Raw genomic sequence first — 62,539 nt, 5'->3', positions numbered from 1 at the left:
ACAGAAGTTTTTAGATTAAAGAGAAACTAAATCCAGAAATAAAAATATATTGCAGCTCAGTCTTTAGATGTGGTGACTGCATTGAGTTTTTGTTTTTTTTTAAGCTAAGAATGAACGTGTTCAATTACAGAAAACACCTGTTGATCCTGCTAGAAATGCTCTGTCCATTTGAAGCATCATATCTTCTTTTCTAGTGTAGGGTCCTCTTGGTTTAGCTAAATAGGATTTTTTTTATGAGTTAGTGGTCCAGATTTGCATGTTTGAGGGAACTTGACCTTCGCCACCATGCCCAGCCTCCTGCCTGGGGATTAGTCAACCCTTATATATGGCAGAGCCTGTGCAGCAGGGGAGTGGGGTGGAAGATGGATTTAGAGAAGGTGCTGGAGAGTGGAGCCTGGGAGGAGAGCCAGCCTACCTACAGCCAGGCGAGTCTACCTACAGGTTGCCTGCTGGACAGAAGGATCTCCACTGTGCCAAAGTCTTCTAAGGAGGAAGCCAGCCCAGTGTGAGGCCTGAAAACAGATTTAACCCACCAAGCTGACAGGATGGGATAGTGTGAGTACTTCTACACTCCCTGGGCCAGATAAAAGGAGGTCAGGTGCAAGACCCAACTAGTTCTTATCCAGGATTACGTAAGTGCAGATCTTTGAATCCCTTGCGTAGGGATACCTTCAGGACAGCCAGGTGAAAGAGGAAGGATTCGTCTGGGGGCTAAGGAGGTACACCAGAGGGGACATCAGTGCTCCTTAAAGAGACAGTTGCTAATTTTGTTCCACATTTTTGTACAGTGGTGCTGCTAAGAAGTTGTCCTTAAGTTTTATAGTTCCTTGGGCATCCCATAGACCCCATCCAAAGTTTTTAACCCCTAATAAAAACAACAAAACCAACCTCAATGACTGTTTTACTGCCTCAGAGAGAAAATGTGGAAAATGCACGTTGCCTGGCTGTGCATAACTTAGGGGGGACCTAATCAAATTCAGCGGCCCTTAAGGGGGTTAGTTTACCAAGGATAACTAGTGTAGAACTATCAGTCTCCCTAACTTCCATGTAATGGAGATTGAGTGATATGGACATGTTTGTAGTTAATATCAGAACAGCAGCCTGGGGTGACAACCATGTCTCCCTCCATAGATACAGTGGAGGGGTGATGTAGCCACCCAGGGATAGGAAGAGTCTTACATGTAGGAAAACTAAGTGAAAAATAAAAAGGAAGACAAATGCAACCACCACACCAAGGACTAGTAAGACTATTATTTTCACAATATACAAAGCATTCTGTAAATGGACAAGGGGATGGGAAGTGCAGTTGTCACCATCCACTTCATCCAAATCACAGAATGCCTTGTATTTATACATATGATATACACAGAGATCAGCCTTAACTTTAAGACCACCCAACTAAAATTGAGTAGGTCCCCTATTCCTGACAAAAATGCCCTTTTGCTGATAAAACAGCCCTAACCAGTCAAAGCATGGATGCTACCAGACCTCTGAAGGTATGCTGTGGTATCTGGCACCAAGCCATCAGTAGCAGATCCTTTAAGTCTTGTAAGTTGCAAGGTGGGGTCTCCAAGGATCAGACTTGTTTTGTAAGCACATCCCACATATGCTCGATTGGCTTGAGATATGCAGAGTTTGGAGGCCAAGTCGACACTTCAAACTCTTTGTGTTCCTCGAACCATTCTTGAACCATTTTTGCAGTGTGGCAAGGTGCATTATCTTGCTGAAAGAGGCCACTGCCAACAGTGAATACACTTTCTATGAAGGTGTGTACTTGGTCAGCAACAATATTTAAGTTGCTGGTATGTGTTAGGTAACACCCACATAATTGGCAGGACCCAAGGTTTCAAGCAAAACATTGCCCAAAGCATCACACCGCCAGCTTGCTTTCTTTCCATACTGCATCCTGGTGCCATTTCTTCCCCGTGTAAGCAACGCACACAAACCCGGATATCCACATGATGTAAAAGAAAATGTGATTCATCAGACCAGACCACCCTCTTCTATTGCACTACACAGTAGTCCAGTTCTGATGCTCACATGCCCATTGTTGGTGCTTTTGGCTGTGGACATGGGTCAGCATGTATGCCCTAACCAGTCTGCAGCTATGCAGCCCCATACACAATAAACTGTGATGCCCATTTTGTCTGATTTTAACACATCAACTTTAAAAAGGACAGAATGTTTACTTGCTGCCCAATATATCCCACCAACTTTCAGAATCCGTTGTTTTAAGATAATCAATGTTATCCACTTAACCTGTTATATACTGATCAGCCATAACCTTATCAGCACTATTGGTTTTGTGTTTAAACTTGAAAGAGGGACCTCTATATTTGACACAGCATCATTTTACCTCCTTCCTTAGGATGTCGACCACAGAGGGAGTGCATGCTTTTCAATTAGTCATCTGATTCACACGTGCATTGTGAGAAGCAGCAGTAAAGCACAATCATTCTGAAAGACTGCAAAAGCAGTAAACAACTAGGGTATGTTATAAGCAAACATTGCTACTCCATGTGTACTGTATACAGTATATACAATCACTGGCCACTTTATTAGGTACGCCTTGCTAGTACTGGGTTGGACACCCTTTTGCCTTCAAAACTGCCTTAATTCTCCATGACATAGATTCAACAATGTGTTGAAAACATTCCTCAGAGATTTTGGTCCATATTGACATGGTAGCATCACGCAGTTACTGCAGATTTGTCTGCTACACATCAATGAACCATTGATACAAGGCAGGATGGATCCATGCTTTCATGTTATTTAGGGCAAATTCTGACCCTCCCATATGAATGTCACAGCTGAAATTCAGACTCCTCAGACCAGGCAACATTTTTCCAATCTTCTATTGTCCAGTTTTGGTGATTCTATGTGACTTGTAGCCTCCGTTTCCTGTTTTTAGCGGACAGGCGTGGCACCCGGTGTGGTCTTCTGCTGCTTTAGAACATCTGCTTCAAGGTTTGACATGTTGTGCATTCAGAGACGGTATTCTTGGTCGTAACGAGTGGTTATTTGAGTTACTAATGCCTTTCTATCATCTTGAAGCAGTCTTCCCATTCTCCTCTGACCTCCGACATTAACAAGGCATTTTCATTCACACGACTGCCACTCACTGGATAGTTTCTCTTTTTCAGACCATACTCTGTAAACTCTGGAGAAGGTAGTGCATGAAAGACCCAGTAGCTCAGCAGTTTTTTTAAATACTCAAACCAGCCCACCTGGCACCAACAACCATGCCACATTCAAAGTCACCTAAATCCTCTTTCTTCCCCATTCTGATGCTCAGTTTGAACTTCAGCAAGTCGTCTTCACCACATCTAGATGCCTAAATGCATTGAATTGCTGCCATGTGATTGGTTGATTAGCAATTTGTGTTATCCAGCAATTGAGCAGGTGTACCTAGTAAAGTGGCCGGTGAGTGTGTATACAAGTTTTATTTTCTGAAAAGATAAAAATGTACATTAAGCTTATGTTAAGCTGATCTTCAATCCAATAAAGTGAAATCTGCTTAGAAACCAACATTTTCATGAATGTCAATCTCCCAGTGCCGTGCTGCACTAAAGGGTTATACCTGCCGACCTTCACCTCACTACAGGACACGGTAGTGACATAAGGGTCAGCGAAGGAAACCATTGAGCACAGAGAGGGATCAGGAGATCATCACTCCTAGAATTGTTGGATTTTCAGATTACTTCAGAAGATTTCTTTTTTAATGGAGTAGCAGTAACCTGTGCAAGCAGTAGGAGAGGCAAGTTTTTTTGTTTTTTTTTGCAGAAAGATCTTTGTTATTTTCCTGAAAGTGTCACTTTAATTGATCACACATGCTTAGGGTTACCAATAAACAGGGACTTTTTGCCATTATCATTAACAAATTTCATACAAATTAACTGGCATGTACTTGACTCTGTATTGTTTTAAAAGGGGCGATACTGGGAGGTGGGTAGGGGTGCAACACACTGACAGTGCTTAGAGGTAGGTAGGGGGCGGAGACAAGGGGTGATTCAGAAAGGGGGAGTTCCTGCACCTATTCTGAAGAAAAAATTGTAAAACAGATGCCCTGCAGCCAGCAACAATACATCCCCTCACAATAGACCCCCTCCAGCAACAATAGATTCCCTCTACAACAGACCCCCCCTAGCAACAATGGACCCCTACAACAAATTACCACACTAGCAAAAGATCTCCCAGCAATCATCATTAACAGACCTCTCCCTCAACAGTAGCTACCTCCCAGAAACAACTGAACCCGGGTTCAATATTGAGTTGGCCATCCATTGAGCTATAACAGCTTCAACTCTTCTGGAAAGACTGTCCACAAGGTTTAGGAGTGTGTCTATGGGAATGTCTGACCTCACAAATACCCTTCTGGAAGAATGGTGAGACACTGATGTCAGACGAGAAGGCCTGGTTCACAGTCTCCATTCTAATTGGGGTTGAGGTCAGGACTCCACGCACGCCAGTCAAGTTCCTCCACCCCAAACTTGCTCATTGATGTCATTATGGACCTTGCTTTGTGCACTGGTGCGCAGTCATGTTGAAAGAGGAACGGGCCATCCCCAAACTGTTCCCACAAAGTTGGGAGCATGAAATTGTCCAAAATTTCTTGGTATGCCGACGCCTTAAGAGTTCCCTTCACTGGAACTAAGGGGCCAAACCCAACCCCTGAAAAACAACCCCACACCATAATCCCCCCTCCACCAAACTGTACACTTGCACAATGCAGTCAGGCAAGTACCGCTCTCCTGGCAACCGCCAAACCCAGACATGTCCATCGGATTGCCAGACAGAGAAGCATGATTCATCACTCCAGAGAACACGGCTCCACTGTTCTAGAGTCCAGTGGCGGTGTGCTTTACACCACTGCATCCTACGCTTTGCATTGCACTTGGTGATGTAAGGCTTGGATGCAGCTGCTCGGACATGCAAACCCATTCCATGAAGCTCTCTACGCACTGTTGTTGTGCTAATCTGAAGGCCACAAGACGTTTGGAGCTCTTTAACTATTGACTCTGCAAACAGTTGGCGACTTCTGTGCACTGTGCGCTTCAGCATGCACTGACCCCGCTCTGTAATTTTACACGACCTACCACTTCATGGCTGAGTTGCTGTTGTTCCCAGTTGCTTCCACTTTGTTATAATACCACTAACAGTTGACGTGGAATATTTAGCAGCAAGGAAATTTCACAGATGGACTTATTGCAGAGGTGGCAACCTATCACCGAACCATGCTTGAATTCACTGAGCTCCATTCTTTCACAAAGGTTTGTAGAAGCAGTCTGCATGCCTAGGTGCTTGATTTTATACACCTGTGGCCGTGAAGGTGATTGGAACATCTGAATCCTATGATTTGGAGGGGCGTCCCAACACTTTTGTCAATATAGTGTATGATGTCAGAATAAAAAGTGCAGCGCTGCAGTTTTTATTCTGAGATTTTATTGAAGGCTTATGGTGTACCTTTAGTGTTTTCAGCTGCTTATTTATATATATCTTCATAGCGCTTGCTACATTTTTTACAATAGTGCATGATGTGCCAATTCTTTTCTTTTTTTTTTTTTAATTCTTTTATTTAAATGTGATTAGAGGTATTAATGTTTAGGGCAGTAAGAGGCCAAGGACAAATGCTGGGAACGCAGACAGTCTGCATTCTGGGTATTCATCCCTAGGCACATACTGCCCTAAACGCAAGTACTGCTAGGTGCGCTATTAAGGTTGCCTACTCATCCCTTTAAAACCAAACATATTAATGGTACAGGTTCTGTCTCTGATTAAGGTGGTAATTAAACTAACTCAGTGCCTTATCTGCATTCAAATAGCCCCAGAACCTGTGTCATTAATATGTGTTCAGTTTTAAAAGGATGATGTGGCAACCCTATGCGCTATCCATGCCTGGCCAGCCATAGCAGCTGTCAGTCTCTCATAGAGTTTGGCAAGATGACGGCAGTTGGGCTGGATGGGTATACCGGTGCCCCTGGTCTGTACTAAACATTGTAGCCTCATACATAAGGGCTAAATGCTCAGTATGCATGGGGCCTTAATGTAGAACTGACCTGTAGTGGGGTTCAGCCCACCTTCCTATTTTTACAATCATTCTAAAAATACCATTTCTAGGTTGTGCAGATCCTTTTATTGTCCTCTACTGCTACCCAGTGGTCACCATTTGACATTACAACTGAAAGCATACTAAATGCATAGTATTCATTATTACAAGTGAGAAAAGTAAGACAGAACACAAGGTCAGTAACTCATTCATCCATTTTATATATACAAATATAACACACGCACACACTTGATCACCTCCCAATGAGCCCTCACATTTTCTATGGTCTCCTCTCTTTTGTACATAAACTGATGGATAATTCTTGGTTTATGGTGCCTACAGTAACCAATCTGATCTTCCTTTTAGTGGCAGAACTAACAGGGTCACAAAGGCCGCAGTTGCAACTGGGCTCTGGCGTTCTACTACTGTGGGGGGAGTCTTGGCAGGAAGGGACCCCAATAAAGGGCCCTGTGACAGGAATAAAGGGCCCTGGTCTTGGTTATTGATTGGTGTAAGGAGTTTGTCACTCTGGTCTTTGTCTGGCCAATCACTGATCCGATTCTCATTTTAACTATTGAGAGGGAAGTGGATGATGTGTTGATGATTGGGGGCTGCAGATCGGCAGCTGATGTCCAGAAGAGAGTGTGTGTGTGGGGGGGGGGGGGGTGGACAGTCAGACTAGTGAGGAGAGTACTGTGTGAGCGGAGCTGATCTCTGGGACTGGGGTCCATACTCCTCTATGAGAGGGTGTGTATATAATAGTATGAGGGGCAGGAGTCATTGTACATCTGTGTGGTCACCTGGTCTGTCTTCATGTTGTCAGTGACCTTGTAAAGCTGGCCATACACTGTACAATGTGATTGCATGTTAGAAGGCTGGACATTCAGATTGTATAGTGTAAGGTTGGACAATCAGAGAAGGGAATGGACCAATGGAAAGGGCCCAAGGGGGGCGCTTCATGGTTTCTTGCACTTGGGCTCTGAAGGATCTAGTTAAACCTCTGTTTTCACTCCTGTTTCAGCCCTGAGAGAGAAGGAATAATCTGATGGCTTGCTACACAATAGAACTAATACAGGCAGGAATGGTTTTCTCCATATGTATGATGTGGCAGATTGGTGTTCCATGCCCACAGTGTATCCTGGCTAACAAGGAGGGCCATTAAAGGATAAGTTCACTAATAAAAAAAAGGGCCATTTTTTTGCAATTAAAAAAAGTTCCTTTAAAACGTCTTTTCTGAGCTTGTACAGCATTGCACCAGCGATCAACGGAATGCTTGTACCATGCAGGACTCCTGAAAACCTGTCAGTGTATACTGGTGCCTGTACATCCCATACGGGCAAGCAGATACAGGCTGACAGAAAGACTCAATGACCTACCACAGTGCTCCACAGCTCCGTGGTAGTTCATTCGAGCTCATTCATTCACAGAACTCTCTGAATGTTCTGCGCTATTTTCAAAAAGTGTAAGTACGAGTAACTTTTCCCCATACTGCTGTCACAGGGAGAGAGGACAGCGGGCAACGGCTGCAGCAGTGGGAGCATGTAACATGTTCCCAAAGGTGAACTTATCCTTCAAAGAGTAAGTAAGCCCACATTTGTATCTTTTATCTACAGGTAACCTTATTAATTTTACCTGCAGGTAAGCTTTATTATATCTCCAAAACATGCATCATTTAGGAGATATTCGCTCTTTTTTGACAGACGGCGCATGCGCTTTGAAGGAATGGCATACCCTTTGCTAAAGGACCACTGTATCCTCATAGAAAGCAAGGATCCTTCTCTGCAGCATGCTGTCAGAGGACAGGCTTTTCTACTCAGACTGGGGCTGCTTCCTGAAAACAAACACCTTATGTTATGATGCATTTGGAATGTATTTAGCAGATTGAAACTGAAAGATATTCTATGCATTAAGGTGTGCTGCGGTAATGCAGACCATTCATTTGGATAGCAAAAAATGTACCTGCACAATTGTCATTAATGTAGCACACTACGCTTTGTGCTGCGCTACTCTACAGCCACTGTACAAGTGTATTAGAATTCCTTTTATATAAATGGCACAGCAAGTATCCAGTGTTTTGCAGTAATAGTGGTAAAATTCAAATTTTAACATACTGCATAAGGCCTCATGCACACAGGGTGTCTTTGCAGCCACTTTTAGGGGCATCAGGCATTTTTTTTTACTGCTTCCAAAGGGCCCTCCATGTTATCCTATGTGTCCATGCACACATAGACTTCTAGAAGCTTTTAGTAGCAGTAGTGTTTACTGGCAGGAAAAGAAATCCCAGGGCCAGTGAGTAGTACAAGAACCTTTTCTACATAGTTACATAATTAGTCTGGCTGAAAAAAAAAAGACAAAAAGTCCATCCAGTTCAACCATAGAAAAAAAAAAAAGTTATAATCCTATACCCACAGTTGATCCAGAGGAAAGCAAAAAAACCCAGCAAAGCATGATCCAGTCGGAGCAACTTCAGTAGTGATAATTAAGGCTAGGTTCACATCTATGCAGTTTGCGTTTGAGCTGTTTCTGCGTTGCGTTTTGCGCCTGCGTTTTTGCCTCATTTTTTATACATTTTGGCTTTGAAAAAAAAAAAAATTGGTTATTTTTCTTGTTGCCAGGCAGATTTAAAATGCAAAAATGCACTACATACTTTTCGTCAGCATTTCCATTGAAGTCTATAGAACCAAAAACGCAACTTTTTACGTTCAGAAAAGTCCCTGACCCTTTCCAAAAAACACACCAGGTGAAAATGCGGAGATGAGAACGTGTCCCATAGGAAATCATGTTAAATGGACTACTGCATTTTTGCAAAACACTTAGGTGTGAACCAAGGGTAAGACAATTCTCATTGACAAACATGGGATTTCACATGTCATGTGACTTGGGGCCTCACAAGTCAGACTCCAAGTCACGGCAGTGTGAACAGTCTTAGATTTACCACAACTATGTAATACGAGGACAAACCTAAGCAATCTATTCAAAAAGTATCAGACCAGGTAGGTCTTCACTGCATAGTTGATGGTAGATCTAAAGGAGAATCAGATTGTATAGCGTTTGGCTGACCTAAGAGGAAATAACTAACCGTAAGTGTTAGGATCACAGTACACAATACAACTTTAGATGTACCAAAAATATGTAAAATGAGAACCCATACATTCTACCCAATCAATTTGTACACGACCAGGCAGGCACTTGTACTACATAGTTGTTGGTAGATCTAAAGGAGATTGTAAAATCAGATTGTAATGAGTATGGTGACTCTTCCATGTTAGTTAGCATACAAGCATGGATCATAGCGTTCAAACTCTGATGCCAAGTCTCCTTCAAATGCATTTCTCACTACAATCACACAGTCAGTGTTAATTAACGGGTAGCTTAGTGTTTAGAACTATTTCATTTGTTCCAATAAGCAATTTCAGGCGATTTTCAGGAAATGTTTCAATTAGTGCTTAACAACACAGTCAATTAGGCTTACATCAGGTCATTTGAGTATGTTTGATTGTGGAGGTTAAAACTTACCATTTCCCATGTCATTTGGGATAGTTCTAGCAGCACAAATTAAAGACATATTAACGCGGTCATTTACTTTCTACTGTACAATATATAAAGAATCAAACATATTTTATTCAACCCTCTAAGACAACCTCTCTCATTAATTTCACCCCAGAGGACCCTCGGGTCTCAGGGAACATCTGCTAAAAAAAAATCTACATTTCATGGTACATTAGCATGATCAGTAAGCTGTGGAAAGTTTTAAATTAAAGAATAAATGTGGCATATCTTGAGTGTTTGGCACTCAGAGCAGACCATTGTTTAAACCCCTAGCCTGCCCCAGTCTGTATAAGGCAAATTAATTTTTAGTAATGATCATGAAAATAAATCATATTACAAATATTTGCCTAAAAGCACATATTATTATTATACAGTATTTATATAGCACTAAAAGGTTTGCTCAGCTCTGTACATTATAGTGGGGGACAGTACATGAAACAATACAGTAACAAAACAAAACACGAGGAGGTCAAGGGCCCTGGTCTTTTGAGCTTACAATCTAGGAGGGAGGGTATAGTGGTACAGGAGGAAGTACATAAAGCACATATGGACAGATGAATATATTGTGCTCCTTACATTGGTGGTTATTGAAGAGTTACCCTTAATGGTCAGTGGGACGGTGTTCCTTTACATGGGATGTCCCTGGAAAGGTGTTCCCTTACTTAAGGATATCAGTGGAGGGGTGCCCCCTTAATGGAATGTCAGTAGAGAGGTGCCCCCTTACATGACAAATCAGTGAAAAATTGTATTCTTACATCAACTGTCAGTATAGATGTTCAATCCGCCACTGCTTACATGGGATGCCTCTTTAATGGGATGTCAAAGAAGAGATGCCCCTTTAACAGGTTGTCAGTGAAGAGTTGCCCCTTACATGGTATATCAGAGAACAATTGCTCTCTTACATCAACTGTTAGTATAGGTGTTCAATCCACCACTGCTTACATGGGATGCCCCTTTAATGGGATGTCAGTGAACAGGTGCCCCTTACATGGTATATCAGAGGACAATTGCTCTCTTACATCAACTGTTAGCATAGGTGTTCAATCCACCACTGCTTTAATGGGATAGCCCCTTTCATGGAATGTCAGAGGAGCGTTGCCCTCTTATGGGATGTGAGTGGAGAGGTGCCTCCTTAAATTGGATGTCTGTGGAGGGGTGCCCCCTTACATGGAATGTCCGTGGAGGGGTGCCCCCTTACATGGAATGTCCGTGGAGGGGTGCCCCCTTACATGGAATGTCCGTGGAGGGGTGCCCCCTTACATGGAATGTCCGTGGAGGGGTGCCCCCTTACATGGAATGTCCGTGGAGGGGTGCCCCCTTACATGGAATGTCCGTGGAGGGGTGCCCCCTTACATGGAATGTCCGTGGAGGGGTGCCCCCTTACATGGAATGTCCGTGGAGGGGTGCCCCCTTACATGGAATGTCCGTGGAGGGGTGCCCCCTTACATGGAATGTCCGTGGAGGGGTGCCCCCTTACATGGAATGTCCGTGGAGGGGTGCCCCCTTACATGGAATGTCCGTGGAGGGGTGCCCCTTACATGGAATGTCCATGGGAGGGGTGCCCCCTTACATGGAATGTCCATGGGAGGGGTGCCCCCTTACATGGAATGTCAGAGGAGCGTTGCCCTCTTATGGGATGTGAGTGGAGAGGTGTCCCCTTACATAGGATGTCAGTGGAGAGGTGCCTCCTTAAACTGGATGTCAGTGGAGAGGTGTTCTTTTACATGGGATGCCATATGGGAGGCCAGTGAAGAGGTGCCCCCTTACGTGGAATGTCCGTGGGAGGGGTGCCCCCTTACGTGGAATGTCCGTGGGAGGGGTGCCCCCTTACGTGGAATGTCCGTGGGAGGGGTGCCCCCTTACGTGGAATGTCCGTGGGAGGGGTGCCCCCTTACGTGGAATGTCCGTGGGAGGGGTGCCCCCTTACGTGGAATGTCCGTGGGAGGGGTACCCCCTTACATGGAATGTCCGTGGAGGGGTGCCCTCTTACATCAACTGTTGGTATAGGTGAGAGTTCAGTCTGCCACTATAATATACAGTAGTTAACCCTATTTTCAATTGATCATATGCAATCAAATACAACCATATGCAATCATGTGCAATAAAGTGCTAGACATGCACAATACTGTCATAATGTACTAACTATTACAGTGTATTATTACGGTATTGCATGTGTTCAGCACATTTATTCTATATTTAAAGTTGCACATAATTGCATGTGTTTTGCATATGATTGATTGAAGCACTTTATTAGTGTACTATGGCAGTGCCTTTTTTGCATATGATTTCATATGTTTTGTATTTGATTGCACATGATCAATTGAAATTAGGATTAGCACTTTCATAGTGCAGAACTAGGTTTAGCTATATTATATTGGTGCTATTGTCCATGTGGACAACAGGAGGTGATTAACAGCTATAGTATAGTAATTAGGATACCACCCATATTGTAAGTGCAGAGTCTGTTGATCTAATCAATCTGCCACTGCTTACTGCTCAAGAAATTCTAGTAAGCTCTAGCAGAACTCTAGAGTTGCAGAGAACACTGGTGGGGAAATTGCATATTTCAGATTTCCTTATTAAATGTTGGCCTCACAAATATCTATTAAAGCCTCTGATATCCTGGTTAGTTTGGTTACCTTAGCTGACTCATACTGAAGGAATGTGATTGTAAACTGACTATATGGACAAGCCAGCCCACTAATCTCCTGTCAGGAATGTGCCACTTTCATTAGATGGACATACTGCTCTGAGGGGGATGGGTTAACCATTTCTTTTCATGCAAGTCCTCTACATCAGCCTCTCTCAACCAGGGTGCCCAAGCACCCTGGGGTGCCTTGAGGCTTCATCAGGGGTGCCTTGGCAAAATGTCTAAAAGGCAGGCTTGTTCCACCTGCTGGCTTGTATACACGTTTTGGGAAATTTTTAGTTACAGAAAAACCACAGGTTTTCATTGTGCACCGTTATAACCTTCTAGCTGCCAGCATCCTGAAACCAATGACATCATTAGTTGATAAGGAGGATGTCAGCTGCCTACACAGCATCCTAGATTGACCCTCCCCCCACCCCTCTCTGTCATTGCTGGGGTCACATTAGCTCAGTGATGGAGAAAAACAGAGAGAAGAGAAATCCTGGAATACTAGTCAGTACCAGTGTGCAAAAGAGTATTTGCTTGGCAAGAATAAATCACTTCTAACGTTGGGTGTCCTACATGTGTGGATGTTGCTGCGTTATATGAAACTGATAGAATAGTTTTTCACATTTTAGAATGGGCTGCCTCAAGACTATCCATCATTTTTAAGGGTGCCTTGACTGAAAAAAGGTTGAGAAACATTGCTCTATATAACACAAACACAGTTTGTGATTAGAGATGAGCGAATCGAACTTGGCGAAGTGGAATTCATTTTGAATATTGGGAAATATTCGATTCGCGCCGAATCCGAAAATTAGCAGACTTCGGATGCGCGAATCGAAATTTTCCAAAAATGGCGGCGACATGTGTGGCGACGAAGCGGGGATCTCTGGGAAGGCGCGCAGACAAGGCGCGCTGACCCATAATGCATTCATTCATGACATGTGGTCGCATTAGCCAATCAGCAGCCAGCCAGCCAGCACTGTGTAATGGTCGAGCTATAAATTGCGGCCATCTTAGAATTCTCCATTAGCCTCCGGTCATTCAAGAGAGACAGACCTCTCTGTATTAGGGACAGAGTTAGGGCCAAAGAGACTTTAGGGCCACAGAATCGTTACTCAGGGACACAGAACTGTTACTCAGGGACACAGAACTGTTACTCAGGGACACAGAACTGTTACTGAGGGACACAGAACTGTTACTGAGGGACACAGAACTGTTACTGAGGGACACAGAATTGTTACTGAGGGACACAGAACTGTTACTCAGGGACACAGAACTGTTACTCAGGGGCAGACACAGAATTGTTACTCAGGGACAAACACAGAATTGTTACTGAGGGACACAGAATTGTTACTGAGGGACACAGAATTGTTACTCAGGGACAGACACAGAATTGTTACTGAGGGACACAGAATTGTTACTCAGGGACACAGAATTGTTACTCAGGAACACAGAACTGTTACTCAGGGACACAGAACTGTTACTCAGGGACACAGAACTGTTACTCAGGGACACAGAACTGTTACTCAGGGACACAGAACTGTTACTCAGGGACACAGAACTGTTACTCAGGGACACAGAATTGTTACTCAGGGACAGACACAGAATTGTTACTGAGGGACACAGAATTGTTACTCAGGGACACAGAATTGTTACTGAGGGACACAGAATTGTTACTGAGGGACAGACACAGAATTGTTACTGAGGGACACAGAATTGTTACTGAGGGACACAGAATTGTTACTGAGGGACACAGAATTGTTACTCAGGGACACAGAATTGTTACTCAGGGACACAGAACTGTTACTCAGGGACACAGAATTGTTATTTAGGGACACAGAATTGTTACTCAGGGACAGACACAGAATTGTTACTGAGGGACACAGAATTGTTACTGAGGGACACAGAATTGTTACTGAGGGACACAGAATTGTTACTCAGGGACAGACACAGAATTGTAACTCAGGGACAGACACAGAATCGTTACTCAGGGACACAGAATCGTTGAATTAAAGAGTATGTCAGACAACACGCAGAGGAGTGGCAGAGGAGGCAATGTTTCAGGAGCGAGCAGACGTGGCAGCAGAGGAAGGGGTCGAGGCAGCACTAGTCGCAGCCAGAGGCCAGTGCTCCCGGTGTCATCCAGCGGTCGTGTCTCCACCGACAACCCTGCCGTCATCGATTGGTTGGCTCGGTCGTCTTCCTCTTCCCAGGTCACCTCTGACACCTACAGCCAACGGTCGGTGGGTACCTCAGACACAACCGTTAGTTGGCATGGCCCGGGAGCAAGCCCACTGAAATCACGTGTCCTCTACCTGCCCCTGTCCTTTGGTGTTCCCTCACCAAGCGAAGTATCGCATGCTGTGGGCTCAGCCCCACTGTACAGTGAGGAAGAGCTAACAGAGGGCGGTCAGGAACGGGGGGAGACATCCGCCTCTTCAGCAGCCAGGCGAAGAAGTACTGGCGAGGAGAGTGGCTCGGTAGCCGGTCTAGAGACAGGTCTGTCTCCTGACCCACACGCAGCCGAGGGGGCTAGCAGTGAGGCGGAGACCCTAATTGATGATGATGAGGCTGATCGCACTTGGCAGCCTCGTCGTCATCAGGCTATTGCTTCCGCATCATCAGGAGAAGAGGGTGCCAGCTTGGCAGCGAGCAAAACAGTCGGTGGGTTGCCCAGGAGGCAGCAGGGTCGCAGCAGTGTCAGTGGAGGCAAACGGCCACGGAGTAGAGCACCAGCTCCACTGCAGCCTACCACCACGGCCAGTAGTGGTGCCGGTGTGCACGGAGGAAGTAGCAGTCAGCCAGTGAGGAGTAGCGGGGGAAAAGTTTTCTACTCGGCGGTGTGGCAATTTTTCGTTAAGCCGCCCGAGGAAGTAAACGTAGCCGTACGTCGACTATGTGGCCAGAAAGTCAAGCGTGGCCAGGGGGCCCATGTTGGGACTACAGCGTTGCGTCAGCATATGCAGCGTCGCCATTCGGTGGCCTGGGAAAACCGTGATAAAGATACGGCGGTTCTGCCTGCCCCAGCCCCCGCTCCATCACCCGCTCCGTTACTTGCTCCGTCACCCGACGTCAATCGCCCTCTATCAGCCAGTCAAGGCTCCAACACCTCTGCTGAGGGGAGTTGTCGCTCGTTGGCATCTTCCGCTCGTTCAGATGCTCCTTCTCCTGCTACTCCTCTTCACGGATTCCGTCAGCAGTCTTTCTTGGAATCCGTTTCCAAGAGACAACAGTTTGCGAGCACGCACCCGACGGTGCAGAAGCTGAACGTCCTCCTGTCCAAGTTGCTGGTGCTGCAGTCCCTCCCTTTCCAAGTGGTGGACTCAGCACCTTTCCGAGAAATGATGGCTTGTGCCGAGCCGCGGTGGAGAGTGCCAAGCCGGCATTTCTTCGCCAAAAAGGCAGTGCCAGCCCTGCATTCACATGTAGAAGAGATGGTGGGCCAGTCTTTGAGCATGTCGGTCTCTGCCAAAGTGCACGGCAGCGCCGACGTGTGGAGCTGTAACTACGGTCAGGGACAGTACATGTCATTTACGGCCCACTGGGTGAACGTGGTGCCGGCACAGCCGCACCAGCAACTTGGACAGGTCATGCCGCTTTTGCCTCCATGTTTGCACGTCCTTGGTCCAGCAAAGATGTCCGCCTCTACCACCTCTTCTTCCGCTGTGTCCTCAGCCGCCACCCCCGTGCCAAGTCCCATTACCCGACCGGCATATCACATGTGCAGGGTGCAACGGTGTCACGCTGTGCTGCACCTGGTATGCCTTGGCGAACGTAGTCACACAGGGGAGGAACTTCTGAGTGTAATGAACAGAGAAATCGACAGATGGCTGTCTCCGCGCAAACTGAAAATCGGAACCATGTTGACCGACAACGGAAAGAACATGGTGTCTGCTCTGCGTCAAGGAAGGTTGTGCCATGCGCCATGCATGGCTCACGTGTTCAATCTGGTTGTCAAGCGGTTCCTAAAATCCACCATCCCACTGCAAGACATCCTTAAAATGTCACGTAAACTTTGCATGCATTTCAGCCATTCCTACACCGCAAAGCACACCCTCCTTGAGCTGCAGCGGCAGAACGGAATTCCACAGCATCGCCTGATCTGCGACGTTGCAACAAGGTGGAATTCAACCCTACATATGTTAGACCGCCTTTACGAACAGCGAAAGGCCATCACCGATTTCCTGATGTTACAAGCGGATAAAGGTACTCCCCTGTGTAACTTAGATGTCAGCCATTGGCAGCTCATGCGTGACACCTGCCGCTTGCTCAGGCCCTTTGAGGAGGCCACGCTATTCGTGAGTCGGCAGGACTATGGGATGAACGACGTCATTCCTCTGATGCACGTCCTGGAACAAATGCTGTTAACAATGGCTGGTCAGGGTGCGGTAGACGTGGCGCACAGATCTCAACGCCACATGACCCCTGTGGGGGCAGGACAGGAAGAAGAGGAGGAGGTAGAGGAGGACATTGGTGCTCAGGAATTATTGAGTGAAATGGGTGGTTTTTCCACTCAGCGGACAGGAGTGGAGGAGCAGGAGCATCTGGTAGAGGAGGAGGAGGAAGAGACAGAGGACCCAGACGCACCGTGGCAGTATGCTGTGGAGATGGAGGCAGGGAGTCCCTCGCATTCCTTGGCACAAATGGCCCATAGCATGCTCGGTTGCTTGCGTAGCGACAGCCGAATAATAACCATCAGACAGAGGGATGACTTTTGGCTGTCCACCTTGTTGGACCCTCGCTACCGTTCAAAAATGGTGGCCTTTTTCACACCTGCTGAGAGGGAGGCCAAAATAACGTACTATAAAAACCACCTATGTAGTCAGTTGGTCTCTGCCTTTCTGCGCCAACGTCCATCCTCAGACACTGTGGGCCCTGTGCGCTCGCGTTCCGCTGCCATGGCAGCAGGGGAGGGGTGGGGTGGTAGGAGCAGTGGCAGCTCCACCAGCAGCGGCTGCCTCAGTCTGCAGTCGATGATGAGTAGCTTTCTTCACCAGCGCAGTGAGGAAACTACTAACCAGCCGCAGCAGCAGCAGCATCAGGTGGACCTGGAGCAGGACCTCAAACAACAGGCTTGGGCCTACTTGGACAGCACCCTGCCAACCGAGGTAGACAATCCCCTTGACTACTGGGCAACGAAACTTGACCTTTGGCCCCAACTAGCTGAATTTGCCCTTGAAAGGCCGTCATGCCCGGCCAGTAGCGTGGCATCGGAGCGCGTGTTTAGTGCGGCAGGAGGTATTGTAACTCCGCGGAGGACACGACTGTCCACCCAAAGTGTGGAGAGACTCACGTTTGTGAAAATGAATCAGGCGTGGATTAGTCTGGATTTCAAACCACCAGTTCCTGACACAACTGACTAAATCCGCCATGAATCATGCCCCAAACATGTTATTATTTTTAACATAGGCCTCTGTATGGCCTTCAATTTAAGCTGCTTACGCTTCGCCACTCTGCCATGGGCCTCTGTACCGCCTCCTCTTGCTGCTGCCAGGTCCAGAGTGTGTCATGGGTCCCTGTACGGCCTCCCATTGCTGCTGTCTCCATCGCCACACTCTGCCATGTGCCACTTTCAGGTCTCCTCACACTGCTGGTGGGTTCCATTTTGTCATAGGGTGCTGGCAGATTACGGGCCTCCCATTGCTGCTGCCAGGCCCGTAATCTGCCATGGGCCTCTGTACCGCCTCCTCATGCTGCTGCCAGGTCCAGAGTGTGTCATGGGTCCCTGTACGGCCTCCCATTGCTGCTGTCTCCATCGCCACACTCTGCCATGTGCCACTTTCAGGTCTCCTCACACTGCTGGTGGGTTCCATTTTGTCATAGGGTGCTGGCAGATTACGGGCCTCCCATTGCTGCTGCCAGGCCCGTAATCTGCCATGGGCCCCCGTACCGCCTCCTCATGCTGCTGCCAGGTCCAGAGTGTCTCATGGGTCCCTGTACGGCCTCCCATTGCTGCTGTCTCCATCGCCACACTCTGCCATGTGCCACTTTCAGGTCTCCTCACACTGCTGGTGGGTTCCATTTTGTCATAGGGTGCTGGCAGATTACGGGCCTCCCATTGCTGCTGCCAGGCCCGTAATCTGCCATGGGCCCCCGTACCGCCTCCTCATGCTGCTGCCAGGTCCAGAGTGTCTCATGGGTCCCTGTACGGCCTCCCATTGCTGCTGTCTCCATCGCCACACTCTGCCATGTGCCACTTTCAGGTCTCCTCACACTGCTGGTGGGTTCCATTTTGTCATAGGGTGCTGGCAGATTACGGGCCTCCCATTGCTGCTGCCAGGCCCGTAATCTGCCATGGGCCCCCGTACCGCCTCCTCATGCTGCTGCCAGGTCCAGAGTGTCTCATGGGTCCCTGTACGGCCTCCCATTGCTGCTGTCTCCATCGCCACACTCTGCCATGTGCCACTTTCAGGTCTCCTCACACTGCTGGTGGGTTCCATTTTGTCATAGGGTGCTGGCAGATTACGGGCCTCCCATTGCTGCTGCCAGGCCCGTAATCTGCCATGGGCCCCCGTACCGCCTCCTCATGCTGCTGCCAGGTCCAGAGTGTCTCATGGGTCCCTGTACGGCCTCCCATTGCTGCTGTCTCCATCGCCACACTCTGCCATGTGCCACTTTCAGGTCTCCTCACACTGCTGGTGGGTTCCATTTTGTCATAGGGTGCTGGCAGATTACGGGCCTCCCATTGCTGCTGCCAGGCCCGTAATCTGCCATGGGCCCCCGTACCGCCTCCTCATGCTGCTGCCAGGTCCAGAGTGTCTCATGGGTCCCTGTACGGCCTCCCATTGCTGCTGTCTCCATCGCCACACTCTGCCATGTGCCACTTTCAGGTCTCCTCACACTGCTGGTGGGTTCCATTTTGTCATAGGGTGCTGGCAGATTACGGGCCTCCCATTGCTGCTGCCAGGCACGTAATCTGCCATGGGCCCCCGTACCGACTCCTCATGCTGCTGCCAGGCCCGTAATCTGTCATGGGCCCCTATACCGCCTCCTCATGCTGCTGCCAGGTGCAGAGTGTCTCATGGGTCCCTGTACGGCCTCCCATTGCTGCTGTCTCCATCGCCACACTCTGCCATGTGCCACTTTCAGGTCTCCTCACACTGCTGGTGGGTTACATTTTGTCATAGGGTGCTGTATGGCCTCCCATTGCTGCTGCCTCCACCGCCACACTGTGGCTCCACACTCTGGTTTTGGCCCCGTGACTGCCCAAATGAGTGAAGTGTGCGGTGATTCTAAGATCGACGGCACTCATCTGCATGTCATACTGACTGACAGTATTATTTCTCTTCCCCAGCAGACTCCAAGGGCATTTAAATTAAAGGTACAGTGTTCTGCACTAATATAAAGGCTCTCTGAAGCCTAGAAACACCCTTTTTATAAGTTAATTTCGCAGCGAATATATTCGCCTCGAATCGAATTTATTCCTCGAATTCGCCGAATCGAATTTTTGAATACTTCGCTCATCTCTATTTGTAATAATTGTCTTAAAAACCAACCATGCATGTGTTTGTGATTACCTGTGCCACGCTGAGCACACAAGCGGGACTCCATGGTGGAAACAGCATCTTTAATTAAGTATTGTTATATTTTCTAATATTTTCTGTGTCTGCATCTGTCATTACTTGTAATAAAATGTTATACTTATAAGTACTTGTGTGATCTGTCTTTGCACATATCGAATTCACCCCCAAAAATGTTTTGTCACGGTTGTGTGATATTTTCCAAACACCCATGACATTCAATAAAGTTAAACAAGTAAACTGCATTATGGGCCTGGATCAGCACTGTGTCTCCCGACACCCCCCAGTGACCATGCATTCTGCGCACCTCTCTGGTGTGAATGGACCTAAATAGGAGAAAGGTTCTCACTCCAAATAAAGGCTCATTCACCTGATCATATGCATATTTTCTGCATGAAAGAAAGGCAGAGCTAGAAGATCCGACATAAAGTAACCACCTAAAGTACTCGCATTTACATGCATTTATGCATAAAAAATCTGCAGCTGTGTCCTATTTTTTAATGCATGGCTAATCACAGCGCACATGTTTATATGTACACACAGCTGTGAGTATGGACTCATTAGGCTCATATATTGCTGCATTTACATGTGTACAGAATTATCTTCTGCATGCATCTAAATGCAGCATTTTTTTATGCCCTTGTGAATGAGCTTTAAGAAGTGGTCTGTGGTAGGGATTATTTTGTCACTGTGCTAGTTTTGAACAGTTAGGGAGGTATGAAGTGTAGGTAACCCTTAAAATATTATAGCATATGTGTGAACCATTAGCCAATCACAACCTGCCTTATGCAGCTGCAGCCAGTAGGGACATGGACAGCAAAAGATGAATGGTAAAGTAATTCCCCACGACGTATGACGTCACTCACAGCCTGAAGAGCAGAAGGGGTATGCTCATGCTCTCAATGCACAACGTACATAGCAAAAAAAATACACCTCACTGTGTTTGATGTCACCAACAGCCTGCCCCCTTCCAACATGGGCATGCCCCCATAATCTGAGGATGCAACATGGAGAAGGCTTTGCGGTCACATGACCAAAGGATTAAAAAAAAAAAAACTCTGCTAAATTTTTTTTTTTGGGAATCAATTACACATATATAGGACAAACATATCTGCTTTACATTACCCTAGGTTCACACCTAAGCGTCTTCCGCAGCGTTTTGAAGAAATGCACTACAGTTCATTTAACATGATTTCCTATGGGACATGTTCACACCGCGTTTTCACGCGGTGCGTTTTTTGGAAAGGTTCAGGGACTTTTTTGAACGCAAAAAGTTGTGTTTTTGGCTCTATAGACTTCAATGGAAACGCTGCAGAAAAGCATGTAGCTTGTTTTTTCTGTGTTTTAAATCTGACTAGCAACAAAAAAAAAGTTAATTAAAAACTGCAGTAAAAACACAGGTGCAAAATGCAATGCAGAAATGGGTCAAATGCAAACTGCATAAGTGTGAACCTAGCCTTAAGGTGCTTTGGGTAGAGTATGTTCACAAGTACTTCGAGAAATGCCGCTGGACTTTTCTATTCAATCTGTTTTATAATCGCCTTATTGCTTCTTTTTTAGCATTGCCCTGCTCAGGAACAAAGCTGAAAGATTCCCCCTGCTGTACTTCTAATAAAACATTTAAACTAATATACTGTCAATGGCCAAAAACAAAAATCATGCCTGTTTAAAACCATAATATCAGTCACGTTATTTTAGGAAGACAGCCTACGTTATAGAATTCATTAATGTATCTGCTTTTTACCTTCAAGAACTGGAAGCTTCCCTTCAATACACCTCCATACAAAATCATCCATCAGGAAAAATGAAGCTGTGGACATAGCCCCATGTCTGACTGATGGTAATCACCCAACACCTGCTGAAAATGATTCTTAAAGAGAACTTCCCCTTAGTTGGATTTGGAAGGAAATAAAACAAAAATGACAAAGGCAAATCTCAGACAATTATCTTTAGGGAAGAAACTGATCTCCTACCTCTTGCTGGAGGTGGGTCACATTATTATTATTATACAGTATTTATATAGCGCCAAAAGGTTTGCTCAGCACTGTACATTATAGTGGGGGACAGTACATGAGACAATACAGTAACAAAACAATACACAAGGGGTTCGAGGGCCCTGCTCTTTTGAGCTTACAATCTAGGAGGGAGGGGATAGTGGCACAGGAGGAGGTGGCTGTGGGGGATGGAGTGGTAGGAGGAGTGGAGGAGATCGGTTGTTAGGTGAAAGTGGGGTAGGCTTCCCTGAAGAGATGGGTTTTCAGGGTGCGCCTAAAGGTGAGGAGGGTAGGTGACAGTCTGATGGATTGGGGTAGTGAGTTCCAGAGGATGGGGGAAGTCCTGGAGAAGTCCTGCAGTCGGGCATGGGAGGTGGAGACCAGAGAGATAGAAAGTAGGAGGTTTTGTGAGGAGCGAAGATTACAAGTTGGGTGGTATTTGGGTATCAGGTCAGTGAGGTAGTTTGGGGCAGCATTATGAATGGCTTTGTATGTCGTGTTAGTAGTTTGAATTTTATGCGTTGGGCAATCGGGAGCCAGTGGAGGGAATGACAGAGGGGGGTGGCAGATGTGGAGCGGTTGGTAAGGTGGATGAGTCTGGCCACTGAGTTTAGGATAGACTGAAGCGGGGATAGTCTGTGATGAGGTAGGCCGGTGAGGAGGGAGTTGCAGCAGTCCAGGCGTGAGATAATGAGGGAGTAAACTAGTTGTTTAGTAGTGTCTGGGGTTAGGAACGTACGTATTTTGGAGATGTTCCTGCATGAGCTTGCTAGCGATTAGACATGGGGTTGGAAGGACAGGTTTGAATATAGAGTGACACCTAGGACTTTGGCTTGCGGGGTGGGACTGATGGTGGCGTTTTTGGTCGTGATGGAGAGGGTGGGGGAGTGGGCGTGGGCTGGGGGGAAAATTAGGAGCTCGGTTTTGGAAAGGTTCAGTTTAAGGAAGTGGAGCGACATCCAGTCTGATATGTTGATAGTCTGATAGTCAGCAGGTGGGTGATACGGGAGGAGACTGAAGGGGTGAGTTGAGGTAATTTGTAAACATGACCACTGTGGCTGCTTTTGTCACATGCGGTGAACAAAAGTATATGCTGAGCTACTAAGAAGCTTTGCTTGTACATCATCCTCCACAGCAGAGACCTTGTGAGCAATGATGTGGCCTAAGTCACATGACCTGCCACCTGTTTCTTCACCAAAGGGACATTTGGCTTATGATTTTTTTTATCTTCTTGTTGCATTATTTTGATTAATTGCTAAAGCAAAACAACAGATTTGCTTTGGAGCCACATTTTTACTTGTAATTGGGGGTCTCAACCATGCATTTTTACTGCTCCTCTTAAATTGCAAAGGCAGAAGACAGGGGTGTAAGAATGGTGCGGCCACGATGCTTTGCATCACAGTGCGGAAAAATGATCTCCACTGTTGTGTTCCTTTCAATGTGCAATGCACGCAAGTTGAGGCATACTAGTGCATAGTTTAAGGGGTTAAAACAGGCAGTGAGGAGGCAATATTACCCCTCCTCAGCTCCTGTCAAATGCCCTATGAAACACAAACCAGTGTGGAGTACTCTTCAAAGAGCACCATATGTGTAAACTTGGCCCAAAGATGAACTATAGGAATTAGACAAAATCTACCCTTGCAGTGGACCCCCCAAATGCAGGGGTTACATTTATGTTTAGTCTAGGGATGCCAGGAATACACGTAATACTACTCTTATTCCAGCCTCCAGTGGGTTCCCTCCATCTATGCAATTGGTCCAGCACTTTTGCCTCTCTAAGGCACTTTGAATCCTTGCCTATTCCAAGTAAAATGAAGGATTACTAGTGTAGCACTCTCCTAGCATAGGTGGTTGGACAAATGTAGCTTTTGGGTTCCTTTGTAATCAAAGGAGCAGTGATTGTTTAGTTTGGCCTGTTCAGTGTCTCACAAGCTGGAAGTTTGATTGCTTCCACCTGTCTCTGGAAGAAGCTTCCAGGGCACAGGGCAGGAGATTCAAATTTCTCAGTCTGAATATATAATTCAGGTTCTAACCAATCCCTGGAGGGGAAGTATCCAGAAGGGGGCCAGAGTGTGGATAAATTAACTGAGATATTGGAGAACAGAGTTCCTTCTCTCCAGGATTCCTGAGGTGCACAGGTTGCTGCTGCCGCCATCAGCCTGCCCGCCCACCCATAGACTGGACAACTGCTCAAGGAAGCTGCAGAGGTGCTAGGATCAAAGGCTTAAATTGACTTTGCTCAGAGATTACTGCAGAACCACACCACAAGGGATCCAGTCCCATCTCATTCCCTGTATTGTGTCCAGAGGAACCTGGAAGGAGGCAGCTGTCCTTTGAACCTGTGAGTAGTGGCTATGTTTTTTGGCATGGGGGCCATGGTCTTCAGCTGTGGGGCCTTGCATTGTTCACTCTTAGCAATCAGAGGACAGTCTCTTAACAGCAGTATCAGTAGGAGCTATCTGTTGCTGAGCATTTCTTTACCATCCAATGCCAAGACTCCCATGCCTAAACCCTTTCCCGTTACAAGTTCTGTCAGCAATAAACTACAAAGCAAAACAACCCCTGGACTGTTATTTGGAGAATGGGTGGACTGATGCTTGGGTGGCACTGGTGCTTTTGGGGGGAGAACCAGATGAATCCAGCCGCTCACTTGGGTGTAGCACAACACACTAGCCCTCCACAGCCTGGAGCTTTAGGCAGAAGAGAATAGCACTTGTCAGACCGAGGGATAGGGTAAGCAGTAATGCATATCCCTGCACACCTAGACTACAGAACAACCTTCTTGACTCTTTACAGTCTGGCTTTCACTCACTCCACTCCACTGAAACTGCCCTATTAAAACTCACTAACAATTTACTAACTGCTAAAACCAATGGCCACTACTCCGTACTCTTACTACTTGACCTCTCTGCGGCTTTTGATACTGTTGACCGTTCCCTCCTCCTCAAAAAACGCCACTCTCTGGGTCTCCGAGACTCTGTTCTCTCTTACCTATCACAGCACTCCTTCAGTGTTACTTATAATTCTGTCTCCTCCTCTCCACTTCCTCTTTCTGTAGGGGTCCCTCAAGGTTCTGTCCTTGGACCCCTTCTCTTCTCCATCTACACCTCCTCCCTTGGTCACTTCATAAACTCCCACGGCTTTAAGTACCATCTCTATGCTGATGACACACAAATCTATCTTTCTACCCCTCACCTCACCCCTTCAGTCTCCTCTTGCATTACTAACCTACTAAGTGACATATCAGCATGGATGTCACTCCACTTCCTCAAACTAAATCTTTTCAAAATGGAGCTCATACTATTCCCTCCAGCCCGTGCCCCCTCCCCTGACTTCTCCATCAAGATCAATAATACAACCATCAGTTCCTCCCCTCATGCCAGGGTACTAGGTGTAATCTAGACTCCCCTCTGTCCTTTCAGCCCCAAATCCAATCACTGTCCAAATCTTGTAGACTTCACCTCTGCAACATCTCCAAGATACGCCTGTTCTTATTCTCTGAAACCACTTAGCAACTTATTCACTCCCTTGTTATCTCTCGCCTTGACTATTATAACTCCCTCCTCATTGGCCTACCTAATCGCAGGCTATCCCTTCAGTCTATCATGAATGCTGCTGCCAGACTCATCCACCTTACTAACCATTCCTTATATGCCATCCCTCTCTGCCAATCCCCCCACTGGCTTCCCATTGCCCAGCGAATAAAATTCAAAACATTAACAATAACATATAAAGCCATTTATAATTCTTCCCCAAATGACATCATCAATCTTGTCTTCAAATAACACCCAAACCGGCCTCTCCGCTCCTCTTACAACCTCCTGCTCTCTAGCTCCCTTGTCTCTTCCTCCCATGCTCGTCTCCAGGACTTCTCCAGAGCCTCCAACATCTTCTGGAACTCTCTACCCCAATCTATCTATCGCCTACTGTTCCCACTTTTAGGCGATCTCTGAAAACCTATCTCTTCAGGGAAGTCTATCCTGCCTTCAGCTAATAATGGAATCTTCTATTCCTCCTATCAGTTCATCCCCCACAGTTGTTAGCTTTTGCACCACCAGCCCCTCCCTCTTAGATTGTAAGCTCCACGGAGCAGGGCCCTCCTAACCCTCTTGCATTGAACTGTATCATGGCTGTATTGTCTCCCTTTATATTATAAAGCACTAAGCAAACTGTTGGCGCTATATAAATCCTGAATAATAAAGAAGCATTTAACCACTGCAGGGCGGGGGGTATCCACTGCAAGGGTATATTTTGTCTAATTCCCAGAATTCAACTTTAATGTCCTTTATGTAGCTTCACATGCTCCCTTTTCATTCTCTCCCCAACTGCCAGGAACAGAGAAAACATATGGTACTTCTATGTACAGAGGAGCATGTGACTCACTCTTCTTCCTCTGAGAATATTAGGGCTTGGTGATTAAACCAGCATTGTCACATAGGGATGGGGAGATAATCCTTTCCCCTTTGTATGCTCCAAGTAGAGCAACTTAGAATCAAGGATGAGCTCAGGAGTGTTCAGATCCTAGGCTCCTAGGCAGAACCTGGCTGAGCTATCCCACCAGGAAGCTGTCACTGCACACCACAAAACATAAGCAATCAAGGCATTTCGTGTACAGCAGCTGCACGCAGGGATTGCCTCGGCTGCTTACGATTGGCGCTGTGACAGCTTCCTGGCAGGATAGCTCAGGCAGGTTCGGCCTAGGATCCCTACTCAGTAGCAAGTAAAAGGTTCACTGTATACGTTCTGACAGTGAATGGAGTAGTGGAAGAGTGAAGGAAAGTGTAGTATGCATTACGAGAAAGAGGGCATTAAAGGCTAGCTCTCCCTTCATGCTACACCCATCTTTAGAGTCTAACAGAGTGCCAAGCTGACCACGCACCTCAACACACACCCAACTTCTCCCCCCAAAAAAGCTGATTTGAAATCAGCATTGCTGTGCAGGACTCCACCCACAAAGTCACATCATTTATCCACACAGATCTGTTAATGAATAAGCTACAAGTGATCCTATTCAAAAATAAAGTAGGTGACCAGCAACTGTTAATGTCATTATATGAAATAGTTTTTCATTTAACTTTATTTATCCTATCAACCGTTAATGCATACTTTCATATGAACCCACTTGGTACACGAGGATAATTTAGCAATTGTTAGTGTAATTATATGACATTGGTTTTAATTTCATTTTATTGATGTTGGTAGATTGTTTATTTCTATATCAGTGGCAAGAGACAACACAGTGAACAAAAGATATATACACAGACACATGGATTGATTACTTAATGTGTGACCTAAAAACAAAAAATAAATTATTTGATGCACCACATACAGTATATAGAAATTATATAGGAAATTCCGCTTCACTTTATTTTTGGATTGGATCAGTTGATGTGGGAACACATATCAGTGTCACAGCTGCAAAAGGGAGAGGCAATATTTTATATTTGCATTGTTTGCACAGTGGATGAGCGCAGAGGATCCGATCACTGTACTCGTAGTCTATTGACACTTCTTCCTTCTCTCTAACTGAAAGTCCACACCTCGGTACAGACATAAAGCAGGAGTAGTCTGCAGGAGCCTGCCATCACATCTATGAACCACTGATTGCACTTGCAATGCTTTATTTGCTAAATTGCCAAAAAAATAAAGGTATGGGTAGCACCTTCCCAGGGTACAGTAGACTGCTAGGTAGATTTAGTTGGCTCCACTGTAATCAGAGGGCTGCTCAGTGTTTCACAGGCTGCTGCTTGGTTGCTTCCCCGTCTTTTAGAGGATTCTAGAACCATAGTGGAAGAACATGACATGCAGCCATCGCTTGGGGAGGTGTTCCCAGTAGGTGATGAGAGAGCACATAAATAGTCTGAGGCCTGAGCAGCAGGGGCAGTGTTACTGGATCCAGTCCTGCAGATGGAAACCCCTGCGCATGTGGCTCTATCCCTGGTGCAGGACATTAGAAGAACCTTCTAGCCCATTGTTATGTAAGTTATTGGATTAAGTATACCACACCTTTACTGCATCTTTACCACTTCTATACTGCATGCTGGTTTACTTAAACTGTTGTAAGAACACTAATGCTTCTTAATGGACCCCAACAATAGTCAGGAGAACATAAAGGACTGCCCTTCTGTAAAGTCATCCTGCAAGTCTCCTTTGTTCCGTTCTCCTATTTCCTTCATTTTTAGCGACAGTGCACACCCAGTCGATCTAGGCCTAGCATAGTCATCTTTGGCAGTATAGTTCTTATAGCCTTATTACAGCTCACTGTAGGTGACCTTGCTTCTGTTTATGCTGTCCTGGATGCCAAGTGTCAACTTTTGCCTAGTCTTTATTAATAATCATCCTGTATGCTAAATTGTGTTATTACCATTGATAACCTAGTTCTATGCTTACTTTGTTACTAACCGGATCAGGTGACAATATATTAGGTTTGCTTTTACTAACTGGTTCAGTGCCAGTTTTCTATGATATAGTACCTACTACTGGGTACTAAGTAGATTCAATACTTTGTTCTTTGCAGCAATCACCTTAAAATATAAGCCCCTCTGACACACTAGGTTGAGTGTTCAGAGGACCCATCCTAACCAGTTGCTCCTGCGGGGGTAGTGCCACCTATGTCACACATCTATCCAGTGCTGTGCCCATCTGCAAGTCTGCTGTCCTCTCCACCTGTTCTCACAAGCGTGACTGAGAGCAGTGGGATCCATTGGCTCCTCTCACTATCAGTCGAATACAGGGAGGAGGGAACAGGGGGAGGACATGCTGAGTAACTGCAGCGTCGTGAGACGGAAGCAAACACACAGGGGCGCAGAGTGCAGTAACCAGTGTATCTATGAATTTGCAAACAAGAAGGGGAGCTCACTTGATCGGGAACTTACAGTCAATGCAGCAGAAAGTCAGTGGTAGTAGGCCAAACTGAAGACAGCGCTTGCCATGGGGGTTGTGATATGGCCTGGCTGGGCCAACACAAACGAGAGCTTGCTTAGTTGCAGACGTAGGCCCTGACCTGTCCCTACCGCTAGTGCTGTCACTGACAGAGGGTATGCTCTCCCTACACTAACCACTTCACAAATGCATGACCAAATCTGGGGGCTGGGATTTAAAAAGACGCTACAGTTTCCAGTCGGTGATTGCTTCAGGACCCACTGATATTTTCAGCCATTTTCAGAAATTAGCGTTTTGAGAATATTTTTCCTGGACCCATAAGAAGTAGTTTCCTATGGTGGTGCACAGAGAAGAGGTGGAGCAGACAGCACCAGCGGGGGACCCCAGAAGAAGAGTCTGTGCCATATCCTTGCACAGAGAAGAGAAATATAAACTTTTATTTAAAAAAAAAAAAATTGATTTAACATTCTCTTTAAGTGTTCACATAGCTGAATAGGTTAACAGACAAGTTATGAACCTTTGGCTATTTGCAATTATTGTAGCTTTCAAAGTTTTTGGCAAGTGTAAGTAAGTGGCAAGTGTGTCCTATTACTGATAGGTGACACACGTTGCGGGCCAGGTCAGACCATTAATCAAGATTGCAGACAACTGTTAGTGTGTGCATGAAACAGTGTGGGTGATTTATTTTATTTATTATAGGTACTTATGTAGCACCAATTTACACAGCGCTTTACATAGATATTGCACATTCACATCAGTCCCTAACCCTCAAGGGGAGCACAATCTAAGGTCCCTAACTTACATTCATACAAACACATACTAGGGCCAATTTAGATAGGATCCAATTAACCTACCAGCATGTCTTTGGAGTGGGGGAGGAAACCAGAGTACCCAGAGAAAACCCACGCAGGCACAAGGAGAACATGCAAACTCCAGGCAGGTGGTGCTGTGGCTGGGATTTGAACCAATGACCTAGTACTGCCAAGGGTGATGACGTTTCTTATGAACAAAGGCGTAAAACCCATGGCTATCGACAGAAGACTTCAAGCACAGTATGCTGATGAGACATTTAGCCACACTAAGACATTTGAATGGTGTAAACATTTCAAAGATAGCCATACATCCATCACTGACACTCCTGGACATGGTGGTTCCCAGCCCACAGCAATCATTCCTGTCAAAATTCAGCACGTGGAATGCCTGATCCTGGATAATCCACACATAATCTGTAGTGAAATTGCACAAGAGACAATACTTTCTTTGGGAACAGTGAACACGATGACAAAGTGAAGCAAAGTGTCCTAGGATAAGTCAGGCGTCCTGACAAATCTTTCTATGCCAAAGCTTTCCAGGCATTAATTAAATGCTAGGATAAGTGTATAAATATAGCAGGGGAGTATGTCAAATAGTAAATGCTGTTTCCACTCCATGAAATTTGTTCTTTTATTATATAAACTCAAAAGGCCCAGTGTGACTTGAACGCCCCTCATATAAATAGCGTAGTACTAGAAGAAATCTCTAGCTGTCACTTATGGCTTGAATAGTTACCAATATAAAGTTGTGTAAAAGGGAGGGCATACATTCATAAAAAACTGTCCCACTCCAAGCTAAGCCAAAAAAAAAGTTTTAAATTATATTTTTGGATATGGTATGGTATGATTAAAACCCCCATCAAGTATTTTTTTTTTTTTGTCCCTGACATTACTATAGGGCCACACATGATATTCAGTGAATCCAGTGCTACAAAAAGCTGTCACAGATGGAGAGCATGCAACAGGAAATGGCCAGAGACTATAGTTGTTGAAGACTGAGAACACTCTTCAGAAGACAGTCATAGCTGGAGGCAGGTTATATGAAACTGCTAAAGAAAAATAAACCAAATTAGAGCATACAGCAAGACATTTGAATGGTGTAAACTTTTCAAAGATGGCCATACATCCATCACTGACACTCCAGGACATGGTGCTTCCCAGCCCACAGCAATCAAGCCTGTGAAAAAACTGTAGCAAGGGCATATCTGTCATGAAGCAAACAAGGCATTTCCCTTGTCAGCACCTTACAGGGGGGACAGCAACGTCACTATTAGACGTTCATCTTGCCATTTTAGTCTTAGTAAGCTGTTTATCATATTTTAGTAGACTAAAATCTAATGGGTTTAGTTAAATTGTAATGTAATAATTAAGCATTTCTCTAGTATTTCTAAACTCACTACTATCTAGAAGAGGCGCTTCTAACCATGAGACAACAAGCTTCCATGTGCACACCCGCAACAAGTTGAGAATGCATGAAAATCCACAACATGTACATTTTTAGGCATTTCTATAGACATTAATAGGCCAGAAAATGCACATAATGCATCTAATATCAGACATGCCTCCTTTTTAACAATGTAGTGCACAGATTTGTACAATATCATTGTACTCTTGGCATATGTAATTTTGTGAGAAGTGCATTTGTATGTCAGTAAAATGCACACAAAAACACAACAGTGAGAAGTAGGCCTTAAAACACAACCTAAAATATATCCGTTATCTGTTGCTGGTTTTGACATCAGCAATGTAGACCATGTATCCATTAAATTTAGTTTGGGTGGTACTTCAAAAGAAAGAAAAAAAAAAAGGGGAGTATAGGTTTTGCAACCTAACTAGAGCCAATGAAAACGTATCCATTCTTCAACCCTTTGACTGCCAAGAACATCTCCTATACATCCATGTAGTCAAAGGGTTAAAAAAAACTCAGTTAATTACCTTGCTTTTAAATGCAGCACTATCCTCTAAAGTGTAGAAGTGAGCTGGGTGGCTAATGTATATGAATATAAAACATTACCTCCAGGATTAAAGTGAGGTCCTGCAACTTTTTTTTTTTTAAACATTGACACAGCAACAGCCAGACTGGTTTCTGAATGCTATATGTGGCAACAAAGGTTTGAAGAGGACATTAAACACATACAACAACCTGATGTACAATCTCCTTTAGATCTACCATTAATTAAGGGGTCCTTTAAAGTGGTTGTAAACCTTTACATATACCCAGTGAAGCGACTGGCCTCAGGTGAAACACAGATTAAAACAAATCCACCTACATAAGCTGCACAAGTTTAGCTGCAGTCTTCTCTACATCCAAAGTGCAGAATTTTTACAGCTTCTCTGAGCTTTCAGAAAAGAGAGGGTGGAGAGTTAGAATTAAACACTGCAAAGCTCAGCGAGGAAAGCCGAGAGCTGATTGGAGGGAAGAAACGCACCCCCCCTGCACACAGCCCATAGGAACAGAGCTGAAGCCATCAACCTGCTGGAGCTCCCTCCCGTCACTATTTTTCTCTTGTCATCAGGGAAAATATGTCGTCATGTTTATAAATGGGTTTTTCTTTTTGAACAAAATACTCTGAAAGTTTTCAATGTTAATAACAAGCAAGACATTAAAAGGGAAAAATAATTTTATCATTTTAAAACAAGGATTCAAGTTTTCACAATCAAGCTCAAGTAGTATTGCACATAAATTAATAGCAAATCATGAAAATATAGAACAAAAAAAAAAAATCAAATGTGTTATGGATCCTCAGATTACATTAGATATACTAAACAAAGTCACACTCATTTCTGGCCAGTGGTTAGAGTAATGAGCCATTTTTTTTAAAGGATCAATTCACCCGAAACCATAATTTAAATTTTTGGCAGCAGCTGAAAATTTAAAAAGGGCAAGTCCAACTGATATGTCCATTATAGATGATGTATGACGGCTCGGCATTTGCTGCAACTTTACTTGGGGACCACAGTTAGCCATACAAGCAGATATTTCTCCCATTCAGCAATCTAATAGATTCCTCCATCTATGCTAAACAGCCAAGATAAAAGGACTTATATTTAGATAGCTACAGCACCTGCAGGTGTTTGAATGTCCTAAACAGTGCTGGGATCTGCCTGGATGCAGTTGCTGTTCAGCCACCTATTTTCAAAACAATCTTTTTCAGAAGGAATAGGCCACAATTTGTGCTATGTATTTCTAGCTTACAACAGATCTCCCTGCCCTAGCGTTTCTTTAATGCTGACTGCCCTCACATCTCCTATTGTATTCTTAGTAAGGCCTTGTTCAACACCACAGCAGCAGAGGGGAGGTGAAAGCAGTTGTTTGATATGCGTTTTTACCACCCCTGACAGCCCACACACAAGTTACCCATGCTGACTGTCGTATCTGCACACATTACCACAGTCATGGCACAGCAAGTTTTATACAGCATGTGAAACTGGAAGGAGCGTGTTAACCAGTCCTTAAAAAGCAAGCAAATTAGAAATCTTGCCTGGATAGTGGAAACTCCTTTAAATGCCATAAAAACACAAAATGTGGAGATCTTACCACAAGAGTTCCTGGCAAACCAAAATGTTTTTTTATGTACATTGAGGACCCGTGGTGGGATCTTTCAATCTGTCTCCATACCTGCAGTAGCAATATTTTAAAAAGAAAAAGCAGAAGAAATGCCTTCGTTTCTGAAATCTTAGTGTGTCGAGAAGTACATTTTTAGTAGTTAAATTAGTGCTAGGTGGCAGAGTAGGGCTAAAGTTAGAGGGCTTTGGGTTCAAATTTTGGTATTTAACCATCCTTAGAAAGTAGGAAGGCTGCCATTGCTGACCCCTTCTTCTGAAGATGCCATTTCTCTGTTTGTTATTGTGACTTCGTGTTTTCCCAGTCCCATAAGCCAGATGAAAATCACTGACTGTTCTGATCCGCAGACATGTCTCAGGTTAGTTGCTCACTGTGTGGACTGCAATGGAAGACTCTTGTTAACTGGACATTCATCATCATTCCTCTAAAGCTTTTCTGTCCCTTGCTCACCCCCTTTCATTCAGGGGATTGCAGTTGTTTCAATCATGGAGTCTCAGTGGACATTACCTAGGGCATGCAAATGTAGTTTGCTTAGGACAGTGGTTCTTAACCTGGGTTCGATCGAACCCCAGGGGTTCAGTGAGTCAGTCTCGCGGGTTCGGCGGAGGTGAAGACCCACACCCGACTCATATGATTCGTGCAGTAAATAATCATTATTATGTTTGTGTTTTTGTGTGAAAATCATGTTTTAATGGTTTTGTTCTTAACGGTTTTGTTCATTTTGTGCACCTATGTATAAATATATACCTAAATATATACCCATGTTTTGAATTTTAAAAATCAGATTTTATTTTTCCAGTTAAGAAGGGTTCGGTGAATGCGCATATGAAACTGGTGGGGTTCAGTACCTCCAACAAGGTTAAGAACCACTGGCTTAGGAATACCCACTCCTCCAGCCTGGCATTTACCCATTAAGGTATTTTGATAATTCCCCATCCAAGATGGCAACACCCATCTCATTTCAGGTCTTTTAGATGTCCAGATTTTTTTTTTTTTTTTTAAAACACATAAATGACATGCAAAAGTTACGTTAACCATTTGCCATCCTGAGGATTTATCCCCCTTTCCTGACCAGGCCATTTTTTGTGTTACAGCACCGCGTTACTTCAACTGACATTTGCAAGGTCATGCAACACTGCACCCAGATAAAATGTACATCCTTTCTTCAGTGGTATTTGATTGCCTGTGCAGTTTTTTTTGCGCTAAAAAAAAAAAAATATCCCAATATATGTAAAGTTAATTGGTTTGCATGGAAGTTACAGCATTTACAAATGGCGGTATAGATACTGGGATTTTTTTTTTTTTTTTTTTTTTTAATTACTAGCAATGGTGGTGATCAGCAACTTATAGCGAGACAGCCACTGGCATTCTGACACTGGGGGAACTGACTTGGTGTCACGGACATCCCCAGTGACACCAATACAGTGATAGTGCTAATAAAAAGCACTGACTGTACTAATGGCACTGGCCAGGAAGGGGTTAACATGAGGGGCAATCAAAGGGTTATCTGTGTGCTGCTTTACATGTGTGTACTTCACTGTAAGCACACTGCTTTGCATGGCTGTGCACGAGTTAACAGAGAGAACGGTTTTGTTTACAAACAGTTCTCCTCCCCGTCGGAGATGCTCAGCAATCACTGGGCGCCGTCGAGTAATTACCAGCCGGGACCCAGTTATTAACAGCTGCCGCGAATGGTGAGGCGCCCCCTACCCGGAAATGCAAAATATCACACACACGATTTTGCGCACCCACGTCACCCTGTAGCAGTATTTCTGCTATAGTGCAGTTTGGAAGCAGACCACCTTTATGTTGAAATTAATGGTTTGGTGACAGGGTCTCTTGAATCTACAAAAGCCAGGAAATGAAATTAAGGTTGCACTTTATTTACCCATCATGTTCAGTTTTGGGTACACAGTCCCTTTAAAAATGAAAGCTATGCTGATATGTTAACTCAGAATTACATTTGTGTTGTTCCCCTCACCCTGTTGCAAAATGTTCAGCTTTCAATGTTCAGCTGAAGAAAATACAGTAAGGGCAATTAAGGGCATTTTCTAACATTCCTTCCCGTGTGGGATTAGATTCCTGATTAGTACTGCAATCATGTCAAATATTACCATCATTGATTGAATAGTGCAAGTTATGCAACAATAGATTTCTGTGTTCCATAAGAAAACGCTGCACTATACAAAAGGAGTACTGAATTCCCAGCATATTTCAGAGAAGGGATGGCAATCATTCAAAAAGCTCACTGCCTCTACAGTAGTTAGGCAACTCAGATTCAAACAGGGCTACCATCTAACTGGTATCCAGAAAGTCACTGAAAGCATAAACAAACAGAAGGTACACTAGAACAAAATAAGAGTCCAATTCGCTTTAAAACGTCCTATGGGCACAACATACATTTTCATTTTAGAACATCAGCATTGTAATAATGCAAACAATAGTTATTTCTAGTAATCAATATAACATTACTTAAAAAAAAATAAAAAATAATCTTAAAAATTGTGAGCACTGCCTGTCTATTGGTCATCTCTTCCCACAACTTTCTGGATTCTCTGCATAGTTTGTGGTTTCTCCTCTGCTAGGTCTTCTGGTTTACTTTCAATTTTTAAGGACTACATATCCCATGACACCCTGCAGGCATTGATGTGGTAGGTTTCCTATACTGACTGTGCCTTCTCAGCACCTCTGTAGTTCAGAAGGCAGGCTCTGTGAAATGGGTGTTGTGGTAGTGAATATTCATAAGGCATAGTGTCACATTATCATTTTATTAAACTAGGTAAATGCATGGGATTCCCTAAAAAGTAAGAATCAAACATTGACATTGTAGAACACTGGATAAGGAGTAGCTTGCAAATAATTGAAATGCAATGAGAAAATTAACATAGGATTTAAACTTAACTTTAGTTCTAGTTATTTGGTTCACCATAAAAAATAGGCATGGTTTAGGGGCCAAAAATCTTCCCTTTCATCATGGTTACAAGAAGCAATAATGTACAGAACTACATATTAAATACAATAATTTTTGGCTTCCGAAATGCACTGGCTGTTTTATTTGGACAATTAAAGTGAATTAAAATCTTACAATTTTGGTCTGGCGCTCCTACACGCTTCCATAAAAATTAAAGTGAATAACCCTAAAACACTACCAGTTGTTAGGAAACGTGACACCACTGTAGCTTTTCCTTGCAGGTTTGCATAAAATCATGAAAAAAAAAGTGCAAGATTGTCCAGCACCAGGGAAGACGATTACCTAATTTGAACAATAAATCAAAAGTAATAAACATGAAACCAAAAGAGAACATACCTGGACCAGGTATGTGGCAGAAATTCCAGTGGCAGAAATTTGTACTGCTGCAGCCAAGCCTGAGTCCTGATTAAAAAGGACAGGTTCACCTTTTACCTGTATTTAGAGTGTAACATGTTCAGACTTCCCTCCCCCCCCTTACTCTAACCCCCTCTTCCCAGGGGTTCCACTCTTCCAAAGCTGCTGCCACATTTTAAAAATTGACACACCCACACATTCACATCATTCATTCAAAGCAATCTATGAATGAAGAAACTACAAGTCCTCTCCCTCACCGTGGCAGACTCCTTGTAGTTCTCAATGGACTGCAAGTCCCTTGATGGACATGGACACTTCCTCCAGCTTTCGAAAGGAAAGCCTGTAAAGAGGTACAGGCAAAAAAAGCTTGAGACAATGCCTGCAGGAACCTGACATTGTACCTGTGATCCACTGCTTAAGGGCACGATGGCAAGGACACTCCTGTGAAAAATAAAAGCACATAGTGTGCATTTATTTTCAGAAAAAGTTATGAATTTGACCTTTAAATTCCAAAACCCTAGCAAAGGAGTTCACAGGGCTCACAATCCTGTGCAGGAGTTATAATAGCTAATGATTCACAGCTCATTAACACCATGAAATTTACTATATTGCAGCAGAATCCCCACAATGGTCAATACCCCACTCTAAACAGAGCAGATGCCCATGGTCATCTATGCCAACAGATGTGCTAAAATGCTAGAGCAAAAGCACTTGAAAACAACCACACACACACACACACTAGTGGTTTATGTTTCTGGTGGAAAAGATAGTGTTTGAGCCTCCTCCTGTCTTTACTGCTTCCAGGAGCTCTGTCCACCATCAGGAATATTTGTAGAAGGAACTCCTAAAGGAGCAAGGAAGATCAGCCCATAGCAGCAAATGAATTTGTGGTTAGTGCAGATGCATCACTGCAGTACAATCTCAGTACAAAGATTGTAAGTGGTACTGCAGCACCAATAAGGTAAGTAGGTTATCATACTGTTTTGATTCAAAGTAATAATAGTTCACCTTTTGGACAAAATAAATGCACATTTTTTGGCAGATGAATGCACTTTTTTTTTATTATTATTTTTGGTCAAAAAGGAGCCTGGAAAGAATTGCACCAGTGATCAGTAGGTCACTGATGCCATACAGGTCTCCTGCAGACCTGTCAAAATATCTGCTTGCTGTACAGGATGTACTAGCAGATATACTGACACGAAGCTTCAATGAACTACCACAACTATCCACAGCACTGTGGTAGTTCACTGAAAACGACAAGCCCACAGCTGCTAAGGCTGTCAGGACTTGGCACTCACAGAACGCAGTTTTCAAAATTGACAGGTAGTGGGGGAAACTTCTCCCAGTACTATCTGTCAGAGGGAGGGGGTGCAGCTGCAACTATAGGAACAAGTTATATGTTCCACCCTAAAAATGGGCAGAACATGTTCCAAAAGTGAACTTATCTTTTAAGTTAAAGCAGTGATTTCAAGTTTCAAAATTAAGGGTTAATTTCAAGGTCCAGGTTAAGTTTAAAAATCTCAGTTTGGTAATCATCAGGTTAGAAGTTGGTGAAACTGCACATTTCTTTATTTTCAAATTTATACTTCTTTATGGTTCTACTCTAAACGCCCCACACTGGCTTCTAGCCCTGAAAATCAAAACCAACATAAAACACAACATAGGCCTTGTTAATATGGAGGGACCAGAAGTAGGAGAAATCTTTCCATTAAAGTCATAAGAACCAGCAGGAAATCAAACCTTGCAGCCTTTCAACTAAAAATTACAAAAAGGTATTGGTTGATGTTCAAAATGATTCTGCATCTATAAACAAGACAGAAACCACAGAGCTCCAAACAGTTGCTCTGACTTGCCACATGCCAAAATATAGATCAAGGTTGATTCACAAAACTTAGAGCCATTTCTACAATGGTTAGCCAGGTACAGTGAGCAATCTAAAGCCGAACCCTGCCTGGCTTTGTTCCAGTTTTCATAACTCATACCTGAAATCTGTTACATTCTTAGTTAGAACTACAGTTTGAAACAAATGTTTGCAAATGTTAAAGAAACAAATCATGTGCATGGATATGCAAGTTACTAAAATCCTGTTTAACAACTGTAGTGCTCTGTTTAATATGGCAGGCAGGGCTATCCTGAAACGAAAAACTAAAAACGAACAATAATCAGGTGACATTTCTGATCACTGTTCAGTAATATGAAAGACTGTCCGGTTATCCGCCTGGAAGGGAAATGTATACACCAAGGGTTGGCTGTCTTCTTGGCAAACTATTGCAATTGTGTCGCCATCTTCTGATGCAGCAGAAGTGGAGTTTAGGCATGCCTAGAAAGAAATACAGATCAAAAATAATTATTACCACCAACAAAAGTTTAATACCCTAGCAAAAGATGTGAAGCCTATGATTTAAAAGTGCGCACACACACAGATTTTAAACACTTGGTTGCAGGTTCCTACCTTTTGTTATTCTGAAGAAAGATGGATATAGGTCTGTGTTCATGTGCAAAATGAATGGGAGTAGTTCCTAATTATCAAAGCAGCTGCTGCACCTGCAGGGCTCTGAGGAAAATTGCAGGGTCTGCATCCTTTTAGGAGTAGGTCACCAAAAATGGGGATGCCTGAAATCTGACTTGTATCAGATGTCTAGGAAAATCAGTAAGCCAGTCCCACAAGTAGGAACAAGTTATGCTGCTGGGAGGGTGTTCTGTACACAATCTGTGTACAGAACACTTCCAGGTAGCCGCATTACATTGTATTTTACAGAGCTGCCGATTGAAAATGAAAGGTACCTTAACATTCAAATCACAATAGGACTTGTGTTACAATTGTTTATGTTGAAATCTACCAAAAAAAAAAAAAAAATTATAGGTTATATTTTCCTCTCTCTTGGGACACCTGCCTTTACACACACATGAACTTTAATGCCATCCCAGTCTTAGTTCATAGGGATCAATATTGAGTTGGCGCACCCTTTGCAGCTATAACAGCTTCAACTCTTCTGGGAAGGCTGTCCACAAGGTTTAGGAGTGTGTCTATGGAAATGTCTGACCATTCTTCCAGATGTGCATTTGTGAGGTCAGGCACTGATGTCAGACGAGAAGGCCTGGCTCACAGTCTTCGCTCTAATTCATCCCAAAGGTGTTCTATGGGGTTGAGGTCAGGACTCTGTGCAGGCCAGTAAAAGCTCCTCCACCCCAAACTCCCTCATCCATGTCTTTATGGACCTTGCTTTGTGCACTGGTGCGCAGTCATGTTGGAACAGGAAGGAGCCATCCCCAAACTGTTCCCACAAAGTTGAGAGCATGAAATTATCCAAAATGTCTTGGTATGCTGACACTTTAAGGAGTTCCCTTCACTGGAACTAAGGGGTCAAGCCCAATCCCTGGAAAACAACCCTACACCATAATCCTCCCTCCACCAAACTTTACACTTAGCACAATGCAGTCAGGCAAGCACAGTTCTAGCAACCGCCCTTGCCCCCCTATCGGGCATGGGCAGGCTCGGCTTCAACTCGGGGGGGGGGGGGGGATGGAGTATCGTGTCTGCAGTCTCTGGCCATCTCCTGTATCATGTCCGCAGTCTCTGACCATCCTGAGATGGAGCTCTAATAGAAAGCTTTGCCAAAACGCACCTGGGATTCTGAGTCCACATGGAAAAACGAGTCATGGTCAAATGAGACTAAAATTTAATTATTTAGCCTCAACACCAAATGATACGTCTGGCAGAAATCCAATACATCTCACCCTCCAAATAACACCATTCCTACAGTAAAGCATGGAGGTGGTAATATCCTGTTACGGGGTCGTTTGTAAAAAGGGACTGCAGCACTTGTCAGGATAGAAGGAAAAATTGATGGGGCAATATACTGTCAAATTCTTGAGGAACATCTGCTGTCCTCTGCCAGAAAGTGGTCAATGGGAAGAAGGTTTACTTTCCAACATGACAATGACCCAAAGCACACAGCAAAAATGACCACACAGTGGTTGAAGGAAAAAAAGGTGAATGTCCTTGCATGGCCTAGTCAGAACCTAGACCTAAAGTCTATTGAAAATCTGTGGAATGCCTGCAGTCCAGAAACTGTCACCATCAAATTAACTGAAAATGAGCAGTTCTGTAAATAAGAGAAGAGTGGGCAAATATTGCAAAGTCTAGATGTGCAAAATTAGTAAAGACATATCCCGACAGACTAAAAGCTGTAATTAAAGCAAAAAGGTGGTTCAACAAAATGCCGACACAAGGGGGCGATCCTTTTTCCAACTCAATGATTGTTACATTTTTTTTCTAACACGATGTTCTATCTTTCACTTGGAATTTCTAAGTTGCAGTAAACACAGATGGATAAATCGGTCTTCATTTCAGGCTGCAAAGCAACAAAATGTGATTTTAAAGGGGAGGGGGATTCTTTTCTAAACCCCCAGTATAAGTGTTGCAGAGAAAAAAAAGCAGATTAAATTGGCAGTTTACAGTTTATTAGAAAATTGCTCTATAATTGGTGTCCATGTAAGGGGTGTCTGTGAGAGGGGAAGCCATTATAATTTGAGTTCCACTTAAACCTTAATTCTGGAGAAATTTAAATACCACCCCTGCAGCAAGTCCCCTCCTGCATTGCAAGGACTGAAGGATAGCCTGGCCTGAAGTGGAGTGACTTAATAAGCTGGTGCACTTGCAGTGTTCCAATTAGGAAAGCTGCAGGGTTGCCATCCCTTTGAATTAACCCTTTGGGAGTATCTGACCAGAAATTAGATTTTTGTTGCAGAGGATGCCTAAAATCTGACTGGTTTCTTAGTGCAGACTTATGGGAAAACCAGTGAGCCGATCACACAAGCAGCAAAATGACAAAGTGTTCTGTACACCAATGGCATATGGAACACCTCCAAGTTGCCACACTGCATTGAATTTGACTGAAAAAAAAAAAAAAAAAAATGTAAATTTTAAAATAACATTCAATTGCAATATGGCTTGTGTAGCAACTGTATATGGTTCCCTCCCCCCCCCCCCACACACTTGCCCTTTAAGGGCTGATTCACACCAGATGTAGTCCAGTGCATTCTCATCTCCATAACAAAAGCATGCACAGTGTTTTCCAGTGCAGTGTGTTCCAGTGCAGTCACTAAAAGTAGAAATTGCTGCATTCTTTTTGTATGGAATGCACCAGAAAAGCCCATATCCTGAATCGAGGCAACAAAAAAGAAATAAAAATACAGAAATGCATCTATAATGCAGATTGTGGTGTGAACCGACCCAGACACATTTTGCCACATACAGTACCTTGACATTCAACTGTCAAACCCATCTGTTAACGCCAAACTCTGGGCTGCTTTTAAATTTACCCATGAAGTGGAATAAGTACAAATACTTACCCCATCACTCATTTCCACTCCACAGGCTTCCACCTCTTTAACCTCTTGCCGTCCGCCTGCTGTTTATAACGGCAGGGCGGTGGCAGTACAGGGGCGGGTTGCCGTTCCTAAACAGCACCCGCCTTTTTTAGCTGTGCGCGCTCCCTGGGAGCGCGCAGCACCGCGATCCGGTGCCCGCTGTGTCCTCCGGACACAGTGAAACACCGATCGTCGGACAGGACCTCTGTACGAGGTCCCGATCATGTGATCACTGATTGGCCAATCAGTGATCACATGCAAAGTAGTAAGCAAGATGTCACTTGTGACATCATTGCTTACTACGTGTGAAATCTGTGAATGATCACAGAGGTCACATGGTACAAGGCTATTCACAACAGCCTTGTACCATGTGACAAGCTGTGACCAATCACAGCTCACTCAATATTTCTCAATGACTGCAAGAATGCAGACAGAGAGAAAGAGAAATGATTGCTTTTACATCCTATATGGGTGTAAAAGCAATCAGTGTGAAAAAAAAAAAAAAAAAAAAAAAAAAAAAATCTTCATCACCCCCCACAAGTAGTACAGTGTTACCATGGTGACACTGTACTGCTAGGGTGACAGTATGTAAAAAAAAAAAATATATAAAAAAATAAAATAAAAATGTAAAAAAAAATGTTTAAAAATTATAATTTTTGGTTATAAACTAATTTGGATTTTTTTTTTACTAAAAAAATAACTGAATAAATTTTGGCCAAGATTTATGATGAAATATTATTTATTTGCAAAATTTTATTAAAAAAAACACTTTTCAAAATTTTTGGACTTTTTCATTTACATAGTAAAAAAAATAAAAATCCCAGCGGTGAATAAATACCACCAAAATAAAGCTTTATCTGTCTCAAAAAAAATGGTAAAAAATTCATATGGGTACAGTGTTGCATGACCGTGCAATTGTCAAAGTGTGATAGCGCTGAAAGCTGAAAATTGCCCTGGACAGGAAGGGGGTAAAAGTGTCCGGACAGGAAGTGGTTAATCCAACCGCTGCCTCACTTCATCGCCTGGCTAGTCACAGCTCTCGAGGCCATCGTGCACAATGCAAGATCAGCAGGGCGAGGGCCCACCCACAACCTGGAACATTTGACAGTGCAGAAGAGGGCTTTGTTGATGGGGAGTGAGAATTAAGGCACATGCCAACCAAGCATTTAACCCATGCAGTGCAGGCAGGACCACAATGAATGGGTCCATTCAAAAGCAGCTTTGAGTTAGGTTTTAACGGATTATTCCTAGCAGCATTTGGAGCTTGAACATTACTAATTACTACATTGTGTATGGCCAAGCCCAGCATTCTAATACTACTCTAGATCAAGCATAGTTTACCACTTACCAGTTCCAGGAAATTCAGCTTGTCTTCAGAAATAAGGTTTTCCTTCTTCAGCTGTTCCACCACACCTTCCATGACCTCTAACTTGGAGCAGTGCTTCTGATGTCTCTGTTGAAGAGCTCTGACTTTCTTCTGTAGGTTCACCACCACTGACACTAGCTCAGCTGTCGTCAATGTTTCAGAGAGTCCATCTGCTTCCTGAGTTGCATTTAAGCAGATCTGCTTTGTTACATCAGAGGTGACTCTGTCACGATGCTCGGATACAATGGGTAATGTGGAAGGTATGGGCCTGGTGATAGACGTTGATAAAACGGTTTCTGGAGATGATGGCAGGGGTGGTAAAGGGCCTGTGGCAAGCATAGGGCCAACTGTGGCTGTCTGCATAGTTTCCAGGTAGGAAATGACATCCTCCGAAGACATTGTTACCGGTTCTGGTGTCGGCAGTCCTGCTTCAAAAAATGGCTCTATAGAGATGTTTTCAATGACTAGAGCCCCATTAGACATTTCATTCACTTCAATAAAGGTGGGATCTTCCACTCCGACTGACTGTAAGACCTGACTGTCATAAAAGTCTCCCTGTAATGTGGTAGTGGCAATGTGCTCCTCCGACAAGATTGTAATGGGTTCAACCAATGGCATTTCGTGGATTTGCTGCTGCTCAGTTACCTCAATAGGTAAAGCTACAGAAGTAAACCCTTGAGAAGGGGCCAAAGCCAATGACAACCCATCAAAAGACTCGACAATATGAACCAATGGTACTAAATTTACAGCACCCATCACTGTAGTGGGCATAGCCAGTGCATCAGGATCTGCGACCAACACCTCCGTTCCATTCACGGACATCTGACCAGTAGCGAAGGTGGGATCTAGGGTAAATGTCAATGTTTCTGCCAGTGGCTGAGCCTCATCAATAACCAAATGGGAAATGGAAGAAACGCAGAGCTCATTGCTTACGCTCTGCATAGAGTTCAGTGTCTTGGTCTTGGCTGCATGTGCCTTGTTCTAAAAGACAGAAGGACATGTTAGAATATCTATTACCAACCTTTATGCAATAATGTGAAAAACTGCAAAAAAACACAATATGCATGGAGTAAAAATAAAAACCAACAATGAAAGCAAAAATTGAGGGGGGGGGGGAAAGTATAATGCATAATTTAGTAAGGCATTAAATAGTTCTATTTGGGCCCATGAATCTCTAACATTCTCTTAAAACTGAAGTTTACTCGGCTATGTTTTGCATTCCTTGGTTCCTCCCCACATCAACATACTAATTACATTTTTATATAAAGCCTTTGTTTCATAGCATACCCCATTTTAGATCCAGTGAGGTCATCCCTGGGTCTCTGTGCAATGCAGGCAGATCATAGAGGGTAGGAGGGTCAGCAGAGTACATTGCCTCCTGAAAATGTCACAGCACCCTGCCTCAGGACTCCTCCCAAGAGCCCTCAGCCCAGATACAAACAGTGGACTGCCTCCTGGGAGGTGTCATACAAACATCAAAAATTCTTGGTGAGTGGATGTCAGTCTGGAAAAGTGGGCATTCCTAGGCAGGTACAGTCCACATGTGATGCTGAGTCTCAATAAGTTCAAGAAGTGAAATCCAATAAATGAAAGGCTGGAAGAGAAGCAGTAAGGCTTAAGCCAGAAAATGGGACAGGATCGGACTTGCAGCAGATCCTAATGTACATTATGAGACATTCAAAATGTACAGTCAAGTCAGAGTAAGCAGTTTTAGTACAGAAGATGAGCCTGTAGAACTGTGCAAGACTAAAGTGAAGGCTGGAGTTCAGAGCATTTACTCACAATAAGGTGATCCCTATTTAAGTAATACATGGTATTGGACCTACAAATACTTACCCTTCCTGTTGCTGCAATCTCTCTGATGAAGATCACATAACCCAATGCCATGACCTTTGCTGTATAGGACTCATCAGATATGATAGAAGTGCGCTGAAGATTTGGCTATGTGGAAGATCTGGCTATGTGGATATGTCATTCTTTTCTCATGTGAACTTTAAATTCACAGTTTGAATTCAGATTTTATTTTTCACGCATTGTATGTTATTTTTTGCAGTTACATAAAAAAAAAAAAAAAAAAAAAAAAATCAGTGCACTGAAGATCTGGTCATGGGGATAGTTGATAATTTTCTTATATAAATTTTATATGTACAGTTTGAGTTTTAATTTGATTTCTCATGCACTGTATAGGTCAGTGATATCATATATTGCATGTTCTCATTTCTGGATATAATTCTAGTGCTGCCTTTTCTACATTTACACAGAGAACAACTGGCCAGTCCTCCCTCAGTATCAGTCCTCTAAAGAGACCATCTGACCAATTCTCCAGAATCCTATCAAATAAGGAGTGTCACAGAAAAGTCACCCCCCAGTGCCGTATTTTCATAGTAACTGAACAATTACATGGTTTCAAATATATTCACAGATCATAAAGGTTATGATAGAAGTAGAAGCATCACTGCTCCAGTCGTGGAAATACAATACATACTGAAACTCCATTGGATGAAAAGATTGTTGGAACTGCATCATGTTTCAGGTAGCGAACTCCCCATCTGACTTGGAAACAAGATGGTTTGAAGTGTTTGCTGCAAAGATACTGATTCTTGGATGGAAAGAAATTCTCCACATTCAAGTTGGCGAGCCATTGCTTGAGGCGCAGTTTGTCATGCAAAGGAAACCTACAAGGGACAGAAGACAGTCAAGCATATTTATTTTGCACACATATTTACAGTCTATTCAGTAATAACTTGTTTGTGGGAAAGGAGGAATCATATCTTTCCCCAAATTTTGAATACAATAGGGAACACCCAAAAAGGAGACATTTAGGTTATACAAAAACCCTAAACATCCATACCCACCTCCATGATGCAGCATCAGTATCATGCTACAGCTGTCCTACGGTGGCTCTAAAACCAAGCATTGTGTGATCCCATGACCACTCAGTTCTCAGTCTGCTCAGAGCAGAGAGCAGCAACTGTCAGTCACCGGTGTTTGCTCTGCCCTTCCAGAGCTCAATGGACAACCGGGCCGGGGAGAGAGCAGTCACAGCTGGCTTCTGCTCACAGCTATGCACTGAGAGCCAGAACTGGACGGCCGTCAGAGAGCTGGGTAGATTCCTACAAAATTGTAAAGATTCTTCCAGAGCTGCTCTGTCATGTCAGCTGACAGCGGGAAGTAGCCTGATATAACAGGAGAGCAAAAGTAAAGTGCACTCCTGTGACCTACAAGAGATGCATGGCCATGCAAACAAAAATTACTGTTCATCTTCTTCCCCATCCCCAACACTTTTTTTTTTTTTTTTGACAGGTACCTGCTCCCATCACTCCTTGTCTAGGGAATGGTATCGCTCATTTACAGTGCAATACACTTTTCAAAAGTCCTGCTTGCTGCATCTTCAGTGTATCTGCCCAGGTGATCAACTGAATCTGGATGCCAATATCTGTAGTGCTCATCCAAGTCCATCCTATGATATTAGATGTAAAGACACTGCAACCCCGAGAGCCCATGTACTAAGGAGGTCTTGGCTCCTCCCAGGCCACACTACTGATGCATTTTGTTCCACCCCAGGGGCTTAGTTATAGACTTATCACTAAGCTTTGGTTCACATCTGTGTGGGTGGTGTCGCTGCGGGAGCCGCACCAATACCTGCAGCCGCACCACCCACACAGGAATGCGGGACACGCAGGCGGGTACCATTAATTCTACTAGGGAGAATGTTACCAGCACATCGAGGATCACCAATATGGGTACAAAGATTTTAATGCACAATCACAGTTACAGCAAGGCAACGTTCCGAAGTCTCGCAGGACCCCTTCAGATGTGACCAGGTCCTGCAAGCCTCCAAAACGTTGCCTTGCTGTAACTATGTGATCATTCATTAAAACCTTTGGGCCCATATTGGTGATCCTCGGTGTGCTGGTCACATTATCCCTTGCCGATTCTGTTCAGTTCCAGCTGACGGTCGCTGCAGCACCCACTTATACACAGCCATTTTTAATGCAAAAATGTGTGCGTTTGGATTGTACACTTCCATTAATTCAAATGGAATGCCACCCACACTGGGAACCTTGGTTCCTGTGCGAGCTGCGATTCCCCAAGTAGTGCAGGGACTTCTTCACTGTGTGTCCCGGGACACTGGAGTCCATCCAAATGAATGGGCTCTCATGCCTGAACATATGTGAACAAAGGATTAGCTTTATGGGCAAGGTGAAACGTGTCAGTGGGCATGTCCTGGGAGGAGCCTAGGGTGAGGCTGCTTTCCATCGTCATCTAGCACATGGGTTCTCAGGAGCGTGGCATCTTTTATAGCCAATATCTACAGTACCCTATTAAAACACACACCTTCTATTACAGTCAATAGAAGTGCACCCAAATCATGTTTTTAAGGCCCCTTACACACTGGTGAGCTTTTGCCACGCTGTTCTAGGATGTCAAACGCACACGAAAACTGTAAATTCACATGTTTTGAGAAGTCCTGCATGCTGTCTTTGGTGCAGTTTTTTCAAAAGCACACAAAAAAAAAAAAAAAAAAAAAAAAAGGGGGCACCTGCCATTGTAAGTCAACAGAAACGCATCAAAAGCACACCGCATCTGCATTTTTATGCTTAGTTTTAGATACGTGTTCACATTTCACAGGTGCATGCTGGGAGGTCAGGAAACCAAGACACGCACCGACAACACATTCAAAGTGTGTTCAAAATGCAATGTGCTTTTGAAACATGCATACCATGTTTTTAAGTGCACCAGTGGGAAAGGGCCCCCAAGTGCCTTTTTTTGCATCCCATGTCAGTTTTTCCAGGTGAGCAAGGATGAAAATACATGGCACACACACGTTGCGTTCAATTGTACAAAATGTGGTAATACCGCAGCATACGTTTTAATTGCTTCTGCCCTACAGGAGAAATACTGCTACAGGGCGGCACATGGTACGTGAAATTCGATATATACGTGATTTTGCAGTTCTGGGTTAGAGGGCATGTGTGCCCTATCCGCACCACCATTCCCAGCCTCAGCTGTCAATCACCAGGTCCCAGCCGGTGATTTCCCACCGGCACCCGGCGATCTCCAAGGATATGCGGTGGGGGAGAGACCTGTATGTACGCAATACAGATCTCTCCCCTGTCAGCTCCTACATGCTGCTTTGTATGGCTCTGCATAACAGCCATACAAAGCAGTGTGCTTACAGTGAAGCACACACATCCCACATAGTAAAACAGCACATAGTTAACCCTTTGATCGCCCCACAAGTTAACCCCTTCCTGCCCAGTGTCATTAGTAAAGTGTTGGTGCTTTCTTCCGATCACAGTATTGGTGTTACTGGGGATGTCAGTGACACCAAGTCAGTTCCCATCCCGTGTTAAAATGCCTGCTGCAGTCCCGCTACAAGTCGCTGATCGCCGACATTACTAGTGAAAAAAAAATAAATAAATAATCCCAGTATATATACCATTTGTAAACGCTATAACTTTCACATAAACCAATTAATTTACACATATTGAGATTTTTTTTTTAGCAGACATGTAGCAGAATACATTGTCCTACATTTGATGAAATTTGATTTTTAAATTTTTTTACTGGACATGTTTAATAGCAAAAAGTAAAAATAGTTTTTTGGGGTTTTTTTTTTTTCCTCTTCAAAATTTTCAGTCTTTTTTGTTTATAGCGTCTAAAATAAGACACACAGGCAATCAAATACCACTAAAATAAAGCTCTATTTGTGGGGGAAAAAAATGCCGCAAGCTTCAATTGGGTGCAGCGTTGCATGACTGCGCAACTGATAGTTAAAATAACTCAGGGATGTATAGCACAAAATGGCCTGGTCAGGAGGGGGGGGGGGGTGAATTGTCAGGAGGGCAAGTGGTTAAAAACCAAACATGGCAGTTTTCCACGCACTGGTGTGAACAGGTCCTTCGGAGAGACCTAACGGTGACTAGGCTTCCAGCGAACGGTCATACAAGGGATTCGGAGAGACCTAACGGTGACTAGGCTTCCAGCGAACGGTCATACAAGGGATTCGGAGAGACCTAACGGTGACTAGGCTTCCAGCGAACGGTCATACAAGGGATTCGGAGAGACCTAACGGTGACTAGGCTTCCAGCGAACGGTCATACAAGGGATTCGGAGAGACCTAACGGTGACTAGGCTTCCAGCGAACGGTCATACAAGGGATTCGGAGAGACCTAACGGTGACTAGGCTTTCAGCGAACGGTCATACAGGGGATTCGGAGAGATCTAACGGTGACTAGGCTTTCAGTGAACGGTCATACAGGGGATTCGGAGAGATCTAACGGTGACTAGACTTCCAGTGAACGGTCATACAGGGGATTCGGAGAGATCTAACGGTGACTAGGCTTCCAGTGAACGGTCATACAGGGGATTCGGAGAGATCTAACGGTGACTAGGCTTTCAGTGAACGGTCATACAAGGGATTCGGAGAGACCTAACGGTGACTAGGCTTCCAGCGAACGGTCATACAGGGGATTCGGAGAGATCTAACGGTGACTAGGCTTCCAGTGAACGGTCATACAGGGGATTCGGAGAGATCTAACGGTGACTAGGCTTTCAGTGAACGGTCATACAAGGGATTCGGAGAGACCTAACGGTGACTAGGCTTTCAGTGAACGGTCATACAAGGGATTTGGAGAGATCTAACGGTGACTAGGCTTCCAGTGAACGGTCATACAAGGGATTCGGAGAGATCTAACGGTGACCAGGCTTCCAGTGAATGGTCATACAAGGGATTTTCCTTTGCCTTGTTGTGTCTGGGCCGGAAGTGAGGGGAATCCCCCGGCAGGACACAGGTGTTTCCTCCATTTTCAGCTCTGTGTTGTAGAAGGCAATCCCTGGGGTGCCAGGTTCCCTTCCTAGTCCGCTGGGCTCTTAGTACATAGCACGTCTGTAGGACTCTGGTCACATCTGAGAACGTGTAAGCTGGCAGAGCCTAGAAATCCCTTTCATCTATAGTACATACCCCGACCCAATACCTCCCTCCCCCTCCTACAGCCATTTCCACCGGGAAACGCAGCACGTCAGTCTCCAGCCATGCTACCCGGGGCAGAGTAACGCCGTAGCACGTGACCACCCGCTCCCCTCCGCGCTCCCGGTTCTACTCACTTGTAGTAACTTTCCCGCGCTCCCTCCGACCTTCTGCACTCCGGGGCCACACAGCTCTTAGGCATTGTCTCCTCTAGCTCTAAAATATGACGTCTTCCGTTGCCCTTTGACGTCACCCTATCACGCCAGACTTGCGCGGCCGCCCAAGCACGTTTTACGTGGCCATTTTGAGTGAGGGCAAGAGTCCTGGTGACTGAGTGACCTGTGGCGTGGGGGGCAGTGACGTCTGGTCGGAGGTGCACTCGCACACCAGACATATTTGCTAAGGGCAAAAGAAGATGGCTGTCCAGGGTGGGTGTGCGGGGTAAAGTTGTAGGTGAGTACAGGTAGAGGACAGAGTTCCTGTGGAATGTGACTTCAGTCATACAACTAGGTTTGGCTCCCAGCCGGACCTCATGAGAACTCTCCTCCTGTCCTTCCTCCTCAGTTGTCCCCATTTCTTCTCTAAAGCATGGACTTCTATAGAAATATGGACTGTTTAACCCCTAAGGTGCCGTGGGACTGCCATTGCCTAGAACTGTCCCAATACAGGACCCAGCAAAAGCTAAGCGGACCAGTTCACCATTGACAACAGTACAGCACACAATTCTATCAGCTCAGCGCAGTTCAACGCAAGCTATCGCGTCATGCGGCGGCCAATAGAACATAGCTACCTGCCGTCCGCGCCAATCCTGACATTTTAAAAATGTGAAGATCTGCATTTTTTTTCCCCTAGAAAATGACTTAGAACCCCAAACATTATATATATTTCTGAAAGCAGAGGCCCTGGAGTATAAAATGGTGGCTGCTGCAATTTGTTTTTCAGTCGCACAATATTTGTACAGCCATTTATCAAATGCTAATTCTAAGGGAAAAAATGCCCATTTTTGGTCAAATATACGACGATGGTGCGCCGAGTAAATAGATACCCAACATAACAAGATTTCAAATTCTGCACACCCATGAAATGCCAACAAACTGCGGTACCTAACGTTATCCATAGGCACTGCTTCAATGGCCTTTACAGGTTACTAGTCTGCAGTTAAAGTGGCTGTAAAGGCTCAAGGGGTTTTTTACCTTCATGTATTCTATGCATGAAGGTAAAAAAAATCTTCTGTTTGCAGCTCCCCCCTCCAATACTTACCTGAGCCCCATCGCGATAATGCAATGTGCACAAGAGCCTTGGCTCTCCAGGGACTCTTTTTCTTAATTGGCTGAGACTTTGGCTCCCACTGCTGTCAATTACAGTAAGTGAGCCAATGAGGAGAGAGAAGGGGCAGGGCTGACATGCAGAGCAGCAGTTTGGGAGCAAGCTTGCTTGGGTGCCCCCATAGCAAGCTGCTTGCTCTGGGGAGCACTTGGCAGGAGGGAGGGGACAGGAGCGCCAGCAAGGGAAATGAGAGGAAGAGGATCAGTGCTGCTCTGTGCAAAACCATTACACAGAGCAGGTAAGTATAACATGTTTGTTATTTTTTTTAATGGCCTTTAACTGCTTCCTAACTGCCCTATAGCAGAAATACTGCTACAGGGTGGCACAGGTGCGCAAAATCACATATATATATACACGTGATTTAGCATTTCTGGGTAGGGGGCGCGCTCTACCTGTGCTGTTGTCAATCACCGGGTCCCGGCTGGTAATTACTCGCCGGCGCCCGATGATTTCTGAAGATCTCCGACGGGGAGGAAGACTGTTTACTAACAGTCCTCCTCCCTGTCAGCTCGGCACACTGCACAGCACAGCCATCCAGAGCAGTGTGATTACAGTGATGCACACAGACACCACCCCCTAGTAAAACACTCCCAGTATACAGTTAACTCTTTAAACGCAAAGAATGGCCTGGTCAGGAAAGGGGGCAAATCCTGAGGAGGGCAAGTGGTAAATATAACTTGCAGGATCTACATGTTTGTATTTGCACAGGGGGATGGGGCTCTTTAAAATTATTTTTATCTTTCAAATTATTTAATTTGTATACATTTTATACTTTTTAATTTTTTTTAAATTCATGTTTAGTGCTATCACAGGGGATGAGCAACCGGGTTTTCATGCCAAAGGCTGCCTTGCTGAACACAGGCTCGTTACTTGACACAGGAGCCATTCAGAGAACACCTTGAATTTTTTCAATTATTGTGATCAGTACCCCTGCCTCTCCACTTCATCCAGTCAGGGAACGCTTTGCATTCTGTGCCAAGCGGGCAACCTCCTGTGTTCACAGTGCAGTAGGACAGCCAGTTGGCACAGGACCCGGAAGCTAGTGGAGATCACTATAGCAGTGGTGTCTGCTACAGTGATTTCCAGATGTAGTACTTTGCCTTTTAAAGGGTGCATGCAGTTTTAAGGTTTGACATGTTGGGTATATATTTACTAGGTGCAACCTCATCTTTTATGTTTTACCAGAAAATTGGGTCAATTATTGGTTAATTAATTTGTGTGCCCTGAATAACTTTACGGTATTTGTTTCTGAAAATTTGTATTTAAGTACCCATTGCAGTAATATCATATGGAATAAAAATTGGAATTGCCACTATTTTATTCTCCAGGGTCTCTGCTTTCAGAAAATATGAAGTGTTTTGGGATTTTTAACTAATCTTTAGGCCTAAAATGCATGCGCAGTGGACACCCAGCTGTGAAGATGCAAGCGGTCGCAGCCTGGTGCCCACAGTTAAGATGCCAGCACCGGGGACAGATGGTAAGTGACCCTGGCTGCAGTGAGCACAGCTCTGGAGCAAGGAACAGGTGAGTGGCTGTTTTTTAAAATCCAGCAGCTACAGTTTTTTAGCTCCTGGCTTTTATTTTTTTCACAGGAGACTGGAGCTCCAACGTAGGCAGGTCCATCATTTTTTTTTTTTTAAGTGGTTGTAAACTCCAGGCATGAAATATGAACAAAACATATCCCTCTATAGTGTGCGTTTATCTCAATTAAGAGCACTAAGTCATTTCTGTCTGCTGCTTTGTTTCTCTGGTATCGGCACAAGTTACTTCTGCCAAGTTTATCTGACACCAAGAGAAAAATGGTGACGAGGGACCTCCAGCAGATTGAAAGCCTCAACTCTGTTCCTGTGTGTCTCTTCCCCCCCTATCGGCTCCCAGAGCTCTCCACACTGAGCTCTGCAGGTCCTTTGGAGGGGGTGTGTCTCTTTCCCCCAATCAGCTCCCACAGCTGTCCACACTGAGCTCTGCAGTGTGTAATTTTAGCTCTCTACCCCCTTTATTTGGAACTCTCAGACAAGCTTTATAAATTCAGCACTTTAAATAGATGTAGAGAAGAGATGATGGCAGATAAACAGGCATAGCCTATGTAGGAAGATTTGTTTCATCTCTGTGTATCACCAAAGGTCAGTCACTTCACTGGGTATACTTTATGTAAGGGATTTTCTTAATGGATATTTAACTACGTTAATCTGGGCATTTTTATCTGTTGGGGAATTAGCTTTAAATTCAAGATGGGCTTTACTCATGTAGGGCAAAACAACAGGTTTAGTTAACTGCTGCCCTCCCTTGATTCACATGCTTGCCTTCCTGTCACTCCCCTGTAAATCTGTTTTGCTGTTGGGAGCAAAGAAAGGAAGCCCTATGTAAGCTTTAATTTGCCACTTGCAGCTAACGAATAGCTAATAACCCAACCCTCTCTACACCCCCATGTGATGTTGTTGGGTACGTGAGTGAGCAGCCAACAAGCACCATCTGGTCATGTGGGTCTTGCTTCCCAAATCTAGTAGTATTGGTTATTTTTATTTGCTTTCAGCAGCCAATGGAGCAGAAGTAGAGCAAAAAAAAAAGTGAATGTGTATAGCAGGGGAGGGTGACAGCTAGGTGATTTTTTTTTTTGCGCTGTACAGGGAAAGCCCAAGTTCATTTTCAGTGTGATCCTGTGCCAGATTCTTTATGTTGCTGATATCTCTCTGTACTTTAGGTAACACAATGGCGGGAAAGCTGACGAACATGCTGGAGAACTTAGATCATTTTATGGAATTGCTTGCTTTGTCCTCTACTGTCAATGTGAAAGACTGGGATGTCTTAATTGTGCAACGAGCACTTGAATGGGGAAGTTATTTTCAGCAAGTTTACCATCGCTTTAAAGATAACGACCCTGTCAGAAATGTCATTGAAGAACATTTTGCAGCAAAGAATGAAGAGCTCTGTGTTCACTTTAAAAATTACAAAGACATAACTTTTAGAGACCTTGCAAGGGGCAAGGCTATTTTTTGCATGGCACTTCTCCACAACAATGCAGTTAGCACTCTTGTCTTCAAACATTTGGTTGAGCAGCTACAAGATTCTGACTCAGTGAAGGTTGATTTTCTTTCTTTAAATCACATGCTATCTCAGAATATTGCTTCTGAACTATTCCTGTCACTTCCCTTTTTTTGTGAAGGGTCACAGAAGCCTTTGGACAACCCTGTGTTAGTTACACAAGCAGACATCCTTGGAATCAGCCTTCAAAGAACACTGAAGAAATTGGAAGATGACCTGAAATCGTCTGCAGTGTCAGATGTTCTATGCAAGCTCCCCCAACCCCTTGTGTACCACCTGATAGCAGCTGTGTTATCTAATGACACTGTAAGTGCTCAGCATCAGGACCGGTTGCATGACTTCATTTTAGACTGGCTGCTGTCAAGTGATGCTGCATGGACTGGATTCTGTAGTAATGTACACCAGCAGGTCTTAGCCAGATTGAGTTCTAGGTTTTTTAAGTTTAGGCAGACCTATCTAGATTACCTCGTCAAACTGGGATATGGGATGGAGCAAGACATAACTTTTAGATTGTGGGCTAGTGACACTCCTAAGCTATCTTTCCATGAGTTTGCTGAACATTTTAGATGCCTCTTAAGAGGACCTCAAGACCTTAAAGAATGTGTGTTAACTAGACTTCAGACACTGAAACATCAAGATGGGGACTACGAAGTATCTGGAATCAGTATATGGACCGATATATTTAATGAATTAAACAAATCCTAGCAGTTTTATATACACATGCTTTTACTATCCCTTATAAGTTAATGAAAATAATCTTTACTTTTTGGCTGACCTGTATTGAGTTGTCCTTTCATTATTTCTTTATAGGTAAAGGTCAGGCTTTGTTCTGTAAGGGTATCAGCTGGATAGTTGTTCTTTAACCATTTGCCGCACGTCCTATGGCCGAATGGGGGGCGGCAAATGTCATCAGCGTTCCGGGTGGACGCCATATGGCATCCTCCCGCACACGTGCAGATTGCGCTCCTGCAGAGCGGCGCAGCGACGCGATCAGTCACCGGCCGTGTACCTCGGAGACGGCCGATGACAGATCTGAGTATTGGCCCCGTTGCCTGTACCATGTGACCTGCTGTGACCAATCACAGCAGGTCACATGACAGTTGTATACAATGGTGTGACTTGCTGTGACCAATCACAGCAGGTCACATGACAGTTGTATACAATGGATGGCTTCATTCATGCCATCCATTGTATACTAGTGTCTAACTGTGAATGGTCACAGCTAATCACATGCACATGTCATGTGATTAGCTGTGGCCAAATCACAGCTAAGCACAAAAAAAAAAAAAACCCTGAATGAATCGATGTCATTCAGGTAAATGCTTGCTTATAGCAAAGTAATTGTGTAAAAAAGAAAATACTGATCACTTCCCCAAAGTAGTGCAATGTTAAAAAAATAAAAAATATATATTTTTTTTTTCATACTGTCACCAGTCACTGTCCCTGATCACCGCCATGCCAGTTATATGATGACGCTGTACTGCACTGGTGACAATATGTAAAAAAAAAATAGTGAAACTAATTTTTTAAATTTTTTCATTTTCCGAAAAATTATGACAAAAAAAATACAACTTCAAAAAACTGGCCATGCCTCTTATGTTGGACTGTCTACTCTGCAAAAAGGGGTCTGACATTCTTGGACCTCAAGAAATTAGATTGGCTGTCAGTACTTCAGGATTGATCAATATTCAGATCTATACCATAGTTTGTGAACTCTATACCTTTCCTACAAACTAAATAATACATCCTAAATTGGGTTATTTTCACCAAAGACATGTAGCTTAATACATCTCGGCCTAAATTTATGAAGAACAATTATTTATTTGCAAACTTTTATAACAGAAACAAAGAAAACCTTTTTTTTTTCAAAATTTTTGGTCTTTTTTTGTTAATTTAGCAAAAAATAAAAACCCCAGCGGTGATTAAATACCACCAAAAGAAAGCTCTAGTTGTGTGAAGAAACTGATAAAATTTTAGTTTGGGTACAATGTTGTATGACCGCGCAATTGTCATTCAAAGTGTGAGAGCGCTGAAACCTGAAAACTGGCCTGGGCAGGAAGGTGTAAAATTTCCCGGTATTGAATTGGTTAAAGGATAAGTCAACCCAGCAGTGATAGTTTTAGGTATTGGTGGATCCTGCTATGCCTAGTGAGGCCATGACCTTTTATGTCTTGCATACTCCAACAATGAGATCATCCTGCCATATTTTCTTGTCCAGATGGGAATTTGGGTGTTTCTGCCTAATTTGGATACAGGATACAGCATCCTGGCAGAAAATTGTCTCAAGAAATTACTATAAGCACTTCACCTCCGGAACATTCCCCCCCCCCCCCCCCCCCCTTCGTGACCAGGCCATTTTCTGCTATGCAGCACTGCTTTGATTTAACTGACAATTGCGCAGTCATGCAACACCATGCATAAATTAAATTTATGTAATTTTTCCCCCACAAATAGAGCTTACTTTTGGTGGTATTTGATCACGATATAAAAATACCCAAAAAGCGTATATTGATTGGTTTGCGCAAACGTTATAGCATCTACAAACTATGGTATACATACTGGAATTTTTTTTTTCTTTTATACTAGTAATGGTGGCGATCAGCAACTTATAGTGTGACTGCTTTTGAGGAGGACAATCTGACACTAACTGTCACTTTGTGGGAACCAGTGACACTAATACAGTGTTCAGTGCTAAAAATATACACTGTCATTGTACTAATGACACTGGCTGGGAAGGGGTTAACATCTAGGGTGATCAAAGGGATAAATGTGTGCCTAACAGTTCTTTGTGTGTGTACTGTGAGGTGTTTTAGTAGGGAATGTGCTGGATTTTATTCACTGCATTCAATGTGTCATCCATTGACCAGCACATGCTGGTTGGCTTCTGTTGTGACGAATCACAGCAGAAACTGTACGCCAGGGGCGCATGCGCGCACCCCATGCAGAAGTGCAGAATCACGTGTATATATACACGTGACTACACACAGCGGCCGACTTGTAGCAGTAAAACTGCTATAGGGAGGTCGCCAAATGGTTGAATTGTTGACAAATATAAAAAAAAATTAATCCTTAGCAATATATATTTCAGTTTTCTATTTAAATAACAAAGGGCTGCATGCTGGTAGTATCATTTTCTGCAGCAAGCTTTATTGCACGAACAGTAAATCTTGCATGCCTCTACCTGAAGGACTGCCACTAACGCATTTCACCCTTTTGGGCTTAGTTGTAGAGAAGTCTCCAGCTAAGCCTGGAAGGGTAAAATACATCCTTCAGGTGGAGGCTGCAAGATGTTCTGTTTGCGCAATAAGGCTTGCTAAAGGAAGTGATACTACCAGCGTGTGGCCTTTTTTTTTACTTGTTTAGTGCTTATGCAGAGTGGGAACAGATTCCAGTTACCAGCACCCATTTGTGCACAACATACGTTTGGACTGTTTAGAGCTTGTTTCAGACATGAATAAGTGTTCTATTACTTTGTAGCACGAAGGGAATTGTTGTCTGCAATTTCTGTGTAATATATACATTGTTTGTTTTGTTATCTGAATACTGCTAATGTTTTTCCCGCAGTATATCCAGAGATTGGATGGGTTTCACTCTCCAATTATAATAAGTGTGCTAGCCAATAGAAGCAGCTGTGTGCATCAGGGATAGAGCAGATTAAGAAGAAAACCAGTGACAGTGGCTCAGAACAAGAGAGGAGATAGATGAGATCTGTGGCAGTGATTGGGAAAACGACAGTGAGGATCAGTGGTTGTGTATTGGGATGGGATAGCAGCAGCAGGCTTCAGGCACTAGGGATGCTGCAACAAGACCTGAAGGTAGAAAATGTGCAGTGTTTTTTTTTTTTTTTCTGGATCCTGCAGAGCATTGAACCTGTGATCAGTAGATATCATATATACTCTCCAGCGCCTCAGGATATGCACAGCCAAAAGGGAAGCCAAGGGTACCAGGACAGCAACAACCAAAGGAAATGCTTCAGGGGTGCAGCCCTCCTCAGACGGGGAAATCAGCCACTGGATAAAGAGAAAACAGGTGGCGCACACACCTAGTGCATTATCCAAGGTTTATTGTGAGGAGTGAAAAAATAAAAACATACTCCCAGACGAAGCATGTATCTAAAAAGCATAGAAAAATGACGATGGCCACAACGGCAGGCAAGGTGTTCTCACTGTCAGTGTGGTCAAATGGCTGACGCGTTTCTGGGACGAATCCCTTTCCTCAGAGCTAATGACCATCCTCTGATGCAGATGTGTAATGAATGGAAAGTGGGAGCCTTGCTGGTGATGCATCTAACTTCTTAATTTTCCCAAAAAATGTACAAAAATTAAAACTTGCCATGGCTCTGACTAAATACGTTGGACTGTCTACTTTGCAAAAAGGGGTCATTTGTACTGTAGGGGATATCTGTACTGTACTGACATTTTTGGGCCTCAAGAAATTAGATTGACCATCAGTATTTCAGGATTGATCGATTTTCAGATATATCATAGTTTGTAGACTCTATAACATTCCGTACTGAAGAAGTAATACATTCTGATTTGGGTTATTTTCACAAAAGAAATGTAGCAGAATTCATATTGGCCTAAATTTATGAAGAACAATTATTTGCAAAATTTTAAATGTGTTTCTTTTTTCTAAATTGGCAGTCTTTTTTCATTAATTTAGCAAAAAATAATTAAATATTATTGATTAAATACCACCAAAAGAAAGCTCTAATTGTGTGGACAAAATTATAAAAGTTTAGCACAATTGTTATTCAAAGTGCGAGAGCCTGGGCAGGAAAGGGGTAAAAGTGCCCGGTATTTGTTAAATAACTAAGGGGTGGGGCCACCTGATGATGTCATGTGACTGCCGCCTTGTGACATCATCAACGGGGGAGGACCATGTTGAGGGCATGTGGCCTGGTATGGTTCGGAGGGGCGCTCGCCTCCCCCCCACTCCCATTCCTAACATTCCGGGCTGCATGTTTGGATAAGGGTCTTGTGTGGAATTTTTTTTTTAATTTCAGTGTGGGGTTCCCATTAAAATTCATATCAGACTCAGGTATAGATTGGGGGGGACCCACACTCAGTTTTTTTCTCATTTTTTAATTTCCGGCAATTGCTTTGTTTACATTCAGCTATCAGTGGGGAATCCTGCTGACCCCTCGTGAGTCATCAGTTGTTAAAGATGCGACAACCAGCTTGCCAGCCCGCTCCTTAGCAACCAGCTATTCGTCATATAGAATTTGGATCATCAATCAATTTTCAACCGATTCGAATTGTTCTGAAAATTTCATTATAAAACGAATATGAAACTAAACACATTTCAACAAAATTTGTTACTATTTTATTTGGAGATTCGGTTACATCTGAATCTCAGAATAATCAAAAATCTGTCCGAATTTATATTCGGACTGAAACAACTTGCACATGCCTAGCCTACATCTATACTTCTATCTTAAGATAACACTGTTCAACAGGTAAAAAGTTTTGGGCATAAAATTAGCTAATCTTACATAATTTTGGGGTGCTGAAAACGAAAATGACCCTAAAAAATGTTGATTGGCTCTAGTTTCCATGATATATTCACCCATCTAATGACGTAAGCCATTCAAAATTATGATGCAACTTCAGCTGCATATTGCGCAATTGATACTGGTGACCAATAGAAAATTGCATGTATACTGAGATGATGCAATATTAGCCTTTAATTGCATCACTTCACTGCATAAAAGCTGCAGTATCTGTAGCTGATTGTAGTTCGACAGCGTCTTTACATTTCGTTTTATGCTTATATAGGCTACTCAGTAATGCCTCGAACTTGTGTGAATAAAGCAGATAATTTCTGCTATATCTGCGGTGAAATAACTTTTATCTCACAAAAAAGGAGGATAACAGGAATGATTAAGAAATCCTACAACTTGTATTTTGGCTGCAAGATAGGAGACCAGGACAAGAGCTGGGCACCACATATATGCTGCAATTCTTGTGGGACAGCACTGGAGCAATGGTTGAATGGAAAAAAGGCATCTATGCCTTTCGCTGTGCCAATGATTTGGAGAGAGCCAACAGATCATGTTAGTAATTGTTACTTTTGTATGGTGCCTCCAATTGTAAAAGGGCTAAATAAGAAGAAAAAGTTATCTGTGCACTATCCAAATATTCCATCGGCAATACGTCCAGTTCCTCATGGAGAGGGGCTACCAATTCCTAAAGCACCAGAATCCTTCGTGGTTGAGTCAAGTGAGGAAGAACCTGAAGCGTATAGTCACGTGCAGTTGTAAGAGATAGCCCTTTCCTCGAATACAAGAGAAAAGCCAAGAGAAGCAAAACCGACACAAACTGAAGACAAAACTAGTGAGAATCCTAAGTATTAAAATGATTCAACTTAGCTTATGGCTATAATTTTTCTTGGTAATCCTATGCAATATATTATGCCATTTAGGCTTTGTTATGTAGTCAATATCACTTGCTTTATATTTGTGGAAAGACATCTATCTATATAATTATAGTGCATTATGTAGTCATTACGCCTATAGTAGAAAACTTTCTGTTTACAGAAAAACTAGAGCCAATTGACAAATTTCATTGTTATATTTGAACTCAGAATGTGAAATTCATTAAGAAATGGATCCTTTTGTTTCCAAAACTGGCAAAAAAATAAAAATTTGTTGAACAGTGTAATGCTAAGGATGTAGGAAAAATGCTACATTTTGTATGGTGCATGACAGGCCCTCTTTATAGTTTACAATCTTTATTTCATTGGACAATGACACAAGTGTGTATTCTAGGTTTTCAGCAGCGTAAACTGTTCCTCTATAATTTAAAACATTCTGAGAGTTGTAATGCAATTTCTTGTTTGTCACAGCTGCTCCCAGTCACCTGTAATTAGCTGATTACTGTAATCGTGACTTAGCGTTCTTAATAGATACTAATTAAATTAAAACTGTTTGTAGCTATTGTTTCCACATTATAGGGTGTGTTGTACAGACAGAATATTATTTTCTAAAATTCCTAATTTTAGATGTTTATCTTTTTCATTATTCTTCTATGGTCGGTTCACACCATACGCAGTCCAGTGCATTTTTTTTATGCATCAAAAATGCATGGACGGATGATTACATGGATTTCACGGCCAAAGTTCACACCATTGGAGTGCATTCCAATAAAGTCAACAAAGGTAGCAGATGCTGCATTTTTTCTGCAAGGAACTGCACCAGAACGTGGCATCGAAAATGCACCAGAATGCATATAAACATGTAAAAAATGCATTGGAACGCATTGAAAATGCACCGGAATGCATCAAAAACTGATCAAAAATGCACATGCAGAAACATTCAAATTGTGTTTCTGTGTTAATGTGGATCCTTGTTGAGGTAAATAATGATACAATGAGTAGAAAGTATGGTGAAGGAATTGTGGAAACGTGGTCATCTCTGTGTTACAGAGCCAATATTTCAATATTTTCAATATATTAATTGAGAAAAATAAGGAAGTGCCTTATGTCCCCTGCTCTCGCCCAAAGACTGAAGGCATTGTGGTCCAGCATCAAGTCCTCTCCTAGTTTAAATATTGTACCCCCTGTGACCCCAGGGTGTCATTGACACACTCCCTGTGTGTTCGTCATTCAGTTGCTCCAGGCTCATGACACAATGCTGCAGAGAATGATGCTGACATCATAATGTCAGCGTAGCCATCTGTATCATTGAGAAAGATCCACCACTGAATAAGACAACCTGATGCACCATGTGCTGGGCCAGAAGATAAAAAAAAGGTAAGTATACCAAAAGCAAAAAATAAATGCATGGGAGGTTAAATGTACACTTCATGCAAAATACATATAATTTCACACTAGCCATTTTTTGTAAACTGAAAATTGTGATGCAATGCAAAAATTATGTGTAAAATAATCTGTGCGTCTTTGTGATTTGATACTTTAGAGGTGAATGTTGCATAACGACATCTGTATTCTGATCATTTTGTGCAGTTACTACATGTAACAAATTTCAGTTAGTGAATTCCTCTTTTTATTTAAATTTTTCCCCTCACGTTCACATGCAGAAGAAACTGACCAGCACACATGACAGTGACTGTGTTTGGTGAACTATAACACTAACAGCAGTGTGAATGTACAAAGTGCAGGGGTCAGAGGT

General features: G+C 43.7%; 2 protein-coding genes across 2 annotated transcripts; one reads left to right on the top strand and one right to left on the bottom strand.

Annotated features, from left to right (window-relative positions):
* Positions 1–32,041: 32,041 nt before the first annotated feature.
* On the bottom strand, positions 32,042–50,336 carry LOC149447877 (THAP domain-containing protein 5-like). Its single transcript, XM_089651998.1, has 4 exons — positions 50,178–50,336; positions 45,553–45,742; positions 43,050–44,048; positions 32,042–38,648 (listed from the first exon to the last, which is right to left on the bottom strand). The coding sequence occupies exons 1-4, from the start codon at positions 50,240–50,242 to the stop codon at positions 38,508–38,510; spliced, it is 1,395 nt and encodes a 464-aa protein (XP_089508124.1). The 5' UTR covers positions 50,243–50,336; the 3' UTR covers positions 32,042–38,507.
* On the top strand, positions 50,337–55,188 carry FANCF (FA complementation group F). The gene is made up of 2 exons (XM_089651999.1): positions 50,337–50,493; positions 54,068–55,188. The coding sequence occupies exon 2, from the start codon at positions 54,076–54,078 to the stop codon at positions 55,111–55,113; it is 1,038 nt and encodes a 345-aa protein (XP_089508125.1). The 5' UTR covers positions 50,337–50,493; positions 54,068–54,075; the 3' UTR covers positions 55,114–55,188.
* Positions 55,189–62,539: the final 7,351 nt, after the last annotated feature.

This window comes from Staurois parvus, unplaced genomic scaffold, assembly GCF_062004578.1.
Source record: "Staurois parvus isolate SC_StPar_1 unplaced genomic scaffold, SC_StPar_1.0 ptg000668l, whole genome shotgun sequence".
Lineage (NCBI taxonomy): Eukaryota > Metazoa > Chordata > Amphibia > Anura > Ranidae > Staurois > Staurois parvus.
The sequence above is the reverse complement of the archived record's forward strand: the minus strand, read 5'-3'. Positions and strand labels throughout refer to the sequence as shown.

Coding starts and splice junctions, on each gene's coding strand:
- LOC149447877 (XM_089651998.1), bottom strand. CDS start 50,242: ATGCCTAAGAGCTGTGTGGCCCCGGAGTGCAGAAGGTCGGAGGGAGCG. Junction 45,743..50,177: donor GCGCGGGAAAGTTACTACAA/GTGAGTAGAACC, acceptor TGTCCCTTGTAG/GTTTCCTTTGCATGACAAAC. Junction 38,649..43,049: donor AGCTGAATTTCCTGGAACTG/GTAAGTGGTAAA, acceptor ATTTCTTTCTAG/GCATGCCTAAACTCCACTTC.
- FANCF (XM_089651999.1), top strand. CDS start 54,076: ATGGCGGGAAAGCTGACGAACATGCTGGAGAACTTAGATCATTTTATG.